The sequence below is a fragment of the Oncorhynchus tshawytscha genome, linkage group LG19, assembly GCF_018296145.1.
Source record: "Oncorhynchus tshawytscha isolate Ot180627B linkage group LG19, Otsh_v2.0, whole genome shotgun sequence".
Lineage (NCBI taxonomy): Eukaryota > Metazoa > Chordata > Actinopteri > Salmoniformes > Salmonidae > Oncorhynchus > Oncorhynchus tshawytscha.
The window spans coordinates 1,027,517-1,099,605 of NC_056447.1; the positions used below are offsets into that span (position 1 = coordinate 1,027,517).

The 72,089-nt window shown below is 41.9% G+C and overlaps 1 protein-coding gene across 1 annotated transcript; it reads left to right on the forward strand.

The window, feature by feature from the left end:
• Positions 1 to 28,791: 28,791 nt before the first annotated feature.
• LOC112219080 (D(4) dopamine receptor-like) lies at positions 28,792 to 52,274 on the forward strand. The gene is made up of 4 exons (XM_024380289.1): positions 28,792 to 29,264; positions 36,295 to 36,407; positions 38,685 to 39,370; positions 49,626 to 52,274. The coding sequence occupies exons 1-4, from the start codon at positions 28,992 to 28,994 to the stop codon at positions 49,835 to 49,837; spliced, it is 1,284 nt and encodes a 427-aa protein (XP_024236057.1). The 5' UTR covers positions 28,792 to 28,991; the 3' UTR covers positions 49,838 to 52,274.
• Positions 52,275 to 72,089: the final 19,815 nt, after the last annotated feature.

Below are 72,089 nucleotides of genomic sequence, written 5' to 3' on the forward strand. Positions count from 1 at the left end.
GTGTTCAGGAAGTATACACACCCCTTGACTTTTTCCACACTTTGTTCTGTTACAGCCTGGATTTAAATAGATTACATTGAGATGTTGTGTCACTGGCCTACACACATTACCCCATGATGTGGAATTATGTTTTTCGTCATGAAATGTCAAGTCAATAAGTATTCAACACCTTTGTTATGGCAAGCCTAAATATGTTCAGGAGTAAAAATGTGCCAAACAAGTCAGATACTGTAAGTTGCATGGACTCACTCTGTGTGCAATAATAGTGTTTAACATGATTTTTGAATGACATCCTCATCTTTGGACCCCACACATCTGTAAAGTCCCTTAGTCTAGCCGGTGAACTTTAAACTCAGATTCAACTACAAAGACCAGGGAGGTTTTCCAATGACTTGCAAAGAAGAGCACCTATTGGTAGATTGCTAATAAAAATGTTTAAAAAGCAGACATTGATTATCCCTTTGAGCGTGGTGAAGTTATTAATTACACATTGGATGGTGTATCAATACACCCAGTCACTACAAAGACACAGGCGTCCTTCCTAACTTAGTTGCCAGAAAGGAAGGAAACCACTCAGATTTCACCTTAAGGCCAATGGTAACTTGAACAGTTAAAGTTTAATGGCTGTGAAAGGAGAAAACTGAGGATGGATCAACAACATTGTAGTTAGTGCCTTTGTAAGAATTCGCTGACGAGTAGGTAAACCACAATTACACTTCATATAGTTGGCCAACGTGCAATCATTGGAAAACAAACTGGACGATATACAATTTAAGACTATCCTACCAAAGGGCCATTAAAAACTGTAATATCACATGTTTCACAGAGACTTGGCTGAATGACGACATGACGACATATAGAGCTGGCTGGCTTCTCCGTGCATCAGCAGGACAGAGCAGCTACGCCTGGTAAGACGAGGGGCTGGGGTGTGTGTCTATTTGTATCACGTTTGAAGGTAAGACCCAGGTGCAGACAATGTCGAAGTAACAAAAGTTTATTAATTCGAACAAAGGTACAGGACAACAGGCTCAGAGTCAGGTCAGGCAGAAGGGACAAAACCGGGAAAACAGGAAAATGACAAGGCAGGAGCAAGGGGAAAAAACGCTGGTAGGTTTGAGGAACAAACCGAACTGGCAACAGAAACAGAGAACACGGGTATAAATACATAGGTGACGTTGGGCGAAACCTGGAGAGGGGTGGAGACAAGCACAAAGACAGGTGAAACAGATCAGGGCGTGACAGGACCCCCACCCCTCTAGGGATGGCACCTGGTTGAGAGTGGTGTCGGCGCTGGAACTCAGAGATGAGGCCTGGGTCAAGGATGTCCCTAGGGGAGACCAAGTACCTCTCCTCCGGCCCATAACCCTCCCAGTCAACCAGGTACTGGAATCCCCTGCTCCGAGGTCGAACATTCAGGAGACGTCTCACCATGTATGCCGGTCGGCCTTCGATGAGACAGGGGATCGGTGTGGGCCTGGAAACAGGAGACAAGGGGCAGTCAGACATAGTTTTAACTCTAAACACAGAAAAGGAAAAATATAGAGGGTACGGGGCAACAGAGTACGGACAGCAGAGGGGCTAATGATTTTGGAGTGGGGGGAAAGGTCTCGACCTCCGGGGGTGTAGCAGCGGCACTATAACGGTGTGCCAGCGTCTCAGGCTTGACCTTCTTGGATACTGGTCGGTGCTTTAGAAACGAAGTGGCCCGGGCCTTACTGAACCCCCTCCCAGAAGCCCTGGTACTCTGCAGAGCTAGCGGAGAGGTCCGGGGCAATTTCCAAGCCCCCAGGAAGACATCCCGGGGCAGGCAGAGCTGACTTCAGAAAATGAGTGTGGCAGGACGGGCTCCAGCCCACGATGGCACCAGTAGCCCAGTCAATGGAGGGATTGTGTCACTGGAGCCAAGATAATCCCAATACCACAGGAACCTGCAGAGACTCAAACAGCAGGAATTGGATCGTCTCCCTGTGGTTCCCTGACACTCGTAGAGTGACGGGAGCCAACGTATGACGTAATACATGTTCTTATTTATTGGAAAATGTCAAACCAAATGTCTGATCTGTGAGGAAATATATTTTGTCCAGAATGTACATTGAATGTCCCTAGCACTGCAAATTTGCTCAATTGTATTGATGTTTTATCAGTATGTAAAGTTTCTCATATATTAGATTTAACACTTTAACACTAAAATAAAAAGCTAGACAAGGATATTCATATATATATGGGGTAAAAAAATAAAATAAATATATATATATATATATATATATATTTTTTTTACCCCGTTTTCTCTCCAATTTCGTGGTATCCAATTGTTTTTAGTAGCTACTAGCTTGTCTCATCGCTACAACTCCCGTACAGGCTCGGGAGAGACGAAGGTTGAAAGTCATGCGATACACAACCCAACCAAGCCGCACTGCTTCTTTAACACAGCGCGCATCAAACCCGGAAGCCAGCTGCACCAATGTGTCGGAGGAAACCCCGTGCACCTGGCAACCTTGGCTAGCGCGCACTGCGCCCGGCCCGTCACAGGAGTCGCTGGTGCGCGATGAGACAAGGACATCCCTACCGGTCAACCCCTCCCTAACCCGGGCGACGCTAGGCCAATTGTGCGTCGCCCCACGGACCTCCCGGTCGCGGCCGGTTACGACAGAGCCTGGGCGCAAACCCAGAGTCTCTGATGGCACAGCTGGCGCTGCAGTACAGCGCCCTTAAGCACTGCACCACCCGGGAGGCTGATATTCATATATTTAAGAAGAATAGCTTATTATTATATTATTTATGCTAAGCCTAGTCAGGGAGACCATATAAAAATATTGAATTATACAGGCTTCAGTTTATTTATGTAGCCGTTTTATCAGATATTAGTGCCTGACTAGGACATTAGATTTGATTAGGTCTAAGACGAGACAATCTGAATATTTTATGTCAGGACATGGCTTTTACAGATATGCCAGTGAAGAGAATGACTCAGATACAAGATTTGGGAGAGAGTGTGGTTAATCACCAGAACTGACAGGACAGAGAGTAAATGGGACAGGTGGTTAATCACCAGAACTGACAGGACAGAACAGTAAATGGGACAGGTGGTTAATCACCAGAACTGACAGGACAGAGAGTAAATGGGACAGGTGGTTAATCACCAGAACTGACAGGACAGAACAGTAAATGGGACAGGTGGTTAATCACCAGAACTGACAGGACAGAGAGTAAATGGGACAGGTAGTTAATCACCAGAACTGACAGGACAGAACAGTAAATGGGACAGGTAGTTAATCACCAGAACTGACAGGACAGTAAATGGGACAGGTAGTTAATCACCAGAACTGACAGGACAGTAAATGGGACAGGTAGTTAATAACCAGAACTGACAGGACAGTAAATGGGACAGGTAGTTAATCACCAGAACTGGCAGGACAGTAAATGGGACAGGTAGTTAATCACCAGAACTGACAGGACAGTAAATGGGACAGGTAGTTAATAACCAGAACTGACAGGACAGTAAATGGGACAGGTAGTTAATCACCAGAACTGGCAGGACAGTAAATGGGACAGGTAATTAATCACCAGAACTGACAGAACAGTAAATGGGACAGGTGGTTAATCACCAGAACTGACAGAACAGTAAATGGGACAGGTAGTTAATCACCAGAACTGACAGGACAGTAAATGGGACAGGTAGTTAATCACCAGAACTGACAGAACAGTAAATGGGACAGGTAGTTAATCACCAGAACTGACAGGACAGTAAATGGGACAGGTAGTTAATCACCAGAACTGGCAGGACAGTAAATGGGACAGGTGGTTAATCACCAGAACTGACAGGACAGTAAATGGGACAGGTGTTTTCAGAGTGTTTTTGAACAATGTTAACTTTCAAAGTTACTTGAGTGTTGAACTACTCTCCCTATCATGTACATACATCATACACTTGTATCTACATTCATCACCACATTCCTAAGTGAACAAAATTAGTCCGAGCATGCCTACCGGATCCAAGTTAGTACTAACACTTTCGACAGTGGGGGTGAAGTTTGAAAAAAAGACACCAAATTTTTTTGTACAGACCTGGGACAGGTAGACTAAAGTCAGCCCCGGTGAAAGTTCATCCAACTAACTAGAGACAAACTTCATAAGGGGAACTCACTGGTAAGTTTTTCAGTTAACTTTCCCAGTTTCTCCAACTCATACACTCAGCCACTCTCTGAGACTCCACCTCTCTATCTCTCTCCTTCTCACACATGACTTTTTCTTTTGGAAAGCTCTCCCCTCTCTCACACTATCACTATGTGCCTCTTTGGACACATAGGCCTGCTCCACTCTTAGGATCCTATAGGTTTTTTGGCGCAGTCTAGCCCATGGAGGACTGACTGGAGCCATGTAGGAAAATGGCCAGTCACACAGTTGGAGTCGTCAGCCCTCCCAGCTCTGAAAAAAAACCATCTCAACCTCTAAAAGCGTCTGGAACCCCCATTCCACCTCCCCAGTCCCCACTTCCCCTTGGTGACAACCTATTTTAATAACTATGCCAGATATGTGTCTGCAGTGAAGTGTGTGTCATGACCATATAAGGCAAACAGTACAGCTTACAGTACGGAGTATGGACACAACGGAGGCATCTTCTTAATGGCGCTGAACAGCTTGTGACGGATGTAGTTGGCCGGGTCAATTAAAGAGCTGTTTGTTCCACTGGGGCTGACCAAACTAATCAGATGGGATGCATCCCAAATGGCACCCTATTCCCTTTATGGTGCACTTCTTTTGACCAGAACACTATGGGATCAGTTGAGAATGAACCAGGGTTATTTTGTGCCACAGGAAGCTATGCAGGTGCTGGGTAATGACATGACACTCATTTGAAAAGTGGTTATTGGAACCCGAACAAAGGCTTTAGGACTGTCCACTGGTTAAATTTCATTTTTTAATTGTTCTTAGAAAAGTGGAAACCCTTTAAATAGATCACTACATCATTTGTCTTTGTTCTCCCTCTGTCTTATTTTAATAAATAGTTATTTATTTTTCCGCTAAGATGAAATAGCTCCCGCTAAGTAATTATACATCGACACCCTTTACCTTTGTGTTTTGCATAATGTGCTATCTATCTACAAACGTAATGTCCTGTTCAGTGAATTAATGCAAAATACTTATATCATTGCATTGCGCACATTGCTCCTTTTTGAGTGGGCAGGAAAATGATGTCTTTAATTTAAAAGACAAAAACAGAATTATGCTGTTAATAACATTGAGCAAGTTTTGTAATGGTTTCCAGGATGAGGTGGCTTGATGAGAGTAGCTACTATTATTACAGTAAACAAATGTACTTAAACAAGGGAGAAGATTGGATATGGTCTGGCCTCATTGTTGTCTACACAGCAATCCATCTATCTTTGACTTTGTCCTAATACATTTACCCAACAGATAAGAGGTTACATACAGTGCAATTAAACATTTACCAATGTCACCATTGAAAGATTGTAGTGAAGTAATATTTATCATATACTGTATGTATATTATATATACACACCTCACATCCAACCCACGATAAGAGTAAGCAATTAATATTAACAAAGTCTATTATTAAACCATGATATCTGACTCCATAAAGAGGATTTAGTAATGCGCAACCAGGACTGTTGATGAGTTACAAGAATTGGCTATCAAGAAAGGCCTGAGAAGTGTCTATTAAAGGCAAACAGATGTAGTTACAGTGTAAAGTGAATGATCCACATCCAAGGCATACCGCTTAAGATACAAGGTATTACTGACCTTTGCCTTTAATAATCTAGACATGATCAGAGAGGGAGAGAGAGAAGTAATTGCTTGTCCATGCAGAGGATAGGGAGAGAAAGAGAGTATATCACTAGAGCAGGACCTGAACAAAATAGACACTTTTATAAGCATTTGACCATCTTTAGATTGAAAATATGAGTAGTAACCAATAGCATTGCTGTTGAGTGAACTTCCAATCAGATATCAGACCTACAGGATATAAAGACAACAGCACCACAGAGATGTGCCTAGAGAGGGTTAGTGAGATAATGAGGCGTTGCTATGACAACACAAAGGAATCCTTGCATTCAGTGTTGATAAGAGAGTTAATCGGCCCACAACATAATGAAGTCATGTAACTTTTCCAAATGTTATTGTGTTTCAAATGGGGATTAACATTTATTTGTCATTTTTGTCAACAATCATCACAAAATACTCTAATGTCAAAGTGGAAGAAAAATTTGAACGAGTCGATTTAAGTCAAAACTGTAACTCAGGCCGCTTAAGAACATACAATGCTGTCTTGGTCAGCAACTCTAGTGTATATTTGGCCTTGTGTTTTAGGTTATTGTCCTGCTGAAAGATGAATTTGTCTCCCAGAATCTGTTGGAAAGCAGACTGGACCAGACTGGACTCCCTAGTCCTTATCGATGACAAGCTTGCCCATAATATGATACAGCCAGTACAATGCATGAAAATATGAAAAGTGGTACTCAGTGGCGTGTTGGATTTGCCCCAAACATTACACTTTGTATTCAGTACATCAAGTTAATTTCTTTGCCATATGTTTTGCCGTTTCACTTTAGTGCCTTATTGGAAAAAGGGTGCATGTTTTGGTATATTTTGTATTCTGTACAGACTTCCTTATTTTCACTCTGTCTTTTTGGCAGTGGTGGAAAAAGTACCAATTGTCATACTTGAGTAAAAGTAAAGATACTTTTTAATAGAATAGTAAAAAAGTAAAAGTGAAAGTCACCCAGTAAAATACTACTTGAGAAAAAGCCTAAAAGTATTTGGTTTTAAATATAGTTAAGTGTCACAAGTAAATGTCATTGCTAAAAACTTAAATATCAAAAGTAAAAGTATAAATATCAAATTCCTTGTATTAAGCAAACCAAACGGCATCATTTTCATGTTATTGTTTTTTCCATTTACGGATAGCCAGGGGCTCCAACACATCATTTACAAACGAAGCATGTGTTTAGTGAGTCCTCCATCAGAGGCTCAATTTTCATTTACGGATAGCCAGGGGCATGCTCCAACACATCATTTACAAACGAAGCATGTGTTTAGTGAGTCCTCCATCAGAGGCTCAATTTTCATTTACGGATAGCCAGGGGCATGCTCCAACACATCATTTACAAACGAAGCATGTGTTTAGTGAGTCCTCCACATCAGAGGCTCAATTTTCCTGTCCTGCTAAGCATTGAAAATGTAACAAGTACTTTTGGGTGTCAACGAAAACGTATGAGGTAAAAAGTACATAATTTTCATTAGGAATGTAGTCAAATTAAAAGTTAAAAATAGTTATAAATAGTAAAGTCAAGCACAGATGCCCCCAAAATACTTATTGACTCAAGACATTTCAGCTTTCCACTTTTAACTACTTTGTAAACATTTCTAAAAACATCCCCTTTGACATTATGGGGTATTGTGGGGCCAGTGACACAAAATCAAAATGTAATCAATTTTATATTCAGCCTGTAACACCAAAATCATTTTTTGGAAAACGTTAAGGGGTGTGACTACTTTCTGAAGGCATTGCATATACAACTACAGATCAATTCAGGGTGTAATGCCTCAGGCCATTCAACACACACCACTCTGACAATGCATAATATGTGCTCTAGGGTGGACTGAATTGAACTGATAACACCTTCACAATGCTGTGGCAGTGCTGTGCTGTACTCTGACCTGGCCTCACCTTCATGGACAGCGACCTGTAGACCTTCAGCACCTCAGCCAGTCAGCTTGCATCAAACGCCATAGCAAAGACAATCTGTTATAGACAGCATAACATCTTCTGCCAAATGAAGGCCAGACCAGGGTCAACAATTCCCGCAACCACTTGAAAACACACATGTAATACACCTGGGACAACACACATGACTGAGCTTCTTGTCAAGCAATCTAACATTAGACAATAATGTTGCTCCAGGTTTAAAAAAAAAGTTAACCCTAAGACACCCACACTGCATGCCAATATCAGGAGATACAGACATCATAGGGTCATCTCCAATAACAGTTTGACCAGGAGAACACAAATGCAGCCTCTCTGACATCCAGCACAGTCGGTGGACCATAAATAATCATCCAATCAAATGGATTTATATAGCCCTTCGTACATCAGCTGATATCTCAAAGTGCTGTACAGAAACCCAGCCTAAAACCCCAAACAGCAAGCAATGCAGGTGTATAAGCGCGGTGGCTAGGAAAAACTCCCTAGAAAGACCAAAACCTAGGAAGAAATCTAGAGAGGAACCAGGCTATGAGGGGTGGCCAGTCCTCTTCTGGCTGTGCCGGGTGGAGATTATAACAGAACATGGCCAAGATGTTCAAATGTACATAAATGACCAGCATGGTCAAATAATAATAATCACAGTAGTTGTCGAGGGTGCAGCAAGTCAGCACCTCAGGAGTAAATGTCAATTGGCTTTTCATAGTCGATCATTAAGAGTATCTCTAGCACTCCTGCTGTCTCTAGAGAGTTGAAAACAGCAGGTCTGGGACAGGTAGCACGTCCGGTGAACAGGTCAGGGTTCCATAGCCGCAGGCAGAACAGTTGAAACTGGAGCAGCAGCACGGCCAGGTGGACTGGAGACAGCAAGGAGTCATCATGCCAGGTAGTCCTGAGGCATGGTCATAGGGCTCAGGTCCTCCGAGAGAGAGAAAGAAAGAGAGAAAGAGAGAATTAGAGAGAGCATACTTAAATTCATACAGGACACCGGATAAGACAGGAGAAGTACTCCAGATATAACAAACTGACCCTAGCCCCCCGACACAAACTACTGCAGCATAAATACTGGAGACTGAGACAGGAGGAGTCAGGAGACACTGTGGCCCCATCCGATGGTACCCCCGGACAGGGCAAAACAGGAAGGATATAACCCCACCCACTTTGCCAAAGCACAGCCCCCACACCACTAGAGGGATATCTTCAACCACCAACTTACCATCCTGAGACAAGGCCGAGTATAGCCCACAAAGATCTCCGCCACGGCACAACCCAAGGTGGGGTGCCAACCCACACCACTCAAGTGATGCACCCCTCCCAGGGACGGCATGGAAGAGCACCAGTAAGGTGTCAACAGTCTTCAGACATAGTTTCAGGCTTTTATTTTGAAAAATGAGCCAGAACGATAACATCGCATCAAGTGGTCACATGAGTTTTGCTCACGCAACAAAGTTTGGATAGGTATTGCTTTTCCCTCTCCTACTGTGAAAGACATTTGCGGGTGATTATATTATCGATTATATATTTTAAAAACAACCTGAGGATTGATTATAAAAAACGTTTGACATGTTTCTGTGGACATTATGGAAACTATTTGGAATTTGTCTGCTTTGTCGTGACCGCTCTTTCCTGTGGATTTCTGAACATAACGCGACAAACAAACGGAGGTATTTTGGATCTAAAACTAATCTTTATGGAACAAAAGGAACATTTGTTGTGTAACTGGGAGTCTCGTGAGTGAAAACATCCGAAGATCATCAAAGGTAAACGATTAATTTGATTGCTTTTCTGATTTTCGTGACCTGATGCTAAGTGTACTTAATGTTTATCGTGAGATCGATAAATTTACACAAACGCTTGGATTGCTTTCGCTGTAAAGCATAATTTCAAAATCTGACACGACAGGTGGATTAACAAAAGGGTAAACTGTGTTTTCCTATATTCCATTTGTGATTTCATGAAAGAAATATTTATAGTAATATTTATTGTATGTAGTGCTATGCTATTCAGCGGTTGTTGATTACACTTATCCTGATATCGGGATTGCAGCCATAACAAGTTAAGCCATTTTGCCACAACTTTGGAAGTATGCTTGGGGTCATTGTTAATTTGGAAGACCCATTTGCAACCAAGCTTTAACTTCCTGACTGATGTCTTGAGATATTGCTTCAATATATACACATACTTTTCCTCCTTATGATCATCTATTTTGTGAAGTGCACCAGTCCCTCCTGCAGCAAAGCACCCCCACAACATGATGCTGCCACCCCCTTGCTTCACGATTGGGCTGGTGCTCTTCGGCTTGCAAGCCTCCCTCCCCCTTTTTCCTCCAAACATAACGATGGTCATTATGGCCAAACAGTTCTATTTTTGTTTCATCAGACCAGAGGACATTTCTCCAAAAAGCACGATCTTTATCCCAATGTGCAGTTGCAAACCATAGTCTGGCTTTTTTATGGAGGTTTTGGAGCAGTGGCTTCTTCCTTGCTGAGTGGCCTTTCAGGTTATGTCGATATAGGACTTGTTTTACTGTGGATATATATATACTTTTGTACCCGTTTCCTCCAACATCTTCACAAGGTCACATCTGTCTAGTTGTTCCTGAGGGTCGCTAACAATACAAGATCACATTAGGCTAACGTTGTGCAATTATTTGGGACTTGTAGCCTGTTTGAATCATTATGGAACTCAGACCACACAGTTTAAACCTGAAGACTGGGGCACTGGGGCATGACGAATGGACCGTTGTTTTACAGTTCCATCAGGATTAGGGTAGATTTATATGACTATTATTCAACCCCTATTGTAAACTTTTTTTCCATTGATCCCTACATCCTGAACCCCTTCTCTCTATTTATTCTAATGAGTCTGTCAACAAAATATTAATTGATGGTACACTGTATTTAAAGGGTTGGCTTAAGATAAATGTCATGAAAACCCTACTGAATGCAAACTCCATAAGAAAATATTTGAGCCAGGAAATGGGAGCGTTGAATTACATTTATTCAGCGGCCAAGGGAACCATGCCTGCAAAGCCTGTTATGCACCTCCATAAGGTAAGTCTGAATACCAACTACTAAGAAGTGTGTAGGAAAGCTTGCATAGAAAAACATTTCTTAAGTCTGAATCGGGCCCTAAGAACCACCAATAGAATCAGTGAAATAATAGTCTCTCAGCTCATATTAAATTATTACAACTTAAACTAGATGTGATTTTATGGAGACTTACTGTTTTGATTATGTTCATCCTTTTGAGGGTCGCCTTCTGTTTAAGATTTAGATACAACCAGACAAAGTTATGATGTTGGAGTAATGGCCAAAGCTATAGAGACAGCACATAATAGGCCTATTGAGTTTTAGAGCTCTCACCCCCAAGGTATTGATTTGATTAAAACAAGGAAGTGGCAACATCATACTGTATTTCCCTTTGGTCTCGCTCGATCAATACCAAATTGCAGGAATAGAGAAATCAATGGGTTTGTTTACTGACTCGTCTCATATCACACAACCCAGCGGCTTCCATCCAAAAAACAAGCTGAACCTGGATGCTTTCCAGAAGCTTCCTGCTTATTAAAAAACATGTCCTGAAAGTTTTGATGAGTACCCTCCACCTCATCCTCCTCAAAAAGTAACACTTAAAGGAATGTAATTACCTGTGAATGATGTCAACCACTTTTATTGAAATTAGATTCAAATATCATTTAAGTAAAATATTTCTAATCAGTGAATTTCCTATCTGAAATGCCTGAGCCAGATGTCCTTTTGTTCTTTCCCCTAAAATAATTTTATTCAAGCACTAATAAATAAACAGTCACACTACTGTAATACTTAACTCTGTTGAAGAACACAGACAGAGCCTCATTGCTTATCTGCTACAGTCAGAGACACCGAACGAACTGAGACAGATTGATATGGTACATTATTAGTACAACAGTCTTCAAGGGCATCTGTAGAGCAACAGAGGTGGCCTAGATGAAATGACTACTATGTGTAACTCTTCATGAGAAAGTGGTGGAACTAATGCACCTTCTTCGGGATTGGTGTACCTTCCACGGGATGGTTGAGCTAACGTAGGCTAATGTGATTAGCATGAGGTTGTAAATAACAGGAACATTTTCCAGGACATAGACAAATCTGATATTGGCAGAAAGCTTAAATTCGTGTTAATCTAACTGCATTGTCCAATTTACAGTAGCTATTGCAGTGAAAGAATACCATGCTATTGTTTGCGGAGAGTACATAATTTTGATCATAAAGTTATTAATAAACAAATTAGGCACATTTGGTCAGACTTGATAAAACATTTTGAACAGAATTACAATGTTTCAATGGGTCAGTCTAAAACTTTGCACATACACTGATGCCATCTAGTGGCCAAAATCTAAATTACACCTGGGCTGGAATAATACATTATGGCCGTTCTCTTGCATTTCAAAGATGATGGTACAAAATAAATACAAAATAACATTTGATTTTTTATCTTTATATTATCTTTTACCAGATCTATTGTGTTATATTCTACTACTTTCCTTTCACATTTCCATAAACTTAAAAATGGTTTCCTTTCAAATGGTACCAATAATATGCATATCCTTGTTTCAGGGCTGGGGCTACATGCAGTTAGATTTGGGAATGTAATTTTAGGCAAAAATTTTAAAAAAGGGTCTAATCCTTAAGAGTTTTTAAATCAAACCGTAGAGAATGATAAAGGCCTCTAGTGGGCAAAAGGCTGTATTAGCATAGGCACCATCATTTAGGGCTTCCACCATTTTAATGTAGTCAACTGGGGGAGACTTCCAACTTCATTGGATGATCCTTCCTGGTGACCCTGTTGGAGTCATGTCCAACCGGGTCATCAGGGGGATCAGCCAATCGTGAAGAAGAAAGTTGACTACTTCAAAATGGAGATTGCCTCAATGGCGCTGCCGTGCGCTTACAAACACCATAGGGATGCTTTCTCTATCATTCTCTATGAGTCCAACCAATGTGCCTGTAAATTATTGTGGGAGTTAAGGCTGCATTTACACAGGCAGCCCAATTCTGATCTTTTCCTACTAATTTGTCTTTTGGATGCCTTTCAGAATGCATTTTAAAACCCCACTGTTTCATTTTGGTTGTCAGTGGTTAATTCGTAAGTTATTTTTTTCTGTTGAGCTTCTTGTTGGCTTCTTATTGAGGAAAATAACATTTCTGTTCCAAGCCACAGGCAAAGGGTGCTGGGGGTTGGGGATGATTTAGGGTTGCAATCTGCCAGATCTTGAAGTCAACTTCAAAAGCCTTCAAAGTCAGAGTCAGTGCAGATGTTCAGGCAATTAGATTTCTCAAGAAAATAGTTCCAACCGACAAAATGACATAACAACCGCAGTAGAATAAATGTGCCAGCTACACTGTATGACAGATATTCAATCTGACCTCGCCCCAAAAATAGTCCTTCTAAAGCAAATGACAATCAGTCAGAGAGATGAGTGTGCTTATGCTGTAGTGGAAATTGGCTAGGCAGATTGAGATTCTCCTAATTGAATGTGCAGCAGTGCCAGGCCACATGATGAAGAGGCAACTAGAATCGTTGAAAACGTTTGTCAACGGGACCATCTCTGCGTTCCAAATTGCACTAGTCCCTATATAGTATAGCACTACTTTTGACTACTTAGGGCTCTGTTCATAGGGCTCTGGTCAAAAGTAGTGCACTACTGCATTTAGGGAATAGTGTGCCATTTAACCTTTCTCTAATGACCCTCCACTGATGGAATGCTTGTGTCTGGCTCGGAAGGAGCTGTGGAGTGAGTGGAGCCGTGATCTGTTTTGACTGAATGTTTAACTGCCCACTCTAATGCTGCCAGAACACCAGTACACTCCATTGTTGTCATTCTGAACCTGGGCTGTGGAGCGGTCACATATTGTCTGCTTCTGAAGTAGTGCACTATTCCATATGTAGTGCACGACTTTTGACCAGAGGGTTGTTCCACCTCCCAAAAAGAACAAGAAGGAGGATTTCCACACCACCCATATAGGATTGTTCCGAAGTTGTTTCTGTACTTAGGAACAGATCAATTTAGCATTCCTGCATTATTTTGTTGAAATATAGTTGTGGTCCTTTTGTTGCTCAGTTGGTACAGTATGGCACGTGTAACTCCAGGGTTTGGGTTTGAATTACAATTATGTCAACAATTCATGCCCCCTTTTGCCTATTATCATGAGCTGACAACGTGTTTTCTGAGAAAAGACTGGGCGAGTTCGCTTTGCATGGCCCAGTGCCCCAAGCGGCCAGAGACCTCTCCTTAGGAGGACTAATGTAATGATAAAAAATGAGCAAGCGAAAAACGTCACTCAAAACGAACTCAACCACTGGAACGTCTTCCCCAGACAGTGGTGAGTACTTGTCCTTGCTCCGGAAATTGCTACTATTGTGTAAATGGGCTTCCATAAAGTTGTTAAACAATCTTAGGCAGATGGCCAGGATATGAATTACATCTGACTAGCTTCTAATGTGGTGTGTTGGTAAGTAGCTACATTTTTAAAAAAGTCCTTATTTGATAGGCTATGCCATGATACTAGACTATGATGCTGTGATGCAACTAGCTAAACGCATAGCCTCTCTCTGTGTAATGTGAGAGGAATATTTGCATAGCTAACATTGCACCTGAAGACATGTTTGGTCCATAGACATTAAAACCAGTAGATAGTGATAGTGCCGATGTCATCCACATATTCTTATGGAAAACTCCTGATGGCATATGACGCATTTTAATTTGAAGCGAGCCATACAGTATTTCTGAATGTGGCTGAATGGCACCAAAAAACCAGTGGCAGTGACTAGCGAAGAATCATGGTTGATGTAGTCGTTATCATCCTGCCTGAGAAAGTCAATCCAACGCTGCTGGGTGCATGTGCAAAGAGTGTGCGGGCCTCCTCGTAGCCTGCCGGCCAGTGTTTGGTCTGTGTCAGAACGTGGTCCTGTGTGACGGCAAATGTAGTAGTCAGAATGGATCACTATTTAATTAAATCTCGATTTGTAGCTTTAAAATAATTAACAGTGGGGATCGAAATTCATCATAAAAACACATTTTAGAGGCCAAAATGTTTGTCTAAAAAAAAATTGTTTGGCCATTCTGGCCATCGTAATTTACATAGGCTTTCTAGGGCCGACCAGGGCTTTTGGCACCACTAGGTTGCTACGCAGTAGCTAACCAGCAGAGCTTGTGACTTACGCTCCAGACCGGACACTAGGGGTCTGGTTTGATCCCTGATAGCTGACGTTAGTTAACCCGACGACATGTTTGATGCATGTTGCCAGCTTTCTTTCAATAATGTGTTTTTTTAACGTGAACTGGCTAGCTACTGTCCTTGTTTGTTGTGATTGAATGGCAAAGTCACACCCACATCAAGCCACACCCCCAAGACAACTCTCATTTGCCGTCTGTCATGGCCACTAACATTTCCTAATGAGCATTAATATTATGTTTCAGGGAAGACCCAGATGCAGACATGGAGACAAAGGGCTGTGAGACATGGGTTTGATCCTAAACACATGAAAAGTGAGATGTATACGGAGGGTACAAGGCAACAGAAGATGAACAGCAGAGGGGCTAAGTATCCTGGAGATGGGTAAAGGGCCGATAAACCGGGGGGAAAGTGTGCAGGACTCCACCCAGAGGGGTAGATCTTGGGTGGACAGCCCAGGAATTTGCGAGACAATACCTCGGGGGGTGGGGTCTGGGGGTGGTCCGCTTGTTGTTGATACCTAGAGGTGGTCTTGAGAAGAGCCAACTGGGCTCTCTTCCAGGTCCGGCAGAGGACAAACATCTGGGCCGAGGGTACGCTGACCTCTTGCTCCGGGAAGAGCGGGGACTGATATCCCAGGGAACAGTCAAAGGGCGAGTGTCACACCCTGGTCTTAGTATTTTGTGTTTTCTTTATTATTTCGGTCAGGCCAGGGTGTGACATGGGTTTATTATGTGGTGTGTTTTGTCTTGGGGTTTTAGTAGGTATTGGGATTGTGGCTTAGTAGGGTTATCTAGAAAAGTCTATGGTTGCCTGAAGTGGTTCTCAATCAGAGGCAGGTGTTTATCGTTGTCTCTGATTGGGAACCATATTTAGGCAGCCATATTCTTTGAGTGTTTCGGGGGTGATTGTTCATGTCTCTGTGTTTGTTTGCACCAGATAGGCTGTTTAGGTTTTCACGTTTCGTTTGTTGTTTTTGTATTGTTCGTTTTTTCATCATCATTAAATATGTATCAAGAATGCCACGCTGCATTTTGGTCCGACTCTCCTTCAACGGAAGAAAACCGTAACAGCGAGAGACCCATGGCAGAGCAAGGAAGGGTGTTGCGGGAATATTTGACCCAGACTAGTTGCTGGCTCCAGGTGGTGGGGTTTGTGGAAACCAGGCAGCAAAGAGTCGTCTCCAGGTCTTGGTTGGCTCGCTCCGACTGGCTGTTGGACTGGGGGGGTATTGTGGGTGACCCAGCCTATAGAGTGCCCGTCAAGAGTTCTAACATCCATGGGAATGGAGAGGGGCTGAGTTGGGATGCCCAGCTCAGACGCCAGGGCAGCATCCATAAAGCAGTCAGCCCCAGAGTCGATGAGTACCCGGAGACTTCGACTGACCCCACAGCAAGATGGCATGAAAAGGGGTGCGAGTAAAGGGAGAGGAAAAGTTTTCTGTATGGCCCACCAGAGTACTCGCTCCTACCGGTGAGCCTGGTCTTTTAGTGGACAGGTGGCCACGAAATGACCAGCAGTCTCGCAATTCAGACAACTCTTCGTGTGAAGCATGTATAGCCATTCGGCTGGGGACAGCCTAGCTCAGCCTAGTTGCATGTATAGCCATTCGGCTGGGGACAGCCTAGCTCAGCCTAGTTGCATGTATAGCCATTCGGCTGGGGACAGCCTAGCTCAGCCTAGTTGCATGTATAGCCATTCGGCTGGGGACAGCCTAGCTCAGCCTAGTTGCATGTATAGCCATTCGGCTGGGGACAGCCTAGCTCAGCCTAGTTGCATGTATAGCCATTCGGCTGGGGACAGCCTAGCTCAGCCTAGTTGCATGTATAGCCATTCGGCTGGGGACAGCCTAGCTCAGCCTAGTTGCATGTATAGCCATTCGGCTGGGGACAGCCTAGCTCAGCCTAGTTGCATGTATAGCCATTCGGCTGGGGACAGCCTAGCTCGGCCTAGTTGCATGTATAGCCATTCGGCTGGGGACAGCCTAGCTCGGCCTAGTTGCATGTATAGCCATTCGGCTGGGGACAGCCTAGCTCAGCCTAGTTGCATGTATAGCCATTCGGCTGGGGACAGCCTAGCTCAGCCTAGTTGCATCGGCTCGGGAAGAGATTAATTGGCATACTTTGGAGACACTCTGGGGAACTAGGGTAACCTCGGGTTCTCTGCAACGGAGCCAACAGGGACTTCTGGGATGTCTCGAATGGTCAAGGCGATGAGCGAGTCCAAATCCATTCGTAGTTCCCGGGCTACAAGCTCGTCCTTTACTTCCTCCGATACTCCGTGCAGGAACATGTCAAACAATACTTCCGGGTTCCAGGCACTCTCTGGCGAAAACGTGCAAAAATCCACTGCGTAGTCTGCCACACTATGGGAGTTTTGACATAGCTGTAACAGCTCATGAGCAGCCTCTCTCCCGGACAAAGGAGACTCAAACACCTTCCGAGCTTCCTCCACAAACTCCTCCAGACTGAGGCAGACTATTGCTCCCACACCGCTGTGGCCCAGGCGAGTGCCCTCTTAGACATCAGCGTTATGATGAATGCTATCCTTGAGCGGCCCGAAGGGAACGAAGAAGGCTGCATAAATGAGAGGGCACTGAGAGAGAAATTCCCGTCAGGTTCCGGAATCAGCGTAGCGCTCCAGAGGTTGTAAGCGGGGTTCTTGGAACACTGGGGTAGGCTGGGAGATTATAGGTGTGACCCGCTGCCCAGTGGGGAATCTGCTGAATTGCTCTAGCAATGTATCGAACTCCTGGTCATGGCGTTCTGCCAGGGTATGGAGTCCCTCCATAAGACATTGAAGTAATGTCTTATGGAGGGACTTCATACCCTGTCACGCCTGGTAAACAAGTACACCGCTAGGCTACAGCAGTTCTAATGGTTTCAATGTTATGGTCTACAATGGTAAAAGTTACAAGTTACAACACTTACAAGTCTCCATGGGCTAAAACGGCAGAGGGTAGAACTCCTGATTATGTTGATAGACTCATCAAATTCTCAAGTCTCAAATGTAAATGAGCATGGGGTGCATTCGAAATGCAACCCTATTCCCTATACAGTGCTCTTCTTATGACCAGGGATAGGGCTCTGGTCTAATGTAGTGCACTATATAGGGAATAGGGAGCCGTTTCAGACAGAACCATTTCTATTATAAATGACACACGCCCATCTAGATGCTTGAAACTGAGGATGTAATTGGATGACAGCAAAGTGAAAATAGTGAAAGAAGGCGCTTGACTGAGCACTAAGAGTCAGTGTGAAACCGAGGAGGAAACGACTTTAATAGCACTTACACCATTTATGGAAGATATCATAATGATATTTTCACACCATTTCCAAGCAAGGGTGGAATAAGTTGACATAAAATAGCAACACAATGCCAAATATTTCCTCTTGGTAAAGGATAATGAAATTGATTAAATTGAAAATGAAATTTAATTAGATTGAAAGTAGAATTGATGTCATTGCTGACGTCAAAACAACTCTCTTGTGGATATTGAAATTGAAACCAATTTGATCAGTAGGCTTAGGCTATAGATCATGAATGTCATACTGCACTTGCTATTGATCTTAATCAATTTAGTCAATCAAGGTTCTTGAAAAAGGTCATAAGGTATTCAGTCACATTATTATGATGGTTACATGACCACTTTTAAGATCTATGTTTTAGGGTCAGTTAAACTTTGAATTCCTTGACTATTCTGTTAATGCTAATTCCCCAGATTGGGCGACATTGAATGGTTGCTGGGCGACCTGAAAGGTTGCTGGATTGAATCCCTGAGCTGTCTTTCTGCCCCTGAGCAAAGGCAGTTCCCTGGTAGGCAGACATTGTAAATAAGAATTTGTTCTTAACTGACTTTCATAGTTAGGTAAAAAAAGATGGAGAGCAGGATAAGAATAGGGTATTGTACTGAATCACAGATATCATGTCAGCAACAACTCAGTCAGTTGCTATAATAAATCCAAACACATTTTTGTAACTTCATGCCCTCCTCCAGGAGCTTGGCAGCTAAATAGTAATAGGTAGGTGGTACCCTACTGAAATGTCAGACGCCATGGTCGATATGACTGCTTGCATGAGCTCATGGACCAGATAGACTCTGCGATTATACTAACTAACCAAGTGAAAACGTGCAGCTTGGACTGGGTCTTGCACGTTGACATGCAGCTAATAAAGGCTTTATAAGCTGCATTAAGTTCTGCTTTTCTGATGTATCTAATACTTATGTCATGCAATAAAATGCAAAATAATTACTTAAAAATCATACAATGTGATTTTCTGGATTTTTGTTTTAGATTCCGTCTCTCATTGTTGAAGTGTACCCATGATAAAAGTTACAGACCTCTACATGCTTTGCAAGTAGGAAAACCTGCAAAATCGGCAGTGTATCAAATACTTGTTCTCCACTGTAAAAGCCTGGGATATCAACCATTCAAAATTGGACTAAGTGGGAGTGACTATAGAATTCTATGGGAGTGACCTTACTGAGTAAAGTATTTGTCATCAGGCTTTGTCCGTTGCTAGTAATACGTTTTTTCTTTCTCCCTGGTTGTCACTAGTTAACACAGCCACAAAGTCATAATTATGGCTAAACCTGCCCATTTACACAATTTATCTTCTTAAAATTTGACCTAACTAATGAAGGCCAATTTTTATGTGTTGGTCCACCAGACCTTCTGTGCATTTGGACGGAAGTTTCAGGGAAACTTCTTAACTTCTTCAAGGTAGGGGGCAGTATTCGGATGTTTGGATGACTGAGGTGCCCAAAGTAAACTGCCTGTTAGTCAGGCCCAGAAGCTAGGATGTGCATATAATTGAACACAGTATATTCTGTATTGAATTTGATTGATTATTTACATATTAGGGTACCTGATATTGGATTAGAAATGTTGTTTGAATTGTTTGGTCAAAGTTTACAGGTAACTTTTTAGATTCTTTCTTATGACTGTTGGGCGAGTTGGAACAGGTGGATTTCTGAATCAAACGCGCCAAATAAACGGACATTTTTGGAATATAAAGAAGGACTTTATTGAACAAAACGACCATTGATTGTGAAACTGGGACCCTTTGGATTGCAAAAAGATGAAGATCTTTAAAGGTAAGTGATATATTTTATTGCTATTTTTGAGTTTTGTGACACCTGTGCAGGTTATGAATTTATGTTAATGCGGGAGGTGGGCCCACCTGTCCTCAGACAATCAAATGCTTTCACCGTAAAGCCTTTTGTAAATCAGACAAAGCGGTTCGATTACCAAGATTCTAAGCTACAGAATGGTGGAAACACTTGTATTTTCATGAATGAATACTACTTTTGTATTTTGAATTTCGCGCATTGCATCTTCACCGGATGTTGGCCAGGTGGGACGCTACCGTCCCACCTAGCGGCCCACCTTGACAACATCTGGTGAAATTCCAGAGCGTGAAATTCAAAATACAAAAATCATAATATTAAACATTCAAATACAAGTGTCTTACATCATTTAAAAAGCTTAACTTCTTGTTAATCCAGCCGCTTTGTCAGATTTCAAAAAGGCTTTACGGCAAAAGCATACCATGCGATTATCTGAGGACAGCGTCCCGCATACACCAGCATTAAAAACCTTTTCCAAACCAGCGGAGGCGTCACAAAAATCTAACATAGCGATAAAATAAATAATATAACTTTGAAGATCTTCCTCTGTTTGCAATCCCAAGGGTCCCAGCTAAACAACAAATGGTTGTTTTGTTCGATAAAGTCCTTCTTTATATCCCAAAAAAGTATGTTTAGTTTGCCTGTTTGATTCAGTAATCCACCCGTTCCACTTGTTCAACATGCAGACAAAGGAATCCCAAAAGATACCAATAAACTTCATCCAAACAAGTCAAACAACGTTTCTAATCAATCCTCAGGTACAACATCTTAAGGCTAGGGGGCACTATTTTCATGTCCGGATAAAAAGTGTGCCCAAAGTAAACTGCCTGCTACTCAGGCCCAGAAGCTAGGATATGCATATAATAGGTAGACTTGGATAGAGACCACTCTAACGTTTCTAAAATTGTTAAAATTATGTCTGTGAGTATAACAAAACTTATTTGGCAGGCAAAACCTCGAGGACAATCCATCCAGAATATATTTCTTTGAGGTCACTCTCTTTTCAATGGGTTTCTATGTGGATCTAGATTTCTAAGGCACTTGCTTGCAGTTCCTATCACTTCCACTAGATGTCAGCAGTCTTTAGAAATTGGTTGATATTTTTCCTTTGAGAAATTAAGAAGTTGCCATTTCCTATCTGGGTGGATAGCCAAGTGTACTGTTGTGGTTGGGGCGCGCGACCTGAAAGCTCGCTCCACATTGTTTTCGTCCGGTATTGAACACAGTTTATTCCGTCTTAAATTTGATCGATTATTTACGTTTAAAAATACCTAGAGTTGGATTAGGAAAAATATTCGAAATGTTTGGATCAAGTTTACAGGTAATTTATTAGATACTTTGACATGTATTTTCTGAATCAAACGCGCCAAATAAATGGACAATTTGGAGATATAACGACGGAATTAACTTCTCTAGGGTAGGGGGCAGCATTCGGAATTTTGGATGAAAAGCATGCCCAAATTAAACGGCCTGCTACTCGGGCCCAGAAGATATGATATGCATATATGGCAGGCGAAAACCTGAGAAAAATCCATTCAGGAAGTAGTTTTCTTTTTGGTTTTGTAGTTTTCTATTCAATGCCATGAAAGTATCCATTGACTTAGGACTCAAATTGCAGTTCCTATGCCTTCCACTAGATTAGAAATTGTTAGAAATTGTTAGAAATTGTTTCAGGCTTGTATTCTGATAAATGAAGGAGTAAGACCAGTCTGAACGAGTGGACCCTACCGTGTCAGAGCTTTTTCATGCGCAATCCCGAGAGAGTGCCTTTCTTGTTTACCTTTTATATCGACAACATTATTGTCCGGTTTAAATATTATAGATCATTTAGGCTAAAAACAACCTGAGGATTGAATATAAACATTGTTTGACATGTTTCTATGAACTTTACGGATACAATTTGGATTTTTTTGACTACCTGTTTTGACTGTGATTGAGCCTGTGGATTACTGAAGAAAACATGCGAACAAAACTGAGGTTTTTGGATATAAAGAGACTTTATCGAACAAAAGGAACATTTCTTGAGTAAATTAATGTCTTCTGAGTGCCACCATATGAAGATCATCAAAGGTAAGGGTTTCATTTTATCTCTATTTCTGACTTGTGTAACTCTTCTACATGGCTGGTTACTGATGATTTGTCTGAGCTAAGGTATGCTTTCGCCGTAAAGCATTTTTAAAATCTGACACCGTGGTTGGATTCACAAGAAGTTCATCTTTAAACCTATGTAAAATATGTTTTGTTTTCTGAATTTTTATCATGAGTATTTCTGTATTTGAATTGGGCGCTCTGCAATCTCACTGGATGTTGGCCAGGTGGGATGCTAGCATCCCACATACCCTAGAGAGGTTAATCGAACAAAAGGACTATTTGTGATGTTTAATGGACATATTGGAGTGGCAACAGAAGAAGATCTTCAAAGGTAAGGCATGAATTATATCATTATTTCTGACTTGTGTGTCGTGCCTGGCGGGTTGAAATATGAAATATGATTTTCATGTGTTTGTTTGATGGGGTGCTGTCCTCAGATAATAGCATGGTTTGCTTCAAATCAAATCAAATCAAATTGTATTTCTCACATACACATGGTTAGCAGATGTTAATGCGAGTGTCGCGAAATGCTTGTGCTTCTAGTTCCGACAATGCAGTAATAACCAACAAGTAATCTAGCTAACAATTCCAAAACTACTACCTTATAGACACAAGTGTGAGGGGATAAAGATGATAAAGATATGTACATAGAGATATATCAATGAGTGATGGTACAGAGTGGCATAGGCAAGATACAGTAGATGGTATTGAGTGCAGTATATACATATGAGATGAGTATGTAAACAAAGTGGCATAGTTAAAGTGGCTAGTGATACATGTATTACATAAAGATGCAGTAGATGATATAGAGTACAGTATATACATATGAGATTAATAATGTAGGGTATGTAAACATATTAGGTAGCATTGTTTAAAGTGGCTAGTGATATATTTTACATCATTTCCCATCAATTCCCATTATTAAAGTGGCTGGAGTTGAGTCAGTGTGTTGGCAGCAGCCACTCAATGTTAGTGGTGGCTGTGTCTGATGGCCTTGAGATAGAAGCTGTTTTTCAGTCTCTCGGTCCCAGCTTTGATGCACCTGTACTGACCTCGCCTTCTGGATGATAGCGGGGTGAACAGGCAGTGGCTCTGGTGGTTGTTGTCCTTGATGATCTTTATGGCCTTCCTGTGACATCGGGTGGTGTAGGTGTCCTGGAGGGCAGGTAGTTTGCCCCCGGTGATGCTTTGTGCAGACCTCACTACCCTCTGGAGAGCCTTACGGTTGTGATACAGCCCGACAGGATGCTCTCGATTGTGCATCTGTAGAAGTTTGTGAGTGCTTTTGGTGACAAGCCGAATTTCTTCAGCCTCCTGAGATTGAAGAGGCGCTGCTGCGCCTTCTTCACGATGCTGTCTGTGTGGGTGGACCAATTCAGTTTGTCTGTGATGTGTACGCCGAGGAACTTAAAACTTACTACCCTCTCCACTACTGTTCCATCGATGTGGATAGGGGGGGGGGTGTTCCCTCTGCTGTTTCTTGAAGTCCACAATCATCTCCTGAGTTTTGTTGACGTTGAGTGTGAGGTTATTTTCCTGACACCACACTCCGAGGGCCCTCACCTCCTCCCTGTAGGCCGTCTCGTCGTTGTTCGTAATCAAGCCTACCACTGTTGTGTCGTCCGCAAACTTGATGATTGAGTTGGAGGCGTGCGTGGCCACGCAGTCGTGGGTGAACAGGGAGAACAGGAGAGGGCTCAGAACGCACCCTTGTGGGGCCCCAGTGTTGAGGATCAGCGGGGTGGAAATGTTCTTGCCTACCCTCACCACCTGGGGGCGGCCCGTCAGGAAGTCCAGTACCCAGTTGCACAGGGCGGGGTCGAGACCCAGGGTCTCGAGCTTGATGATGAGCTTGGAGGGCACTATGGTATTAAATGCCGAGCTGTAGTCGATGAACAGCATTCTCACATAGGTATTCCTCTTGTCCAGATGGGTTAGGGCAGTGTGCAGTGTGGTTGAGATTGCATCGTCTGTGGACCTATTTGGGCGGTAAGCAAATTGGAGTGGGTCTAGGGTGTCAGGTAGGGTGGAGGTGATATGGTCCTTGACTAGTCTCTCAAAGCATTTCATGATGACGGAAGTGAGTGCTACGGGCGGTAGTCGTTTAGCTCAGTTACCTTAGCTTTCTTGGGAACAGGAACAATGGTGGCCCTCTTGAAGCATGTGGGAACAACAGACTGGGATAGGGATTGATTGAATATGTCCGTAAACACACCAGCCAGCTGGTCTGCGCATGCTCTGAGGGCGCGGCTGGGGATGCCGTCTGGGCCTGCAGCCTTGCGAGGGTTGACACGTTTAAATGTTTTCCTCACGTCGGCTGCAGTGAAGGAGAGTCCGCATGTTTTAGTTGCGGGCGTGTCAGTGGCACTGTATTGTCCTCAAAGCGGGCAAAAAAGTTATTTAGTCCGAAGATACGGACAATATAGATCTAGCAGGATTTTCCATGCACCGGCAGAACAGAGACGCTACCTCTGGTAAGACGAGGGGTGGGAGGTGTGTATTTTTGTCAATAACAGCTGCTGCGCGATGTCTAATATTAAATAACTCTCAAGGTATTGCTCGCCTGAGGTAGAGTACCATATAATAAGCTGTAGACCACACTATCTACCAAGAGTTCTCATCTGTATTATTCATAGCCGTCTATTTACCACCACAAAATGAAGCTGGCACTAAGACTGCTCTCATCCAACTCTATAAGGCCATAAGCAAATAAGAAAATGCTCACCCAGAAGCGGCACTCCTAGTAGCCGGGGACTTTAATGCAGGCAAACTTAAAATCCGTTTTACCACATTTTTAACACCATGTCACATGTGCAACCAGGGGGGAAAACAACCTGGACCACCTTTACTCCACAAACAGAGATGCATACAAAGCTCTCCCCCACTCTCCATTTGGCAAATCTGACAATAATTGTATTCCTGCATACAAGCAAAAACTAAGCAGGAAGTACCAGTGACTCGCTCAATACGGAGGTGGTCAGATGACGCGGATGTTACACTACAGGACTGTTTTGCTAGCACAGACTGGAATGTTCCGTGCTTCTACACCTCCATTGCTTGCTGTTTGGAGTTTTAGGCTGGGTTTCTGTACAGCACTTTGAGATATCAGCTGATGTACGAAGGGCTATATAAATAAATTTGATTTGATTCTAGGATTCATCCAATGGCAATGAGGAATACACCACCTCAGTCATCGGCTTCATCAATAAGCGCATCGTTGACGTCATCCCTACAGTGACTGTACATACATATTTCAACCAGAAGCCATGGATTACATGCAACATCAGCATAGAGCTAAAGGCTAGAGCTGCCGCTTTCAAGGAGCGGAACACTAATCCGGACGCTTATAAGAAATCCTGCCAAGACCTCAGACGAACCATCAAACAAGCAAAGTGTGAATACAGGATTAAGATTGAATCCTACTACACTGGCTCTAACGCCCGCCGGATGTGGCAGGGCTTGAAAACTATTACAAACTACAAAGGGAAACCCAGACGCGAGCTGCCCAGTGACGCAAGCCTACCAGACGAGCTAAATGCCTTTTAAGCTCACTACGAGGCAAGCAACACTGAAGCATGCATGAGAGCACCAGCTGTTCTAGATGACAGTAGCCGATGTGAACAAAACCTTTATTAAACAGGTCAACATTCACAAAGCCTCAGGGCCAGACAGATTACCAGGATGTGTACTCAAGGTATGTGATGAACAAACTGTCAAGAGTTTTCACTGGCATTTTCAACCTCTACCAGGCCATGTCTATAATACCTACATGTTTCAAGCAGACCACCATAGTCCCTGTGCCCAAGGAAGCAAAGGTAACCTGCCCAAATTATTACCGCCCCGTGGCACTCACGTCACTAGCCATGAAGTGCTTTGAAATGCTGGTCATGGCTCACATCAACAGCATCCTCCCGGACACCCTAGACCCACTCCAATTCGCATATCGCCCCAACAGATCCACAGATGACGGAATCTCAATCGCACTCCACAGCTGCACCATCGAAACATCCTGACCGGCTGCATCACCGCCTAGCATGGCAACTGCTCGGCATCTGACCATAAGGCGCTACAGAGGGTAGCGCAAATGGCCTAGTACATCACTGGGGCCGAGCTTTCTGCCATCCAGGACCTATATAATAGGCGGTGTCAATGGAAAACGCATAAAATTGTCAGTGGCTCCAGTCACCCAAGTCATAGACTGTTTTCTCTGCTACCGCACGGCAAGCTGTATGGAGCACCAAGTGTAGGACCAAAAAGCTCCTCAACAGCTTCTACCCCCAAGCCATAAGACTGCTGAACAATTCTTAAAATCGCCACCGGACAATTTACATTGACCCCCCCCTCCCTTTTGTACACTCACTGTTTGTTACCTATGCACAGTCACTTCGCCCCCACCTACATGTACAGATTGCCTCAACTACCTGTACCCCGGCACACTGACTTGGTACCCCTGTATATAGCCTCATTATTGTTATTCTTATTGTGTTACTTTTAGTATTACTTTTTATTTTAGTCTACTTGGTAAACATTTTCTCTTTCTTGAACTGCAGTTGGTTAAGGGTAAGTAAGCATTTCATGGTAAAGTCTACACTTGTTGTATTCGGTGCATGAGAAAAATAAAGTTTGATTTGATTTAGATGTTGTGTAATGTGACTAACATGACTTCAATTTAGAGCGTGTGCCATCCTTCAGCACAAAATGTCATCCTTGTCACGTTCGTTATAAAGATGAGACCAAGGCGCAGCGTGAGTAGAGTTCCAAATGTTTTTTAATAAAACCGAAACTCAGCAAAACAAAACGTGAAGCTATAGGAATAGTCAGAAAGGCAACTAAACATAGAACAAGATCCCACAAACACCAAAGGGAAATGGCTACCTAAATATGATCCTCAAAAACAACGATAAACAGCTACCTCTGATTGGGAACCATATCAGGCCACTATAGACATACAAATCACCTAGACCTACAAAAACCCCAGACATACAAAAAACCCTAGACAGTACAAAAACTAGCGTACTCACCCTAGTCACACCATGACCTAACCAAAATATAAAGAAAACAGAGATATCTCAGGTCAGGGCGTGACAATCCTTTATAAAACATTTATATAATATTCGACATGTTGAGTTGTGTGACATTTGACATTGGTGATTGTCACAGCTGTGCCACTTATGAATAAAGCATATAAACCTTTATAAAATATAAATATATAAATTTATAAAATATTTATATATTTTATAAAATAAACCTTTATAAAGCATGACGTACGGTGATATATGCTTTGTAACACATTTGTAACACATTTGTAACACATTTGTAACACATTTGTGGTGCTTCTGAAGGCATTTAGAAGGCTTTATGAAGCCTTTATTACCTGAACGTCTTTTAAAGTGGGACCGTGTAGTATAGGTTGTGCTTTAATAAGCAATTTTGTGATCATAGTGTATTAAGGGACAAAACGTGGTGTAGATATTGAGAGGGCTGGACAGTAGACGAGGCTCCGGTGGGGTCCCCCGGAAATTCTTCTGACATTTTAAAATGCAATTTCCTACAATTCTACACAGTTTTACATGACTTATTGTGCCTCTCTTGAGGGTTATATGGATTACTTTTTCTGAAAACAGTATAAGTGGAAGGATAAGTGGAAAAATGTGTAGTTTTATAATGCAATTCTACACGTCATCATGAGTCTGAGAGAATATTTTAGCTAAATTCCTGCTACACATTTTGACATTGTAATTCATTCTAGGTCATATTTCATAGAAATCTAGAAACACTGGACAGTTACTTTAAAGGTTGACTCAGTTATAGGGCTTTAAAACTTCTTCAGGATCAGTGTCCCTTCCATGGGACGGTTGAGCTAACATAGGCTAATGCGATTAGCATGAGGTTGTGAGTAACAAGAATATTTCCCAGGAATAAACATATCTGATATTGGCAGAAAGCTTAAATTCTTGTTAAACCTTATAAGTGATCACTGCATCATTATACAATGCACCATCATGCCAGGTCATTTAACACTTAAAACAATGGACAAATAAGATATTTGGCTACAGAAGTGCTTTATGCATTCTGTATAATCTCATTGAAGTGTGTCAGAGAGAGTTTTAATTGCGCAATTGCATGACATTTCACACTCAGAATGTCTACTGAAATGAGCTTTCCATGGTGCCATCGGTCACACAAAAACTCCCATTCCAATAGTCACTTTCCCTGTGACTGATAGGAAACAAATGCATGCTCAGAAATATTAAAATTGCTTCTTGGACTAGGAGTCAAGGGCAGACCATGAAAACAACCAGTACAGGTAATCGGTTTTAAGCCCCTGGATTCGGAACGGCACACTTGATAAACTTGATAAATCAGTTCAACTGGAAATAACTGGGCTTGGGGAGAAACACACTAGTGTTGTGCCAAAGTGACTGGATTTTAAATAGATACATTAAAGGGAATGAATCCAATGGGTCAGGGTCGACTGGCAGTAATTTTGCTGCCTGTTATTGTCAGCAGGAACCCCGCGTAGAGAGCGCGCCTGAAGAGCAAGCTTGTTGCTGGAAAGCATGACGCTCTGTGGCTCTGTCCAGCGTGCACAGTGCTGAAAATATAATAAAGGACAACAACAAGGCGTCTCAACAGAGTTTTCAGTGATGAAGACTTCGAGATGGCAAAAGAAACCCATCCTGTATACCTGTTTGAAGAGATGCCTACATGAAAATCCCTTTCAAGACTGCTGCTTTCTCTCGGACCTGCCGTGATTGAACTTCATCTTCTTCTATTAGGAGAAAGGGAGAGTGGATCTTTTTAGGTGCAAGAGCGGCTGTCTGCAGAAATGCCAGCCAACCTCACCGTCTCAAACAACACCGTGCTAGTTCTGGGTGCCGAAATTAACACCGCACAAACCCGGGACACCGACTATAACTTCCCTGCTCTGATATTCGGAATATTGCTAATTGTGGTCATCATTTGTGGAAATTTGCTTGTGTGCCTTAGCGTGTACAGGGAAAAAGCTTTGAAAACTACAACCAACTACTTCATAGTCAGTCTGGCTGTGGCTGATTTGATGTTGGCAGTTTTGGTTTTGCCACTGTTTATATATGTTGAGGTGAGTAATATGTCTCAAAATGGTATGGTGCCTCAGTCAAAGCCATGCATTTTATTAAGATTAAAACAATGTGACTTTATGATGATGATTCATATTAATAATATTAGTAGTAGTGATAGTATTAATCATTATAATAATTTATGATATTCATTCGAAATGGCCAATTAATTGTGATTGGAAGCTATTTCAAATTAGAGCACATAATGTAACATTGTTTATAATGTAATATAACATCTATCAATCCAAATCACAGATTATGACAGACAAGACCACATGTTATTAACCAATAATATCAATTGTCATTGATATTTTGCATATATAATAGTATGCCATATTTGCACAATTGGTTATTGTCTAACAACCTATCATCTATTGGGGCCAGGTTCATTTACATGTGTTGCAGCTGATGCAAGGGTGAACACTGCACAGAATGGATGATGTGAATGCTGGATAAACACAGTTAGCTCATTAATCCAACGGTTTGCTAAGGCATGTGTGCCTAGATTGCTGCTGTTGTCAAAGCTATTCTGTCAAAACTTCTCATTTGGCTTGCAAACACCACTGAGTATTTGAGACATGACTTCACCAGATCATACTGAATTTTCAACTTCACAAATATGTATACTATTTCTAAGTATTTCAGAAATAATCAGATACGCTTAGATCTACTGTCTATAAGTCATTACTTATAGGGGCAGCAGGGTAGCCTAGTGGTTAGAGCGTTGAACTAGTTATCGGGAAGGTTGCAAGTTCAAAAACCCCGAGCTGACAAGGTAGAAATCTGTCGTTCTGCCCCTGAACAAGGCAGTTAACCCACTGTTCCTAGGCTTCATTGAAAATGAGAATTTGTTCTTAACTGACTTGCCTAGTTAAATAAAGGTAAAATTTAAAAATTTAAAAATTACTGTGGATTAGCAGAATTTCCCAAACCTGTAACTCAATCTAACGCCAACAACCACACAGCTGTAACTACACTGTAGGCATGAACTGTATTTGACCCCTCGGGGGATGCGTGGGTTGCCTCTCCACTGATGGGACCAAAACCCCCTGCAGCGAGTCATTGCACGGCTGCATCCCCATCCGTTCTGCCACAGCACATGCCTCAACAATCGCAGCACAATACACACATTTGTCCCAGCAGGCAGTCAACACTGGGCCGGGGAAATGAGGCTGACTAGCGCCTCCTCTCAGCCCCCCCCCTCCCTCAGCCAGACAGCCACTAGTAGCCAAGAGACCCAGCATAGGAACAATGGTTTTTCACTGACAGAACATTCCATTCCCAGGGTCACTGTCCCAAGCATCACACTGGACACCACTATGGCCCCTTCAAGAGTGCTTGATATAGCAACCAACTGGCCAGTCGGAAAGAGACCATGGATGAATCGATGGATGAAATTGGGGGGTCCTGTTCTAATTCTTTGAGAATGCATCCATCATGCCTCGCATCCCTCCTTATCTCCTTTCCTTGGGGGGAATGCTGATTTAACATGGCTGGTGTAAAATACGATTTATGCTTGATCCGGAAATGTGGTCCGGAGACTCCGTACGTTGGGTGTGAAGCAATTGCGGAGCCTCCGAAGTCCAAGTCAAGCTCCATACCGCATCGCAGTGCACGACCCAAATTTTGTAACAATGTGGAGGGCTCCATATAACTCCGCATTGACATGATTGGTTGACGGTAGGTGGGGGTGGTACGTCCTGTATAAACACAAACTCACTTCCTTGACAACTTCCTTCACAACAGCTCTGCTCTGCTCAATGATGAGCAAGACTTTGAATGCCCTGATTTCTGCAGAGGCCACATCGCAGTAAATGCTGTTTGACTAATACAGAAACCAGATTGACCATAAATCGGCTTTATGATGGAATCTTTGCTTTCAGTGATTCAAGGACTTAAAGAAGGAAACTTACAGAAAAAAAACACATTTTGTGATCACATGTGAAAACATGTTAAAAGCAACATGCAATAACATAAAACTACACATGTGAAAACATGATCTTGTGAAATAAGTGTGACAACATGGGAACATGTGATATCATGAAACTTCACATGTGCTCAAATGTCGCGTGTAAAGATCTGATAACATGGGGATGCAAAATTATAACATGATAAAGTTAAACTACACATGACAACATTTGAACATGTGAAAGCCCAGTTATCAAATTCAATTTAGAATGTTTTATTTTAAAAAGCATAATTGACATTAATTCAATTTAAACAGTCATGGTCCCCTGGAGGTTTTGCCTAGTTCCCGGTTTGTTCCAGGGCCGTCCCCAAGGATGTTTTTAGGACTTCTCTGAACGTTGTGTCATGGTCCCCTGGAGGAGGGGAGGAGACCATGACACAACATCCCAAGAATGTCCTAAAAACATCCCTGGGTGTTGTTTTTGTTTAGTTCCCGAACTAAACAAAAACCTCCAGGGGACCATGACACAAGATCCCAATAACGTCCTTGGGGACACCCCTGGAACTACACAAAATCTCCAGGGAACCATGACACAACGTTTCGAGAAGGTAGTAGAAACGTCTTTGGGAATGTTACTGGAACAAAACGGAAACTTGACAAAAAAGCTCCAGGGGACCATGACACATCAACCCAAGAACATAACTGGATGAGCATGTTAGGACATTTGTAAGATGTTTTCAAGACATTTGTTTTACCAGTCGTCAGGACATCGTGTGATCATGAACTTACTTTAAACCTCCCCAGACCATTACTTATCATGGTTTAGGACCATCTGGGACTGTTCAGCAGAAATAATGTAAAAATCTTTAATCAATGACAATATGATTACATTTGACATGATCACTTAGTACTGACTTGTCAATATGACCCCACCTGGGATTTTAACTTACAGCCTCTGATTTTCCTGCTTCCCCACAAAGTCCCTTACACATTCATTAACAACAGTGCCTTCAGAAAGTACAAGTATTCACACCCCTGAGTCAATACATGTTACAATCACTATGGCAGCGAATACAGATTTGAATCTTTCTGGGTAAGTCTCAAAGAGCTTTGCATAACTGCATTGTACAATATTTGCACATTATTCTTCAAACAATTATTTAAGCTCTGTCAAGTTGGTTGTTGGTCATTGCGAGAAAGTCATTTTCAACTCTTAACATAGATTTTTACGACATTTTAAGTCAAAACTGTAACTAGGCCACTCAGAAACATTCAATGTGGTCTTGGTAAGCAACACCAGTGTATATTTGGCCTTGTGTTTTAGGTTGTTGCCCTGCTGAAAACTGAATTTTGTGTCTCCCAGTGTCTGTTGAAAAGCAGACAACCAGGTTTTCCTCTAGGATTTTGCCTGTGCATAGCTCTATTCTGTTTTCTTTTTATCCTACAGAAATCCATAGTCCTTGCCAATGACAAGCATACACATAACATGATGCAGACACTACCATGCTTGAAAATATGAAGAGTGTCACTCAGTGATTTATTTTGTTGGATTTGGCCAAAACATAACGCTTTGTATTCAGGACATAAAGTACATTTCTTTTCCACATTTATTGCAGTTTTACTTTAGTGCCTATTTGTGACGTAACTACAATGTTGTTGATCCATCCTGTTTTCTCTTATTACAGCCATTAAACTGTGTAACTTTTTTAAAGTCACCATTGGCCTCATGGTGAAATCCCTGAGTGGTTTCCTTCCTCTCCGGAAACCGAGTTAGGAAGGACACCTTTGTCTTTGTAGTAACTGGGTGTATTGATACACCATCCAAAATGGAATTAAAAGCTTCAGCATGCTCAAAGGAATATTCAATGTCTACTTCTTGTATTTTTACCCATCTACCAATAGGTACCCTTCTTTGTGAGGCACTGAAAAACCTCCCTGGTCTTTGTGGTTGAATCTGTGTTTGAAATTCACTGCTCAACTGACCTTACGTATAATTGTATGTGTGGGAGATGAGGTAGTCATTCAAAAATCATGTTAAATACTATTATTGCACAGAGTGTGTCTATGCAACTTATTACTTGTTAAGAAAAGTTTTACTCCTGGATTTACAGTATTTATTCACTTGTCACATCAGAGGGGTTGAACACTTAATGACTCAAGACCTTTCAGCATTTCCTTTTTAATTCATTCGTAGAAAATTTGAAAAACATAATTCCACCTGGACATTAATGGGGTATTGTGTTCATGCCAGTGGGAAAAATCTCAATTCAGTATAGTTTTAATCCAGACTGTAACACAACAAAATGTGGAAAAAGTCAAGGGATGTGAATACTTTCTGAAGGCACTGTATAATACATCTCTGCACTTAGCAAAAGAGTTCCATCTGCATTGCTATTTTAGTTAATCAGTTAATAGTCAGTTAATCTGACTATTCTTTCTCATCATTGATATAATTTGAGGGTTTTATGTATTTTTAACAAAGCTAAGATTTAGTTTTAAGTCCAAAGTCCAAAGGAAGATCGGAATGCCGTAAACCAAGAGATTCAAATCCCAGGTGAGGACATGTTCAATAATAATTGCTGTATAAATTATGGCTGGGCAGTAAACTGTATTTTACTACATAGCAGTAGGCCTGTTGATGCAGATAGGACTGTACTGCGCAGCAGGGCACGAGCAAAGAGCTCAGCTTCAAAATGTTAGTGATCCAATTAGAGAGAGGCTACCTGAGCCCTACCCATACCCTAGTTATTGATGAAAAAAGGTAATCTACCTAGAAATCGGCACAATGCCCAGTGTGGCGAAACTAAAGACTGCCATTGAATCTATTGAAAATAAACTGAACAAAAATATAAACTCAAAATGCAATCATTTCAAATATTTTACTGAGTTGAAGTTCATATAGGGGTACACACTGTCGTACATGTTGATACAGAGCATCCCAAACATGCTCAATGGGTGACATGTCTGGTGAGTATGCAGGCCATGGAAGAACTGGAAAACGTTCAGCTTCCAGGAATTGTGTACAGATCCTTGCAACATGGGGTTGTGCATTATGTTGAAACCTGAGGTGATGTCAGCGGATGAATGGCACAACAACGGGCCTCATGACTTGGTCATGCTATCTCTGTGCATTCAAATTGCCATTGATAAAATGCAATTGTGTTCATTGTCCGTAGCATATGCCTGCACATACCATAACCCCACCGCCACCATGGGGCACTCTGTTCACAATGTTGCCATCAGCAAACTGCCCGCCCACAAGACGCTTTGCACGCTGTCTGCCATTTGCCCGGTACAGTTGAAACCAGGATTCATCCTTGAAGAGCACATTTCTCCAACATACCAGTGGCCATTGAAGGTGAGCATTTGCCCACTAAAGTCGATTATGACGTTGACGAGCACGCAGATGAGCTTCTATGAGACTGTATCTGACAGTTTGTGCAGAAATTCTTCTATTGTGCCAATCCAGTTTCATCAGCTGTCCAGGTGGCTGGTCTCAGACGATTCCGCTGGTGAAGAAACTTGAGACATCTGTGGCATTGTGTTGTGTGACAAAACTGAAAATTTTTACAGTAGCCTTTTATTTTCCCCGGTACAGGGTGTACCCTTGTAATAGTCATGCTGTTTAATCAGCTTTTTGATATGCCAACCCTGTTAGGTGGATGGATTATCTTGATAAAGGAGAAATGCTCACTAACAGGGACGTTAACACATTTTTGCACAATGTTTTAGAGAAATAAGCTTTTTGTGCATATGGAAGATTTCTGGGATCTTTTCTTTCAGCTCATGAAACATGTGACCAACACTTTCCGTGTTGCGTTTATATTTTTGGTAAGTATACGTCATGGTCATAAAATATAATCATTTTTCTAATAAAGGAAAATGTACTTTTTCACAAAATGGCGGCATTCATAGACAAAAACGTGTGGAACAGTGTGGAAATGATAATGAGTGAAGAAAATACAGAAATAGATGAAAATGCAGAGAGATTTTTGATTTTTGGTTGAAGTTTGATTGATAAAACAATCCGAAGAGAGAAAGACCCATTAAAACAACTTAGAATGTATTTGTTGCCACCCTATGGTCATGTACTACTCATATAAATAGCTCTTATTATTCAAAAACATAAAATAACATCATACTGTCAAAAATTAGAACAATATTGTGATGTATTTTGGCCATATCGTCCAGCCCTAGTATAAATAACAATACACAATGTAATCATGTATGTCAAAGTGAGCCAAATATGCAATTCGAAAACCACTCTAAATTAAACACTGTTTGTGTGTTTTCCAACGACTCATTGCAGGGCATCACAAAAATGTGCACGTGAACATTTGAATCCACATGTGAAAGGTTAGGTTCATAAACATGTGAAAATCCATGTGAAGTTTCATGTGAATTATCATCACCTGAGAAATATTCAAAAAACGCATGCCTTTAAATGATATGACATGAGAATTCATGTAATTTTTCACGTGACATTCATGTGGTTTTTCCGTAATGGGAATGATGGAAGGAGAAATGTGTTTTTACATGTTATTGGAACAGAGCCACATGTTACACGTTACATGACAGGGAACACATGTCCCCAACCTGGCAGCCAAATCAGAGAGAAAGACGTTATTAATAACAAGCCAATTAAAATATGTGATTAGAATACCATTAAATCATCTAAATTGTGTCAAGGCCAAAACTTGTCATAACTGACATGTGCTCCACGCCTGCAATTTCCAATCAGCCAGAGGGCCTTCACTCTGCTCAGCTCTATGATAGAGCTGCAGCAGCTCTAATGAGGAAATTGATTTCACACACAGCCAATCTGGTGGGTGCAGAACGCTAGCCAAGGGCGAGACCTTGTGGAAGTCATCAGAGGGCAGGGAGGGGCAAAGGGTAGTCAGCAGACCTTGGCTTTATCTCAATTCATCTTTCCGCGATTCCTTGCATCCTATGTCCTTGCCTCCTTCTCAACCATACCGAAGGAGCATATCGAAGGTCATCACCCTATAGAGACGAGGAGAAAGGCAGCTTGGAATCAAGGAAAGATTGAGAAAGAGACAAAGTTATTTTTAACTTCAGTGATGTTGCCTGTCTGACCGTGTGTGTTTGCTGCTCTGTTTCAGTTCCAGGGTGGTCTGTGGTCACTGAACATGCATGTCTGCGACGGCCTGATGACCATGGACGTGATGCTGTGTACGGCCTCCATATTCAACCTCTGCGCCATCAGCATCGACAGGTTATCGACCTTTAACTCTCTGTTAAGATTCGGTCCGACCTCTCAGGTGGTGGTAAAAGCGCTGACATCAAGTGTGACTTATAACAGAAACAGCCCTGCAATACAAGCATGAGTCGATTCATTGATATCCCCCCCATGATGTTTGAGCTAGGTCAAGTTCACTAAAATAATCTATGGATTCCAATTAACTTTCCTACCCTGTGTCCGAATGTTTGAGCCATTGAATACCAATACTAACATGTTCTCTCCCAAAGCACTTTGCTGGGAGTTGTGCTGGCAGCGTTAGCAGCACAAGGGAGGAGACCCCTGCTGCTTTCGCTATCAGCCCAAGTCATAGGTCATAGTGTCTCCTCCACTAGATCGGATTAGGAAAATAACCATATCTCCAGCAATGACCTGTCATCTCTCTCTTCCCCCTTTCTTCCTGAAACCAATCAGTGTTAACGGAAAGCACAAATGAAGCAGAGAGAGAGAAACTTACAAGACGTAAAACCTCAGGATAAAATATGTTTCCATTTGATAAACTGGTAGCATTTGCATGGGAACATTAGCTGATATGATTATCCTTTTCATTGCTCACTGTTACAACGCCTATCATTGACATTAAGATATATAGGGCCTGTTGAGGTATTTGTTACCTCTGTGTTGCCTGTAGCCAAGAAAACCTCATTAGCATTCACACAAATGGGGATAATATAATTGTTTTAATAAATTAAAGCCTACCAAAGGATCCAAACACATGCCCCTTTCCATAAAAGACTGACCAGGTGAATTCAGGTGAAGGCTATGATCCCTTATTGATGTCCTCTTCAATCAGTGTAGATGAAGAGGAGGAGACAGGCTAAAGAAGGATTTTTAAGCCTTGAGACCAATGACACATTGGTTTTGTATGTGTGCTATTAGGAGGGTGAATGGGCAAGACAAGTGATTTAAGTGCCTTTGAACGGGGAATGGTAGTAGGTGCCAGGCGCACCAGTTTGAGTGTGTCAAGAACTGCAACGCTGCTGGGTTTTTCACGCTCAACAGTGTCCCGTGTGCATCAAGAATGGTCCACCACCCAAAGGACATCCAGCCAACTTGACACAAATGTGGGAAGCATTGGAGTCAACATGGGCCAGCATCCCTGTGGAACACTTTTGACACCTTGTAGGGTCCATGTCCCGAAGAATTGAGGCTGTTCTGAAGGTGTTCCTAATGTTTTTGCACTCAGTGTACACAATATATTTGTGTCAAAGTTAATGTACTAGAACACATGTATCAAATTCATTCCACAGAAGGCCGAGTGTCTGTTTTCGGTCCTCCCTTGTACTTAATTGATGAGTTAAGGTTGCTGATTAGTTAAAAACTCCCCTCACCTGGTTGTACAGGTCTTAATTGGACACACATTGAAAGGGAAAAACAGCAGCCCTCAATGGAATGAGTTTGACACCCCTGTACTATAATAAACAAAAATATAAACGCACCATGGAAAGTGTTGGTCCCATGTTTCATGAACTGAAATAAAAGATTCCAGAAATGTTCCATACGCACCAAAAATATTATTTATCTCAAATTGTGTGCACACATTAGTTTTCATCCCTGTTAGTGGGCATTTCTCCTTTGCCAAACAGCATGATCATTACACAGGTACACCTTGTGCTGGGGACAATAAAAGGCCACTCTAAAATGTGCAGTTTTGTCACACAACACAGTGCCACAGATGTTCCGAGGGAGCGTGTCATTGACATGCTGACTGTAGGAATGTCCACCAAAGCTGTTGCCAGAGAATGTCATGTTCATTTATCTATCCGTAAGCCATCTCCGTCGTTTTCGAGAATTTAGCAGTAGCTCCAACCGGCCTCACAACCGCAGACCATGTGTAACCACGCCAGCCCAGGCCCTACACATCCTGCTTCTTCAGCTGCGGGATCGTCTGAGACCAGCCAACCAGACAGCTCATGAAACTGAGGAGTACTTCTGTCTGTAATAGAGACCAGCCCTAAAAACTAATTCTGATTGGCTGGTCCTCCCAGGCCTCCCCATGACTGTGCCCCTGCTCAGTTATGTCAAATCCATAAATTAGGGCATAATGAATTCATTTTAGTTGACTGATTTCCTTCTATGAAATGAAACTCAGTAAAATCTTTGAAATTGTTGCTTGGTGCGTTTTATATTTTTTGTTTAGTATATAATGATAGATCAAAGGAAATCATTAATGAATGTCTCTCTTCTACAAAGTGAAAACATAGTGAATACAGCTCCTCTCAATCTTTTCTCTGGTTGATATGATTAATTCAGGTTCATCGCTGTCTCCATTCCACTCAACTACAACCTTAAGCATGTTGATCAGAGACAGATCTTCCTGCTCTCCGGCACGTGGATCCTGGCCTTGGCAGTGGCCTCACCCGTCATGTTTGGCATCCAAAACGTCCCGCAGCGGGACTCTACAGAGTGTAAACTGGAGGACGACAACTTCGTGGTCTACTCCTCTGTCTGCTCCTTCTTCATTCCCTGTCCCATCATGCTCCTCCTCTACTGCGGCATGTTCCGGGGATTGAGGAGGTGGGAGGAGGCACGCAAGGCCAAGCTGAGGAGCAGCATCCTGGTCTGTAGGAAGTTCCAGGACGCAACTGCCTCCGTGCCCCCGCTGGACTCCCTGCCTCCTCCTCTACCCCCCATTATCAAGAGGAAGGAGCTCACAGACATGAAGCCAGAGCTAAAGGATATTAATCTGGAAGAGCTGGACCCTTACCCCCTAGAGTCTCCAGACGGCCCCTATAATAACTCCTCACCAGACACACCAGACCGCCCCTATAACAACTCGTTAACAACTACAGAGTACAAGGACGGCCCTGTGCCCACCGTGGTGGCCTACTCTAACATTAGGTACAACCTCCACCCCCAAACCGACCCTCACCAGAAGAAGAGGGCCAAGATTAATTGCCGAGAGAGGAAGGCCATGAAGGTGCTTCCTGTCGTTGTGGGTGAGTTGGATCATTTTTGTTCTCTTATCTGTTTGGTTGGCACTTTGCACTTTTTCTATTATGGTAACACTGTTGGTTGGGCACAGATGCAACTGTTAATGTAACTGTTGTAATAACTAAATGTAATCTGAACAAACCAAGCCACACAACAACCGCAAAATATGAATTGTAAATATGTTCATGGTCAATCTTCTGTGCATTGTGCGGTCTGAGTCATCACCAAGAGAACTAGCCAGATGATTCCCACCCTACTGTTACGCTTTTTTACACCTGAGCTGCACTGGGTCGGAACGCCATTATGGTTATATTATGATACCACAAAGCAGGCGCGAGATATGTGTCAGGAGAAGTACACTACATGACCAAAAGTATGTGGACACCTTCTTGTCGAACACCAAAATCATGGTCATTAATATGGAGTTGGTCCGCCTTTGCTGCTATAACAGCCTCCACTCTTCTGGGTAGGCTTTCCACTAGATGTTTGAACATTGCTGCAGTGACTTGCTTCCATTCAGCCACGAGTATTAGTGAAGTCGGGCACTGATGTTGGACGATTATGTCTGTCTCACAGACAGTATTCCAATTAATCCCAAAGGTGTATGATGGAGTTAAGGTCAGGGCTCTGTGCAGGCCAGTCAAGTTCTTTCACACTGATCTCGACAAACCATTTCTGTATGGACCTCGCTTTGTGCATTGTCATACTGAAACAGGAAAGGGCCTTCCCCAAACTGGTGCCACAAAGTTGGAAGCACAGAATTGTCTAGAATGTCATTTCCCTTCATTGGAACTAAGGGGCCTAGCCCAAACCATAAACAACAGTCCCAGACCATTATACCTCCTCCACCAAACTTTACAGTCGGCACTATGCATTTGGGCAGGTAGCGTTCTCCTGGCATCCTCCAAACCCAGATTAATCCGTTGGACTGCCAGATGGTGAAGCGTGATTCATCACTCCAGAGAACGCGTTCCACTGAAAGTCCAATGGCTGTGAGCTTTACGACACTCCAGCCGATGCTTGGCATTGTGTATGGTGATCTTAGGCTTCTGTGTGGCTGTTCGGCCATGGAAACCCATTTCATGAAGATAACGGCGAACAGTTATTGTGCTGACGTTGCTTCCACAGGCAGTTTGGAACTCCGTAGTGAGTGTTGCAACGAAGGACTGATGATTTTTATGCGCTACAATCTTCAGCACTCAATGGTCCCAGTGAAAAGGGAATATTTCCAGAATTTTGTTTTGTATTTCTGCTTTCTTCATGTAAGTTTAGAAAAGTTCAAATGTGGGGTAGAGTGGCATATCCCATCCCGGCATTGAGGTACAGTTGAAATCGGAAGTTTACATACACCTTAGCCAAATACATTTAAACTCAGTTTTTCACAATTCCTGACATATAATCCTAGTAAAAATTCCCTGTCTTAGGTCTGTTAGGATCACCACTTTATTTTAAGAATGTGAAATGTCAGAATAATTCCACAAGCTTCTCACAATAAGTTGTGTGAATTTTGGCCAATTCCTCCTGACAGAGCTGGTGTAACTGAGTCAGGTTTGTAGGCCTCCTTGCTCGCACACACTTTCTCAGTTCTGCCCACACATTTTCTATGGGATTGAGGTCAGGGCTTTGTGATGGCCACTCCAATACCTTGACTTTGTTGTCCTTAAGCCATTTCGCCACAACTTTGGAAGTATGCTTGGGGTCATTGTCCATTTGGAAGACCCATTTGCGACCAAGCTTTAACTTCATTTGACCCATTTCCACATAATTTTCCACATAATTTTCCTGACACATGATGCCATCTATTTTGTGAAGTGCACCAGTCCCTCCTGCAGCAAAGCCCCCCCACAACATGATGCTGCCACCCTCGTGCTTCACGGTTGGGATGGTGTTCTTTGGCTTGCAAGCCTCCCCCTTTTTTCCTCCAAACATAACAATGGTCAATATGGCCAAACGGTTCTATTTTTGCTTCATCAGACCAGAGGATATTTCTCCAAAAAGTACGATCTTTGTCCCATGTATATTTGCAAACCATAGTCTGGCTTTTTTATGGTGGTTTTGGAGCAGTGGCTTCTTCCTTGCTGAGCGGCCTTTCAGGTTATGTTGATATAGGACTCGTTTTACTGTGAATACAGATAATTTTTTACCTGTTTCCTCCAGCATCTTCACAGGGTCCTTTGCTGTTGTTCTGGGATTGATATGCACTTTTTGCACCAAAGTATGTTCATCTGTAGGAGCCAGAATGCATCTCTTCCTGAGCGGATCCTGAGCGGTATGACAGCTGCATGGTCCCATGGTGTTCATACTTGTGTACTATTGTTTGGACAGATGAACGTGGTACCTTCAGGCGGTTGGAAATTTCCCCCAAGGATGAACCAGACATGTGGAGGTCTTACATTTTTTTTTCTGTCTTGGCTGATTTCTTTTGATTTTCCCATGATGTCAAGCAAAGAGGCACTGAGTTTGAAGGTAGGCCTTGGAAAACATCCACAGGTACACCTCCAATTGACTAAAATGCTGTCAATTAGCCTATCAGAAGCTTCGAAAGCCAAGACAGTTACATCTTTCTTAAATAAACAGGGTCATTATTGGGCCTAACAAGTCATTATAATACCATTTAGCGAATACTGGCTAATTAACTTAAACATAATCCTTTATCCAATCATCATGTAAGGTTTACCTGTGCCCTTAAGACCTAGAAATGATGTTATCCCTACAGCATCACCATTTTGTTGGTGTTCAGCCTTCTGACTGGAAGTATGGAACCATAAATACACCTGAGCAAAGATACTTGTACAGGATAATGTATTATCAAAATTGAATGACAATTATCCGGGGCATGGACATTTCTAGCATTTCACATATTATTCATGCAGTTTCCTTGCCTGTGAGAACTTGTGCAACTGCTTTAAGCCAGATAGCCAATCCTGTAGTCTGTTCCAGTAGACAAACCCACACACACACACACAACCCCACAGGGTACAGGCAGAGGGCATGACAGGAAATCATTCTGGATGATTCTTCCCTTCTCCATGCCAAAATCATACATACTGCAAAGTCGTACACTAAAGGAACAGCACACACACACACAAATGAATACTGAGCAAAATGTCTACTAGGGCAGATGGAGAACAAGGAAAAAGGGGGAGAAAGATAAGGGGGGAGGAGAGGGGAGAAAGAGAGAGAAACACTCAAAGTGACCTTGTCACGCCCTGGTCTTAGTATTTTGTGTTTATATAATTATTTGGTCAGGCCAGGGCGTGACATAGGGTTATTTTGTGTTGTGTTGTGGTATTGGGGGTTTTAGTAGGTATTGGGATTGTGGCTGAGTAGGGGTGTCTAGCATAGTCTATGGCTGCCTGAGGTTCTCAATCAGAGTCAGGTGATTCTCGTTGTCTCTGATTGGGAACCATATTTAGGTAGCCTGGGTTTCACTGTGTGTTTGTGGGTGATTGTGGGTGTTTGTGGGTGTTTGTGGGTGATTGTGGGTGATTGTTTCTGTGTTAGTTGTCACCAGACAGGCTGTATTAGGTTTTCACGTTCCGTTTCTTGTTTTTTATGTTTCGTATTTATCATCATTAAAGATGTCTCGATTTAACCACGCTGTATTTTGGTCCGAACCTTGTTCTACCTCTTCGTCAGAGGAGGAGATAGAAGAGAGCCGTTACAGACCTCGATCAGCCTTGTTTCCTTGTGCCATCTTTGAGTCCATCTGTCCAGGGATGGTGTGGATTAATGGAGTTGGTGTATTTATTGAAAAGGCAGAACTGAAGCATGGCCTATATACAATGGCATTTGAGGATAAAACCCGGTGTTCAAGAAAGTTAATGAAATAGATTTGACATACAGGTTGATCATATCAAAATCCTGCGACAAACAGAAGAAGTCGTCGAGACCAAGGTTTTCTCAAAGTGGGATCAGTGATGGTACTGCATTTCATTTCATATTTTTTATGAATATTACTAACAGATGAAATTACTTTCAACCAAGGAATCCAGGAAATACGTTTCAAGTGTGTCATACAATACAGTGTAACATTATTCATCTACAATTTTGATGGGAGACTGTTACAGAGGAGCGTAAATGTTTTTTTTAGGCAGAATCATGTTGTTGAATTGTATTTAATTGTTGTACGTTTTAATTCTGTAAGGTATTGATTGTTGCTGCCTTCTTGAAAAATAGATTCTGGATCTCAATGGGCTTTTCCTGGTTAAAATGTTCTAAATTATGTTCTTTACCCTGGGCCTGGTTGGCTCACAGGGATATTGGTATCCACACTACTCAATTATCAGTTTTTCAACTCAAAACTAATACCCCAAAATGATATATATATATATATATATATACAGTACCAGTCAATAGTTTGGACACACCTGCTCATTCATGTTTTTTCTTTATTTTGACTATTTTCTACTTTGAAGAATATTAGTGAAGACATCAAAACTATGAAATAACACACATGGAATCATGTAGTACCAAAACTATGAAATAATGCATATGGAATCATGTAGTACCAAAACTATGAAATAATGCATATGGAATCATGTAGTACCAAAACTATGAAATAATGCATATGGAATCATGTAGTATTCAAACAAAAAAGTGTTACAAAATATATTTTGGATTTGTTTTTATTTGAGTTTCTTCAAAGTACCCACCCTTTGCCTTGATGACAGCTTTGCACACTTTTGGCATTCTCTCAACCAGCTAAACTACTCACCTGGAATGCATTTCAATTAACAGATGTGCCTTGTTAAAAGTTCATTTGTGACAAGGTAGAGGTGGTATACAGAAGATTGTCCTATTTGGTAAAAGACCAAGTCCATGTTATATGAAACTGTCTCTCATGAGGACCGCCACAGGAAAGGAAAACCCAGAGTTACCTCTGCTGTAGAGGATTAGTTCCTTGGAGTTAACTGCACCTCAGATTGCAGCCCAAATAAATGCTTCGCAGAGTTCAAGTAGCAGACACATCTCAACATCAACTGTTCAGAGGAGACTGTGTGAATCAGGATTTCATGGTCGATTTGCTACAAAGAAACCACTACGAAAGGACACCAATAAGAAGAGACTTGCTTGAGCCAAGACACACGAGCAATAGACATTAGATGGGTGGAAATCTGTCCTTTGGTCTGATGAGTCCAAATTTGAGATTTTTGGTTCCAACTGCCATGTCTTTGTGAGATGCAGAGTATGTGAACGGATGATCTCCACATGTGTGGTTCCCACCGTGAAGCATGGAGGAGGAGGTGTGATGATGTGGAGGTGCTTTGCCTGTGACACTGTCAGTGATTTATTTAGAATTCAAGGCACAATAACCAGCATGGCTACCACAGAATTCTGCAGCGATACGCAATCCCATCTGGTTTGCGCTTAGGGGACTATCATTCGTTTTTTTAAAAGGACAATTATACAAAACACACCTCTAGGCTGTGTAAGGGCTCTTTGACCAATAAGGAGAGTGATGGAGTTCTGCATCAGATGACCCAACCTTCGCAATCACTTGACCTCAACCCAATTGAGATGGTTTTGGATGCGTGTGACCGCAGAGTGAAGTTAAAGCAGCCAAGACGTGCCCCACGCATATGTGGGAACTCCTTCAAGACTGTTGGAAAAGCATTCCAGGTTTTTTATTTCATTTATTTAACTAGGCAAGTCAGTTAAGAACAAATTCTTACTTACCCGGACAATTATTTCCAATAACCCGGACGACGCTGGGCCAATTGTGCGCCGCCCTATGGCACTCCCAATCACGGCCGGTTGTGATACAGCCTGGATTCAAACCTATCTCAGTGCCTCCAGCACTGAGATAGAGTGCCATTTACCGCTGCGCCACAGGTGAAGCTGGTTGAGAGAATGCCAAGAGTGTGAAAAACTGTCAACAAGGCAAAGGGTGGCTACTTTCAAGAATCTCAAATTTAAAATATATTTTGAATTGTGTGTGTAGCACTTTTTTGGTTACTACATGATTCCATATGTGTTATTTCATAGTTTTGATGTCTTTACTACCATTCTACAATGTAGAAAATATTAAAAGAAAGAAAGATCAAGTAGGTGTGTCCAAACTTTGGACTTCTACTGTATATATACATAAACGCACTGTAATTTAAGCTTTAAAACTGCAAAGTTTTCTCTCTGCCTCACAGCAAAATGTGTATAATTGCAGGATATTAGCTTTAAACCTGCAACAACAAAACATCTCTTTGCCCAGTGACAAAATGTGTAGAATTGCAGGATATTAGCTTTAAACCTGCAACAACAAAACATTTCTTTGCCCAGTGACAAAATGTGTAGAATTGCAGGATATTAGCTTGAAAATGGCAACATTTTCTCTCCAATGCCAAGAGGCCTTTTACATGTTCTCTCCCAGGGCCTGAGATTTGGTTTGTCCAGTCTTGCACTGTAGACGTCATAGTAAAACTCCCTGTAGACTATTTGTATTACACTCAAGTTGTTTTCTGACTATGAGGGGGTCCCTGATGAATTTGCAATCACAAAAGGGGTCCCCAGACCCGAAAAGTTTGAGAACCCCTGATGTAGACTGCAAAGAGTTATGTGGGTAAAATACTTATACATGCCTCAAAGTCAGGGGGTGTCTGACAATAAGGGACTCTCCTTTGAGAGACGACACCATTCCAACCAGCCTCACTCAATCCTCATATCCCTCCCTTTATTTAATAGTCAAATCAAATTGTATGCCACATGCGCCGAATACAACAGATGTAGATCTTACAGTGAAATGCTTACTTACAAGCCCTTAATTAACCAACAATGCTGTTTTAAGAAAAATAAGTGTTGATAATTGATAAGTACATTTTTTATTTATTTTTATAATTAAAGAGCAGCAGTAAGATTACAGTAGCCTCACTACTGTATATACAAGGGGTACGGGCACAGAGTCAATGTGCTGGGGCACAGGTTAGTCGAGGTAATTGTATATGTAGGTATATGTAGGTAGAGTGACTATGCATAGATAATGAATAGAGAATATCAGCTGTGTAAAAGAGGGTTGGGCAATGCAAATAGTCTGGGTAGCCATTTGATTAGCTGTTCAAGAGTCTTATGGCTTGGGGGTAGAAGCTGTTAAGAAGCCTTTTAGACCTAGACTAGGTGCCCCGGTACCCTTTGACGTGCGGTATTAGAGAGAACAGTCTATGACTAGGGTGGCTGGAGCCTTTGGCATTTTGTAGGGCCTTCCTCTGACAGCGCCTGGTATAGAGGTCCTGGATGGCAGGAAACTTGGCCCCAATGATGTACTGGACCATACGCACTACCCTCTGTAGTGCCTTGCGGTCAGAGGCTGAACAGTTGCCATACCAGGCAGTGATGCAACCAGTCAGGATGCTCTCGATGGTGCAGTAGGAGGTGATGATGGCAGGATTGGCAGGAGTGATGGCAGGAGTGATGGAGCTGTCTGGTAGGAAGGAACTCAGAAACACATTATTACATTAGATAAGGCGTTCTTAATACTGGTCCTGGGGGACCCACAAGGGGACCAGGTTTTAATGAGACACCCTACATTAGATGACTTGGACACTTTATCCATAGCTTGAGTTCCTTTTGAGATGGCTGAATTCTTGGGAGGATAAAATCTAATCTGATTTCTGCCTCACATTATGTTGTTCAGCCAAAGGCCTCCCTCCACAGTAAGTGAGTTGGAGAAAGGAAAGCCCAGCTTCCAAAGGGAGTTGATGCTCAGAGCAGGGATGTGTCAAAAATGGCACCTTTATTCCCTATGTAGTGCCATACTTTTGACCGGACCTCTATGGGCCATGGTCAAAAGTAGTGCACTATAAGGAATAGGGTGACATCTGGGACCCAACGCAGACCTACCCAGCATGCAACAGTTAGTGTCTATCTATCTATCTATCACTCATCCTAATGTTCATTCTAGATATTAATAGAAATCCCATCAGCATTTCTGAATTATTCAGCCAAGCAGGGGGCTAGGCAGGGTAGCTTTACACACAAACATAATTCGATCTGGCGCAGTTCTATCAAGGGGCTGACTTCCCCCTACTGTATATCCACCATTAGCATCGTTCTAACAACCCTTTACAATACAGAATGGGGCTGACTTCCCCCTACTGTATATCCACCATTAGCATCGTTCTAACAACCCTTTACAATACAGAATGGGGCTGACTTCCCCTACTGTATATCCACCATTAGCATCGTTCTAACAACCCTTTACAATACAGAATGGGGCTGACTTCCCCCTACTGTATATCCACCATTAGCATCGTTCTAACAACCCTTTACAATACAGAATGGGGCTGACTTCCCCTACTGTATATCCACCATTAGCATCGTTCTAACAACCCTTTACAATACAGAATGGGGCTGACTTCCCCTACTGTATATCCACCATTAGCATCGTTCTAACAACCCTTTACAATACAGAATGGGGCTGACTTCCCCCTACTGTATATCCACCATTAGCATCGTTCTAACAACCCTTTACAATACAGAATGGGGCTGACTTCCCCCTACTGTATATCCACCATTAGCATCGTTCTAACAACCCTTTACAATACAGAATGGGGCTGACTTCCCCCTACTGTATATCCACCATTAGCATCGTTCTAACAACCCTTTACAATACAGAATGGGGCTGACTTCCCCCTACTGTATATCCACCATTAGCATCGTTCTAACAACCCTTTACAATACAGAATGGGGCTGACTTCCCCTACTGTATATCCACCATTAGCATCGTTCTAACAACCCTTTACAATACAGAATGGGGCTGACTTCCCCTACTGTATATCCACCATTAGCATCGTTCTAACAACCCTTTACAATACAGAATGGGGCTGACTTCCCCTACTGTATATCCACCATTAGCATCGTTCTAACAACCCTTTACAATACAGAATGGGGCTGACTTCCCCCTACTGTATATCCACCATTAGCATCGTTCTAACAACCCTTTACAATACAGAATGGGGCTGACTTCCCCCTACTGTATATCCACCATTAGCATCGTTCTAACAACCCTTTACAATACAGAATGGGGCTGACTTCCCCCTACTGTATATCCACCATTTTAGCATCGTTCTAACAACCCTTTACAATACAGAATGGGGCTGACTTCCCCCTACTGTATATCCACCATTAGCATCGTTCTAACAACCCTTTACAATACAGAATGGGGCTGACTTCCCCCTACTGTATATCCACCATTAGCATCGTTCTAACAACCCTTTACAATACAGAATGGGGCTGACTTCCCCCTAATGTATATCCACCATTAGCATCGTTCTAACAACCCTATCCCTCTGATATGGACATGATCTGTTGTAAGTATTTCTGTAAATAGCACTGTTTTACCTACAGTATATCATTAGGATATGATCACACTTCATGATGCAGATGTAATTTAGGCTCAGTGGAAGAAAAAAAAAAACGTAATCCTATCAGCAGGGTCTCTTCAGACTACTTCAATCTGAAATACAGCCATCTGAATGGAGCCCTAAGAGGGTAAACTGTATTTATAGGGACCAATCTTTGATTTTGATTGCGTTTGACTTATTGCTAGCTAGATCTATTCCCACTCGCCACTCAATGATGTCCTCAAAGTAAGACTCATGATATATTTAGCAATTCCTGTGTTATTAAATTGGTTTTGAGTCCCAAATGGCACCCCATTTCCTATAAATTGCACTACTTTTTACCATGGGCCCTGGTCAAAAGTGGTGCACTGTAAAGGGAATAGGGTGCCATTTGAGACCGAGTGTGATCTTATTTTGAGCCAATTTGCTACAGCAGGAGAATAATCTGGCAGCAACAGGAAATGTTAATTGTTATGTGGATTATAATATTACTGGACATTTTTGTAGGGGAAAATCAAGTTTGAAATTTCTAAGTGGAAATGACACATTTCAGAAGCATTGTTAAACCTCAAATGTTCTGCATTGCAGGAAAGTTAAGATCCTACATATGTAGTAATAAAGAGTTTCAAGCATGTGTCAGCCTGACATATAATCGTTTCATAAATGAGAGAAGTCTCAGAGGTATCATTTTACTGCTATCCCTGTGGTTTACGATTTCTTAAGCAGAAATCTAAAGAGCCTCAGTATAAACCTCCCACTTTGTTGTGTGTGTGTGTGTGTGTGTGTGTGTGTGTGCCTGCCTGTGTGTGCGTACCGTGTACCTATGTTCCTACGTTTGTGAGTACCGCGTACCTGTTTTCCTACGTGTGTGTGTACCTGCTTGTGTATGTGCCTGACTGCCTGTATGTGTGTGTCTATTCCATCCCAGGTGCCTTCCTGTTCTGCTGGACCCCGTTCTTCGTGGTCCACACCATGCGGGCCCTGTGTGCCACCTGTTACATCCCCCCATGGCTGATGAGCATCGTCACCTGGCTGGGCTACGTCAACAGCGCCCTCAACCCCATCATCTACACAGTTTTCAACACAGAGTTCAGGAACTACTTCAATAAATTCCTCCACAGCTGCTGTATATACCGATAGACAAGATGAGCACAACTAGCCTGGTCCCAGATTTGTCATCATGACAAGGAACTCCTATGGTCATTGTCATTTCTATTGTCGTTGTAACTCCTATGGTCATTGACAACACAGCAAAAACAGATCTGGTACCACCGCTGATGAATGGACAAAAAAGCACAATGAACAATACCATTGTAAGATGTTACGATATCAAATTTGTGCTTTGCTGTACAGAAAATCTTGCGATTGCATATTTTTCTCCCACTTGGGATTTTATTTTTTTCTGTTGATAAATGCTTGTGATTTATCCTATTGTGACAGCAATGTTGTTTGTCAGCTTGCCATATGTTGTTTCCATGTTTTATGTGGAAAGCTTTGTGGTAAGGAATTGCATTGAATCCCTCCAACTAAAAAAGGTGCTAAGAAATACCAGCAAGGGATCAATTTCTTAGATTATTAGTGGTAATTAAATTGTATCTTTAAGATTACTTATTTTTCTCACTTAAATTAGGACTTCTGTCCCTAAACTGTGTGGACATTAAGGACCGGGGTTAGAACACTGCGTCATTGACAAAAATTAAAATAAAACACTTCTCCACACAACCATGATTATACTGCAAATCCTAATCCAACTCCTGACTGAGTCTGATAAAGATCCCCACAACAAAATTAAACCTCATTCAAAAATATCCTTCTCGCCCATACGGAAATTGAGGCTTTTGACAAACGGACAAAGTCATTTTAAAAAAAGGGCTAAATAACAAATACAGTTTCCTCTCTGTTGCCTAGCAGCGCAAATCATGTATCCAATACAAGAAAAGAAACAACACGAGTTTCATGGTTCAAATCCAAGGAGAAAGCTTTAAGAGGGAGGATGAAATATGATGGAGCAATTTCAGACACCGTCTGCTTGCAATGTGACAAGTATTGACAGAGTAATGTACATTCGCAAGCTTCTCCCCCAGGATGATTGGTCCATCAGCCACAGGTGGGGGACAGAGGTTAGCCTAGCAACAACAACAGGTGGAGAAAGAATTAAAAACATTAGACCTATTTCAAATCAGGGCAGGGGAAACTAGCTCTGCAGCATTTATGAGCTAACATAAATGTCAAATGCAATTCAGGGCATTTAGAGGAGTGACTGGAAATGGTAATCACCCTGTGTATCTATGACTCAGATTACATAATGGGTGTGTGAGTTGGAAGATTTAATGTCAGTCCTTCCATAAACGTTGTTTTTCCACAAACCCCCTTATGACAAGTCTCCCTTACACTATGACCCAAATGAGTTAAGATATTCTCTTTCAGTCTCCTCCAAGACATCAGAAGCAAATTATATTCAAAGATATTCACGTCTATCTCAACTAGGAGAATGGAGATGGCCGTTCTAGAGTTGTTTGAAGGACGGGAGAGACAGCCGAGTGGAAACGTACTTTGGGTCCACTTTGAAATTGTGAAGGTGGATGGACAGACAAGAAAGAGGGATGCATGTCTCTCCCAAGCCAATGCCTTTATGTAGATCTGAGTGTGTCATCTCTCATTACAGTCAGAAACCCACAAAGTATTGGACTGTCTGTCAATAGATGGCCCTTGACAACTCCTCTAACTCCCTCCCCGTGATCCAAAGTAACTACTGGAGTGGGGTTGATTGTTTATGTCAGCAATGTAGAGGGTAGCTTCTCTCAAAATAAACAAGGCAATAGTAAACATGTAGTCCCCCATGAATGATGCAGCGCAAGGGCTTGACATTAAGGTAAATTTGCCAGTGGCACACTTAGCCAGTAACAAGTGAAAATTACTGGCCCGAATGAGACATTTCTGTCCCAGGCCAAGATCACAGGAAAGCAAGTTATGCTAGCAGAGTTTCAATTGTAGGTGATTTCATGTTTCATTTGCAGTCTGGGCAAGTACCTTATAGCCAACCATAAAATCTGACATTTACACTGATTGTTTGGAAAACAAATATAAAACCATCCCCCTTTCAATGATGACATATAGCCTATATTAAATCTTTAAAATGAAATATTCCCCTTCAGAAATTTGTCCAATAACATATTGATGAAAAGCAATATTATCAGACAAGTGTTTTATTTGAGCAAAAAGCATTATCACCTGTCTGATGCAGCATCTTGACTACATGGCTGAAGCATGGGGTTGCTTCTCTGTATTGTCTACCACAATGGGTTAATCATTAGCTAGATCACAGGCTCTAAATATGATCTTGTCGCTTGTTAAATGTCCTAAAAAAAAACTTGCGCAGGCACTAATAAAATCATGTGATTTTTACAGTGTTTATAACTACAGTGTAATTGTGTGAATTTTACAGTGAATATAGGCCTACCGTTTATGCATTCAAATGACTGGTGCGCTTCCTGCGGTTACTTTTATGTTGTCATGCCAGACGATCAAGATTGTAAAACGCTGCCAATTGCTCAAAAAATGTAAGTTGAGAAATAAATAATTCAGCACATAAAAACTGGGGTTCCGCCATTGTATTTTCCCGAGATTGCATTTGGGAATATTGCGCAGTGACTGGGTTTATTAGAACACATTTCTTTCTGCAATCAGCTGTGTGAGAAGTTGTGTGCTCTTGGCACCCTACAGTTGATATTCAGATGATAGTGTAAATAAACATCATAGTGTTAAGAGTCAATGTGCAGCAGGTGGGACGGAGTCAGGTGCAGGACACAGAGAATGAGTAATAACGGACTTTACTCAGCAAAACAACAAAATATTATATAATATATATATAAATATAAGCGACCGCTTAACACAGAACAAACACGCACAAACCCATGGGGGAACCAGAGGGTAAAATAAGGAATTTATGGGAATGGAAACCAGGTGTGTACAATGAAGACAAAACAAATGGAAAATGAAAAGTAGATCGTGGCGGATAGAAAACCGGTGACGTCGACCACCGAACGCCGCCCGAACAAGGAGAGGGACCAACTTCGTGACACAAAGTCGTGACACATAGCTTCGGGAAATATGTTTTCTAAACAATTATATAGGTCTAGACTACTGAATAGCATTACTAAAATATTCATTTTGTATTTAACCAATAAGTGATTTGTGTAAATAATGTTAATGTCTTGACAAGCAAGCAGCACCATAGTGTAGGCCTCTATAAAACCTTATTTTCTAGTAATGACATCGCTGTGTCTGATATGAAAAAAGACTGGAAAGCAGGACTTTTGAATGCGCATGCCGATGTTCAGTTCTGAGACGGGTCTGGGGCAAGTAGACCTATCCAGGACTTAGCCAACTGAGGCTGTGCTATATCGAGATGGAGAGGGAAGGGTTTGATATGCTTGCCTCTGCTTGGTACCCGAATGCTGGTTGATAACAGGTGTGAAGCGTCAGACGTTGGGAAGAATGTGAAGGATTAAATACACTCACACACATACTGTTTTTACAATGCATTCGGAAAGTATTCAGACTCCATCCCTTTTTCCACATTTTGTTATGTTACAGCCTTATTCTAAAATTGATTAAATAAATAAAAATAATCATCAATCAAATACCCCATAATGATGAACCAAAAATGGGTTTTTAGAATATGTTTGCAAATGTATTAAAAATAAAAAACAGAAATACCTTATTTACATCAGTATTCAGACCCTTTGCTATGAGACTCGAAATTGAGCTCAGGTGCATCCTGTTTTCATTGATCATCCTTGAGATGTTTCTACAACTTGATTGGAGTCTACCTGTGGTAAATTCAATTGATTGGACATGACTTGGAAAGGCACACACCTGTCTATATATGGTGTCGTGTCTGGACAATCATTAAATATGAAGACTGTTATTTTATCAAATCAACATGTAGCACCAGCTCCATATTTTCTGGTCTAATGGTCTATGGAATTGTAGCCATTCCAACATGGGGACTCCATCCTGGCGCTCTATGACTTCATGTAAACGTTGTAGGAAGTGAAAAAGGGGCGATTCCATGACGCCTGATGTAATGTCTGGCCTCACTGGGGCGTGGCCACTGACTAGTTAAAACTTTACATCTTAACAATTATCTTGTTTAGAAGGTCAACATCACATTACATCTTCTCACAAATAGTTTCATATTTACTCATTCATTTTATCCAACATCTAAATGTAAATATGATCATTGAAAAGTGTACACAAACAAAGACACAGTAATGAGTGTTTCCTGTCCTTCATGAGATCACCAAATTAACCACACTTGTCATGATTGTTCTTTAAATACCCACAGACCATTCTCAAAAATAGAAATATTGTTTAATTATTCAAACTTTTGATTGCTCAGGGGTCACTCTGTGTTCCACAGTTTACATTCCAATCTCGATTAAACTTGGAAGGACTCTTCAATTTGCAAACCAACAATAACTACCACGTGATGTCCTGGTTGTGGATCATCATTGCTGTCCCCCCTCTGGTGGTGGACCTTGGTAGGATTTCTGAAAGCGGAGCAATCCATCACAAGAATGGGCAGTGGATGTCCGGTTAGTGATCGCCAGTCATGCGTGTGACCGTTATGGAATTCCACCAGATTGTGCCTAAGGGTGGTATTCTGATGCATTGCCGAGTTCACTTGAGCGCTTAGAGTACTGATTTTGGACACGTGAGTGTCGCACTTGCTCCTTTCGGTCGCATACTTATCTGCCATGGTTTGCAGATAGAGGTCTTGTGTACAGAGCAAGAGATTCAGTGATGAGATTTTCTGCACTTGCTGAGGCATCAATATTTCCATCTTCATCACCTGAGTCCTCTCATCATTCATTAGGTTAGTGACTTCAATGAGTTCTGCTGATTTGTCATTCAAATTAGTCATTGTGTTCATTAATTGATCGTCTTTGGTCTGCAGCATTTGGAGAAGAACATTGTTACTTTGAGTGACGTTCAACCAAACTGAGGTCGGAGATCAATCCTTTCATGGGTGAGGGTTCACTAATTAGCGGGGGAGTGGGGACCACTCCCTTGGACAGCTTGCACATTATTAGAACATTTGAGAGGATTTGTTTTTTAAGTTTGGGTTTGGATTCGTTGGAAGCTGCAAAAACTATTTTAATATATTTATAGACGTTAATGAACCATCAATACTGTATCAGCAATGTGGGAGTTGGACATGAATGAATTTGTAAAAGCAAATTTACTTGATTACTCAATGAAAATGATTAATCATACCTGTATAGGCTATTTGGGAATTAAACTTGAATTAACCAGAGAGTGTTTCTTCATCTAGGTTAATATGGAAAAGTTGAATAATGTCTCATTTAATTGGAAGAACCTGAAAAGGTATGTTCGGCAATTTAACTTATTCTATTGAATGAATTACCATAAGTGTAACTAGTAGTTCAAATGTAAGGGTACATTCACCACCAGGGTCACTTATCCCTAAGGCCGTAGCCAAATGGGATTTCCACAAAGGCGGGACTTCCGTCAGTACTGGGGGTTTCTACGGAATGAGCTTTGCAAAAGCTAATTTTACTGATAAATCAATGTCAATGATAAATCAACCCTGTATAGGCTATTTGGGAATTAAACTTGAATTAACCTGACAGCCTTGTTGATCTTGGTTAATGTGGGAAATTGTCTCATTAGTAGAAAACCAATCAATTTGGATATTATTTAAAAGATCCACCTGAAAAGGTAAGTCTGGCAAGTTTAACTTTAGTTAAAATTGAATGAGACTGATATCCAGTCAGTTTAAATTGGTCGATGTCACAGAACAAATATACACTTCTGTTCAAAAGTTTGGGGTCACTTTTTTTGTCCATTAAAATCACATTTTTTGTCCATTAAAATAACATCAAATTGATCAGAAATACAGTGTAGACATTGTTAATGTTGTAAATGACTATTTTAGCTGGAAACGGCAGATTTTTTAAATGGAATATATACATAGGCCTACAGAGGCCCATTGTCAGAAACCATCACTCCTGTGTTCCAATGGCACGTTGTGTTAGCTAATCCAAGTTTATCATTTTAAAAGGCTAATTTATCATTAGAATACCCTTTTGCAATTATGTTAGCACAGCTGAAAACTGTTGTTCTGATTAAAGAAGCAATAAAACTAGACTTCATTAGACTAGTTGAGTATCTGGAGCATCAGAATTTGTGGGTTCGATTACAGGCTCAAAATGGCCCAAAAACGAAGGACTTTCTTCTGAAACTCGTCAGTCTATTCTTGTTCTGAGAAATTAAGGCTATTCCATGTGAGAAATTACCAAGAAACTGAAGATCTCGTACAACGCTGTGTATTACTCCCTTCAAAGACTAGTGCAAACTGGCCCTAACCAGAACAGTAAGAGGAGTGGGAGGCCCTGGTGCCCAACTGAGCAAGAGGACAAGTACATTAGAGTGTCTAGTTTGAGAAACAGACGCCTCACAAGTGCTCAACTGGCAGCTTCATTAAATAGTACATGCAAAACACCAGTCTCAACGTCAACAGCGAAGAGGCAACTCCGTGATGCTGGCCTTCTAGGCAGAGTTGCAAAGAAAAAGCCATATCTCAGACTGACCAATAAAAATAAAAGATTAAGATGGGCAAAAGAACACAGACACTGGACAGAGGAACTCTGCCTAGAATGCCAGCATCCCGGAGTCGCCTCTTCACTGTTTACACTTTTTTGCTACATGATACCATATGATGTGTGTTATTTCATAATTTTGATGTCTTCACTATTATTCTAAAATCTGGTACTGTATGTATATGTATGTTTTCTGTTTTGGAGATACCGGCCATGTGATTAACTGGCCCGGTGAGCCCGGCAGATGTTGGCAGGCCAATGGGCAAGCCCTGAATTTCAAGCTCTGCAGTCTCTTTAGCTAATCCAGTCCCAGTACTCCATATCATGTGTCAAAGAAAAAACACCACCTGCTGAGGAAGACAGATTTTGGGCCCAGTTATCCCTCTCGCTTTGCCTCTCCTCTGGTGTGACTCAAATTTCACTTAATTAATAGCTCTCGCCTTGGGCACATCAGTGTAATTTTTTTAATGCTCTATGGCAAGACACATCATTCATCGAAGTTTCTTCAAAATTGGGCTTGTGCTGTTTGAGATATCATGTGTGACTAATGGACAGACTGACGGAGAACCTCAGTCTCCTCCTGGATTTCATTGTGGGGGACAATGATGAACATCAAATGACAGCTGGGATACTCCACACTGCATAGCCAACACAGACAAGGTGAGGTCCAAGTCCAAAACTCTCCTTCAAAACCCTGGCTCCCGAAGACCAACGTTTAGAGGAAAGTTCCTGTCTCTATTTTAAAAATGAACAGTGTCACTCATTTTGTAAACCAGATAGGTTTTCAGCTGGGTTTATCCAGACTACAGTCACTGAGAACTGGGATAAATGCTCAGACACATTCTGGAAAAAAAAGCCTAAGGCACTTTTCCTGAGTAGCAAATTCACACAGTGTCCAAACCCATAAAAACATGCCTAGTCTCAGAAGAGTTAGAAGTGAGGCATCAAACTTTAATGAGAGCAATGAAGGGTGCATCCTCCTACACACAGGGCTCTCTCCACTAAAAACAATTTTCATGAAACTCTGTCACTGAACGAGCAAAGAAACTGTAGCGTCAGCAGCAGCACAGTTTGGGCTGCCTCACACTGGTAGAAGTGACCTTCTCCTGGGATCAAATCTTGCCCGCGGCCTGGACCACTAATAGACCACAAATCTTGCCACAGGTGCCCCTGGCCGGGACCACAAATAGACCACAAATCTTACCACAGGTGCCAGCCCAAAATATAAATCTCAAATTGCAGCTGTAAAGATAGTGTGATTGACTCACTGCAATGTTGTTGTTTTTAACCTGGTGTTCATCATCAGAGGCAGAGGTGGAAAAAGTACCCACTTGTCATACTTGAGTGAAAGTCGTCTAGTAAAATACTACTTGAGTGAAAGTCTAAAAGTATTTATTTTTAAATATACTTGAGTATCAAAATTAAATGTAATAGCTCAAATATATTTAAGTATGAAAAGTAAAAGTATAAATAATTTCAAATTCATTATATTAAACAAAACAGATGGCACCATTTCCTTTTTTTTTCTGGATAGCCCGGGGCACACTCCAACACTCAGACCACATTTACAAACGAAGCATGTGTTTAGTGAGTCCGCCAGATCAGAGGCAGTAGGGATACCCAGGGTTGTTCTGATAAGTGTGTGAATTAGAAAATGTCCTGTCCTACTAAGCATTCAAAATGTAACAAGTACTTTTTGGTGTCATTGGATGTGTATGGAGTAAAAAGTATATTATTTTCTTTAGAAATATAGTGAAGTAAAAGTAAAAGTTGTCAAAAATATAAATATTAGAGTAAGGTACAGATACCCCAAAAAATACTTTCAAAGTACTTTCAAGTATTTTTTACTTAATCTTAATCTGATCAGAGGCATACAAAGAGCATCATGACATGACAACGGGAATTCATAGGCGCTCCCAGAGCCAGACAATGGGCAGATAACCCCAACCAGAGCCTTATATTGAAAGACTGACACAAGGCTCTGATCCTAACCATTATATTTGGAATGGCTGCCCAATCTCACATCCATCTATTGAAGGAGCAAAATGGCCAAACAACCCTGTAATAGTGGTTTGTATTTCAGGGCAATTTTCTATGGTCAGGTTTCTTATTAGCCATTTCGATTTATACTCCTGGCTTGGACCTTTTTTTGAGATGTGCAACATTCCACAGACAGAAAATCAACCTTGAGAAAAGGATTAGAGGGTTAGAGGGGAAGGACAGCAGAAAACATTACAGAGGGCTTACACATCATCCAGAGGTGAGACTGACTAGACAGACTAGGAGAGCTCTGGAGACACAAGGACGGATGGACGGACAGACCGAGCCTTTGGGTGTAGATCTTCGATAGGAAACGCATGCAAATATAAGGGGATTGCTTAGTTCATCTTTCCCCATTTCTATTTTGTTAACAATTAAATGATGGTAAACCCTCAATAACAGTTTCATCCATTCTGAGCTTAGACCAGGTATTTTTTACTTTTAATTTAACTAGATAGATCAGAGATGAACTAGGGGATCTATTCAATCAGGTCCGCTTTAGCTGACATCCACATAGCGTCTGTTTTGGCGGTGTCAGAGGTGGAACTGAGCTGTCAAATCCACAAGTGGCATCTGGCATTATACCTAAAGCGGACATTGCCATTGGCTGCACAAAGTTGCATTAAGAGAAATCTCAAGCAGCCTTGTTTACAAGTTCGAACACTGGAATGTGAGATGCAATCTACACCTCGATTAGGCTGATAGAAATCCTCATTATTTTGTTGAATGATTTTCAATTTGAGCGTCATTATTTCTACATAGCCTACCCTTTGTCTTTCTGAACTTCTAACTCAGGTAGAAGGGGTGGGGCTTCGTGACAATGATCAAGAGCAGCTGCTGGCCGATTTGACAGCTCCAACACAGTTACTCCTCTGACTGTCACACCTTGATCTGTTTCACCTGTCTTTGTGCTTGTCTCCACCCCTCCAGGTGTTGCCCATCTTCCCCATTATCCCCAGTGCATTTATACCTGTGTTCTCTGTTTGTCTGTTGGCAGTTTTTTTTGTGAACGTGAAGCCTACCAGCGATTTTCCCATATGCCTATATTTTTTTTCTTTCTTTCTTCGCTAGTTTTCCTGGTTTTGACCATTCTGCCTGCCCTGAGCCTGCCTGCCTGCCCAGAGCCTGCCTGCCTGCTGACGTTCTATACCTTGTGACACCGGCCTGAATTACTGACCTCTGCCTTCCCTGATCCTGAGCCTGCCTACTGTTCTGTACCTTTTGGACTCTGCTCTGGATTACTGACCTCTGCCTGCCCTTGATCTGTCGTTTGCCTGCCACCTGTTTTTCTCAAAGTTTTGTTTCTTCGAAATGCCTGCACCTGGGTCTTCTTCTGAGCCGTGATACTGACACCAGCAAAACGTCAGCTATGCAAGTGTCGGCTATCACCCATTAATGCTTGATCTGAATCGCATTAAGTAGCAGGGATTGAGCATGCTCCTCTGATAGACCTACACCTGCATTTCTGAGAGAAGTGCCAATCAGCCAGCCACCTCTCTAGGACTCGACAGTCTACACTAAAGAATCAATTAGAATGAAATGATGTTCAGGAAGAGAGAGGGCTCAAAGACAGAGCAGAAAATTAGTAGTGGTTGGTGTAGAGAGTGGCACGGAATTGTAGTGGCAGATGGGAAACTCTTCATCTGCTAAATGGGCTCTGAGAGTTCTCACAGCTAGAAGGGTAGAGGGGGTTGAAAGGCTGGCGGGGTGGAATTTTCTCGCCACATGGACACCTGCAATTTCCTCCGAATTTCTCCTCCTCGTGCACTTTTGCCTTCACCCTCTACTCATCTTATCTGCAGCTGAAGCCCTTGTCAAATATGTAAAATGGGACACATGCAATGGAGGGGTTCTCCACTCCAGGGCATCAGATAAGAGCCACTGTTCATTTCCTCCCTCTCTTCATTCCTGAGCCCTCGATTCAGGCTCAGCCCAGAATTGGTGGTGGTAGCATTGTGCGCTACGGCAGCGACATTACATGCTTGACACAGAGAGTGACGCATGAGGTTTGACAGATGCAGGGGATTATGACGCTTGAGAGGACAAGGCTGTCTGCTCAGTGTTGGAAAGCTGAGGTCATCGTGCAGTGCTCTCTTATATACAGAACGATGTCATTATATTGAGTACCACAGAATTAGTCATAAAGCCCATTAAACCAAGCTGTAAAAAACAGAAATGGTTCTAATAATTTTTTCACCATAACATTTTTCGTAGGGGATTTTAGAACTACTTCATATAAGGTCTGTGTTTTGTGTAGGCTTACCCTGGCGTGATGTTTTGATAACTGTGCAAATCTCTCTCAGACAGGATACATTTTATCAATATATTTGCCCGTAATTACTCCCCAAAACTGTGCTAATTAGCAGAATTACACATCCTGTCGCAAGCTTTGACGTCATCCCTCAAGTCACATTTCTCATCAACAAGTAGCAAGTAACATAGCAAGTAAATATTATAGCCTCTTTAGTTTCTCATGTAAATGATTTATATTGTGTTTTTCTCGTGTGTATTCTTGTTTAGCATTTTTCAAATTACCTAGCTAGCTACCTTAGTATTTGGAAATTACTATAATTTTCTGAATTACCCTCTGGCCTTCGTCGCGAACTTGATAAGCTTAGGGCTCTCTGTCGATCAGAAGCAAGGACAGTTATGTGCTATAATTGTAACCACTACTCCAATAAGCATTTTGTTGTTTTCCGACCTCTGTAATTTAAGAGGCATAGCTGGAGCCATGTGATAAGGTATGCCCTGTTTGCTAGCTACTAACATCTATTTTGGTTAGGTCAAAGATCTGTGGTTAGCCAGGTGCTTATGAAAATGAGCTAGATAACAACCGACTAGTTAGTTGTACAACGCATGTTACCTTCTTTACAAGTAAAATGAAAACCAGCATAGGCTAGCATGACTATTGTGACATTTGTATTGGTAAGTCTTTAGTGATTTAGCCAGCTAGTTAACATTAGCTCACGGTTTGTGTAGTCATACTTTTTCACGTGGTGACATGCTAGCTAATGTTAGTCCACCAGGGATATTTAGCTAGCTAGTTAATGATAACTCACAGTTCATGTATTGTAGGCAGACTTGCTAGCTAACGCTAGGCTGGTACCATGGCAAGGTTAGTTGGTTAGCTAGCATGTCACCACTTAGAAAAGTCTGACTAAACAAACGGTGAGTTAATGTTAACTAGATAGCTAGCTAAATATTGCCTGTGAGCTAGGTAGTTAGGCACCTTGGTTGGCTAGTTAGCTACATTAGCTAAAGTTGGCTAGCTAGCTCACAAAGGACTTTTGGGCTCAATGTTTTCCCCATACAAAAACACAGAAACAATTGTGTTCCACAAGTCCATCTGTTGTACATGACTAATCAAATGACCTGTGAAATCAGCCCGGTTGGCGCAGCGGTCTAAGGCACTGCATCTCAGTGCAAGAGGCATCACTACAGTCCTTGGTTCGATTCCAGGTTGTATCACATCCAGTCATGTTTGGGAGTCCCCTAGGGTGGTGCACAATTGGCCCAGCGTCGCCGGGGTAGGCCATCATTGTAAATAAGAATTTGTTCTTAACTGACTTTCCTAGTTAAATAAAGGTTACATTTTTTAAAAATTAAGCTATCCCCGAGGCTAGTACTTTTCACACTGGGCTAGTAGACTTGACACAGCAGTGAAATGGTTAGTAGAAAATGTGCCAAACTAGCCTGACACAGCAGTGAAATTTTGCCTTTACAAACATCGCATGCCACAGATTTAGGACCTGAATGTTACCTGGGCGAGTAGAAATTGTGGTCTGCTGGCCAGTGCCCAGAATCCTTATGTTCCATCCCTGCATGTCAGTCTTTTTCAGACAGCCTCCTACCGCTGTTGGTCCTCCTCAGTGACCTCACGGCTGGTTTTAACTTTTCACTTGAGAGTTAAAATCACAAGCACAGTCTTATAGGTAATCGCAATACTTCCCTCTTCGGGCAAATAGTACCCTAGACTGTCCTGATCATCTAGTTGAGCATTCCAGATAATTCCTCCATCCCAGCAGAGATCTCCCATCCACATAGAAGGATTTTAGATGTGCAGATAGACCAAAGCAGTCTATTTTACCGTTACTATAGTCAAGTCTGTGGGTTATGGTATTGAAATATAGATGTAGATTTTAGTAATCTAGCTAGCTAGTAAGTTACTTTTTTGTCTTTCAGATGGGCAGAACGGAAACCCAGGGACAACAGTCGGGTCTGTAGCTGCCGTTTTCAGTTGGGAAAGAGAAATGGCCCTGTATTTACCAGAAAATGTAGCTCATCCAACATGGCGGAAGAGGAAGATTCAGACTGTTTTTATGGCGAAACAAGAACAAACAATGAGGCATGAGGATTGGGTGTTGAGGGACCACTTTGTCCAAGGTGGGTTTGTGTTATGATAAACAATACATTTTCTGTCCAGATAAAGATGTTGATACAGCATTAAAAATGACCTAAGACTGACCAAATGTCTGTTTTCCAGTCCAACAGCAGTGCATCCCTCAGACCATCCTGTGCATGGACATCCTGTGCCAGTGTAATCCAAGTGCAAGCGTCCAGTTGTAGAGACTACAGCAGATCGAGCCTGTGGATGGACAGGTCAGTAACTCACCAAATGGTATAAAACAATTCATTTGTAGATACTGTGTATCTGCACAGTATGTTAGTGTATGTTTCTCATGACTTAAGATTGGGTGTTGAGGGACCACCTGTCACAATGTCCATGGTGGGTTTGTGTTACGATAAACAATGTGTTTTCTGTCCAGATAAAATTGGTGATACAGCATTGAAAATGACCTGAGCAAATGTCTCTTTGTTTTCCAGTCCAACAGGACTACATCCTTCAGAACATCTGTTGGAAGTTATGTACTCTCTCACTCTCTCATTCTGGGGGTAAGACATCATTTAAACACCACAGATATAAATTCCCACTGTGCCCATGGTAAAATGCAATGTGAATTGTGTAGTATTACTGAATGAAAATGAAGAGATTAACTACATGACTTTAGTTGGCTGCTTTGAGCAAAACGTGTAATAGGTACAGGCAGGGATGACTGGGTCCTTCAGCAAGTAAGACACGGGGTAAGAAATAATTTGAACATCACAGATATACATTCCCACTCTGCCCATGATAAAGTTAGTGTGTGTACAAACTATGTGGAATATTTTTGGACCATTGGCTTCCCTGAAAACATGTAATGATAGGAGGAGCAATATGAGTCTGTCAGAGGTCGTCAAGCTGAATGGGGATGCTGATGGAGGCTTTGGTGGTCCACACAACAAAGAAGCAGGTGCCCCTTCCAGTGATACTGGCTACTTCCGGTGCCGACAGAGATGGCCGCCTCGCTTTGCGTTCCTAGGACACTATGCAGTATTTTTTTTAATGTGTTATTTCTTACATTGTTACCCTAGGAAATCTTAGGTTTTATTACATACAGTCGGGAGGAACTATTGGATATAAGAGCAACGTCAACTCACCAACATTACGACCAGGAATACGACTTTCCCGAAGCGGATCCTCTGTTTGGCCCACCACCCAGGACAATGGATCGGATCCTAGCCGGCAACCCAAAACAACGACGCCGTAGAAGGGGCAGACAGAGCGGTCTTCTGGTCAGGCTCCGTAGACGGGCACTTCGCACACCGCTCCTGAGCATATTACTCTCCAATGTCCAGTCTCTTGACAACAAGATAGACGAAATCCGTGCAAGGGTATCCTTCCAGAGAGACATCAGAGACTGTAACATTCTTTGTTTCACGGAAACATGGCTCACTCCAGACACACTATCGGAAACAGTACAGCCAGCTGATTTCATCACGCATCACGCCGACAGAAACCAGCATCTTTCTGGTAAGAAGAAGTGCGTGGGTGTATGTCTTATGATTAACGAGACGTGGTGTGATCATAACAACATACAGGAACTCAAGTCCTTCTGTTCACCTGACTTAGAATTCCTCACAATCAAATGCCGACTGCATAATCTACCTAGAGAATTCTCTGTGATTATAATCACAGCAGCATATATCCCCCCCAAGCAGACACATCGATGGCCCTGAACGAACTTCATTTGACTCTATGTAAACTGGAAACCACATATCCTGAGGCTACATTTATTGTAGCTGGGGATTTTAACAAGGCTAATCTGAAAACAAGGCCCCCTAAATATCAGCATATCGATTGTGCAACCAGGGCTGGCAAAACCCTAGATTACGACGCATATAAGGGCCTCCCCGCGACGCATATAAGGCCCTCCCCCGCCCTCCTTTCGGAAAAGCTGACCACGACTCCATTTTGTTGCTTCCAGTCTATAGACAGAAACTAAAACAGGAAGCTCCCGCACTCAGGTCTGTTCAACGCTGGTCTGACCAATCGGATTACACGCTTCAAGATTGCTTCGATCACGTGGACTGGGATATGTTACGCATTGAGGCGAACAACAACATTGATGTATACGCTGATTCGGTGAGCGGGTTTATTAGCAAGTGCATTGATAGGCTACCCTGGGGCGGCAGGGTAGCCTAGTGATTAGAGCGTTGGACTAGTAACCGGAAGGTTGCAAGTTCAAATCCCTGAGCTGACAAGGTACAAATCTGTCGTTCTGCCCCTGAACAGGCAGTTAACCCACTGTTCCTAGGCTGTCATTGAAAATAAGAATTTGTTCTTAACTGACTTGCCTAGTTAAATAAAGGTCAAATAAAAAAATAAAAATTACCAACAACGACGAGATGGCCTACAGGGAGGTGAGGGTCCTCGGAGTGTGGTGTCAGGAAAATAACTTCACACTCAACGTCAACAAAACAAAGGAGATGATCGTGGACTTCAGAAAACAGCAGAGGGAGCACCCCCCTATCCACATCGACTGGCCAGTAGTGGGGAGGGTAGAAAGATTTAAATTCCTCGGTGTACACATCACAGACAAACTGAAATGGTCCACCCACACAGACAGCGTGGTGAAGAAGGCGCAGCAGCGCCTCACCCCGCTATCATCCAGAAGGCAAGGTTAGTACAGGTGCATCAAAGCAGGGACCGAGAGACTGAAAAACAGCTTCTATCTCAAGGCCATCAGACTGTTATTAAACAGCCATCACTAACATTGAGTGGCTGCTGCCAACACACTGACTCAACTCCAGCCACTTTAATAATGGAAAAATTGATGTCATAAATATATCACTAGCCACTTTAAACAATGCCACTTCATATAATGTATACATACCCTACATTACTCATCGCATATGTATATACTGTACTCTATACCATCTACTGCATCTTGCCGTCTTGATGTATCACTAGCCACTTTTAATAATGGAAAAAGTGATGTCATAAATATATCACTAGCCACTTTAAACAATGCCACTTCATATAATGTTTACATACCCTACATTACTCATCGCATATGTATATACTGTACTCTATACCATCTACTGCATCTTGCCTATGCCGTTCTGTACCATCACTCATCCATATATTTTTATGTACATATTCTTATTCATTCCTTTACACTTGTGTGTATAAGGTAGTTGTTGTGAAATTGTTAGATTACTTGTTGGATTTTACTGCATTGTTGGAACTAGAAGCACAAGCATTTCGCTACACTCACTTTAGCATCTGCTAACCATGTGTATGTGACAAATAAAATTGGATTTGATATGGAGCTCACCTTGGACTTGGTGCCAGTAAGGATGGTCTTCACGGAAGCTGTAAGACCCTCCCTCATTGACATAGAAATCCTTCGACTTTACTGCCTCGATGTCCTCCTATTCGTCGTCTGTGCCCCACTTTACATACAACACACCATCCAATGACTGTGATCTGAGGACCCTTTTTAGCAGTGATAGAGTAATGCACTTGGCCCTAACCACTGCTACATAATTGCTGGCCGTCAACTTCCCTCTCCTCATGGTTTGCCAGTTGCGGTTGGTGCGCTGCCCAACTGTTGTCTGGCGTATAGCCTCCTGCTGCTCCACCGACAGCGCCATGCCAGCCATGAGGCCTGCATGCCCCAGGTGCCCTTGTTTTTTAACATTGTCCGGTATAGACGGGGATGATATTGAGGGTAGCGGTTGTTCTGGCTAAGGTTCTAGGAGACATGTCATGTTGGTTCCTTAACCACTGAAGAGCCTCCTATGTGAGCTCCCGGGACAGAAGGTTGTAGTCTTTGGCCAGGTACAGGTCCTGCACTGACTGCACCTGGTTGGGCACAGCTGACTTCCTCCACTCGCATTCCACATCCCACACCACAATAGCAACCAAAGCCCATATAAACTGATTTACAACAGCATTTTTTACTCTGAGAGTTCTGCGTATTGACATTAGCTATGGTGCTAACCTTGGAAAAGTAATTCCGATTTCTCCTTCCTCTATTACTAATAGGGATAGACCAAATGGTGCAGTTCTATTCAATATTATAGCCATACCAAATATATCAATATCAACTTTCAGACAGGGCCTGCAACTGCCTATTGAACATAGCTTGTTGGAGACTCCATGTGAAATCGTAAAGATTACATCTTCAACTGGATTACATCAAGATCTGGGCTATGGAGAAGAATCTGGACATTGTGGTATTGACTGAAACTTGGATCTCTGGGGACATTCTAGACACTGATATTAATATTGAGAGTAGATGTGGCCATTCTTATAAAAACATTTTTATCTTTGCTGAAATCCATTTCACTTGCGCAAAAATGTTAGCTAAAAAATGGAAGCCTTTGTCTGGGGAGAAATGTATCCATAACTCTTATAGGTGTCTACCGTCCTCCCTTGGCTATCTTTTGTGTACTCAAGGAATTCACCTGTTTGTTGTCTTCTTTTACTAAATCAGAAGTTAATATCCTGGGTGACCTAAATTATGATTGGGAAATACAGGCTTCAGACAATCTAAAAGACGTGTAATGATCTAAACCTAACCCAGCTGGTGCCTAAGCCTACACATCCCAACCCTAAAGATCTTTCAAAGTCAGCTCTTATTGATGTTATTTTAATGAATACAGCAGAGAAATATGTGACCCATTTCAAGAAACTAGGCGTACATCACACATCACTACTTCACAGATGAGGCATTTTAATTCCTTTTTATTTCAATTATTTTGGGGCAGAAATGTCTTCTGGCACATGTGAACTTTCCTGTGCCTTAATAACAAACTTGTATTCCATTTGTAAATACAAATAAAATGGTTAAATTACGAGCCCAGTTAGTTTAGCCACGAACAAAGGCAGGAAACTTGCCCCTAGCCATGATGGGTTAAGATAATTGGATGGTTGGACATGCCTGGAGATGGGTTTGGATTGGTCTGCCATGTAGCATGCTTTGGTCTATAACATGAGCTTGCTCAGTGGGTGTTGATATTCCTTTCTACGGCAGCATTTTTGAAAGATATAACATTAGTCATTGAGAACTACAAAAGTTTTGCAGGTGCTATCGACAGATCAGTTGGAAAAAGCTGTGATGGGCTACTTTCTGCACACGCCATGGTCAGTGTGAACCGGAGTGACTTGACACAACGCTGGCCGAACAAGATGTAGCTACAAACAGATGGTTCCAGTCAGTGTGAACCGGAGTGACTTGACACAACGCTGGCCGAACAAGATGTAGCTACAAACAGATGGTTCCAGTCAGTGTGAACCGGAGTGACTTGACACAATGCTGGCCGAACAAGATGTAGCTACAAACAGATGGTTCCAGTCAGTGTGAACCGGAGTGACTTGACACAATTCTGGCCAAACAAGATGTAGCTACAAACAGATGGTTCCAGTCAGTGTGAACCGGAGTGACTTGACACAACGCTGGCCAAACAAGATGTAGCTACAAACAGATGGTTCCAGTCAGTGTGAACCGGATTGACTTGACACAACGCTGGCCAAACAAGATGTAGCTACAAACAGATGGTTCCAGTCAGTGTGAACCGGAGTGACTTGACACAACGCTGGCCAAACAAGATGTAGCTACAAACAGATGGTTCCAGTCAGTGTGAACCGGAGTGACTTGACACAACGCTGGCCAAACAAGATGTAGCTACAAACAGATGGTTCCAGTCAGTGTGAACCGGAGTGACTTGACACAACGCTGGCCAAACAAGATGTAGCTACAAACAGATGGTTCCAGTCAGTGTGAACCGGAGTGACTTGACACAACGCTGGCCAAACAAGATGTAGCTACAAACAAAGTGAAATGGTTCCCGTCCGCCATGAAGCGTTCATCCGTGTACATGGGTAAGAGTCTTGCTGCATTTTCACATATTTTAAGTCTCTAATTTTGTCAAAGTATTTTTAATTGCAAGTTTAAGCGTTTTGTTAGGTAGCTAGTGAACATTAGCTTCCTGGCTTGCTAGCTAACATTACATGTAGGATCTGTATAGTAATATTATCAAAAACCATTTGCATCGCTAGTTATAGCATAATGTTAGCTAGCTAACATTGGACATAGTTGGTTATCTTTAGCTACCTGCAGATTCATACTACAGCTATGACAATGCTTGTATTGGTAGAAGTATGAGTTGGGATTATGCCGATTCATTGTTTAGCTAACTAACTAGCTACAGTAGCTACATGTCTAAACAAAAGACTCCACTTTTCCAGATTACATGACCCATCAAGTTAGCCAGGTGTGTCGACGGCCATCTATTGTATTTCATGAACATGTGCACGTCTAGAGAATAGTGACCCATCCACTTAGCTATATGTGGCTGGGGGGTCCAACACTAACCACGAGGCTACCTGGCGCCCCATTTAGCTATATGTGGCTGGGGGGTCCAACACTAACCACGAGGCTACCTGGCGCCCCATTTAGCTATATGTGGCTGGGGGGCCAACACTAACCACGAGGCTACCTGGCGTCCCATTTAGCTATATGTGGCTGGGGGGTCCAACACTAACCACGAGGCTACCTGGCGCCCCATTTAGCTATATGTGGCTGGGGGTCCAACACTAACCACGAGGCTACCTGGCGCCCCATTTAGCTTTATGTGGCTGGGGGGTGGTTACAGCATTTCTTTCACATGACCCATCAATTTAGACAAGTGTGTCTGGTAAGCGTCATCTAATAATTAAATAATATTTATAAAACATTTTTATCTGGACACTTTCTGTTTTTGATATTGCTACTATACAAGTAAACATTTCACTGTACTGTTCACACCTTCTGTATCCTGTGCATGTGACAAATACACTTTTATTTGATATAGTGTGCGTCTACCAGAGATGGTAATGTAAAGAACATGACCTGCACCAAAGTCAGATTAGGATATAGGCCAAGGACTAGATAAAGGGTATTTTTACCTGTAGTTTTTCCCTATTGTAGGCTACTACTTTTAGCACTTTCAGTCTTGAAATCTTAGGTTGTTTACTACACTATTCTCTCCATTTAGCAAATGGCCTCACATGTGAATCCTTAAAGAGATTGGTGGGGCTAAGGCTTAAGTGTGTGAACAATGCTGAAATGGTGTAGACAAAGAGAGCTCTCCAGTAGGTGTACCAAAGTATTCAATGGTAATTTACAAGTTTATCAACTTTCAAAGCAGAATTACTTTCCCATTGTTCCTCAACTGCAGTGTATGCTATATAATTTCTATAGTATACAGTCTACTTTTATTCAATGTGAACATCACCATTTCAAATGTTGCTACATAAGACCGAATCCAGATGGTGGATAACATACAGAAGCATTTGGAAGTATTCATATCCCTTCACTTTTTTCAAATTTTGTTACATAACAACCTTACTCTAAAATGTATTAAATAGTTTTTGTGTGTAGATTGATTTAAAAAATATATATATTTTCTATTTTAGAATAAGGCTTTCCTGAATGCACTGTGTGTTTCTACTGGTGTCTTTGCCCAAGACATTAGTGACCATTGCCCAAATATCTCAGCCTTGTATCATCACAAAGAGGAACTTTAACTTCAGTGAACCGGCTTTTGACACTATCTTTGATTTAGTAACCTTGACAGTATTTCAGCTATCCCTGAGCGTGATTTAGCTTCGAGCCTATTTGATTTTGACACAATACTATTGTGGATAATCATGCTCCATTAAAAGCATTAAGGGTTAAAGGGAGATCGAATGCCTTGTACACTCCAGAATTATCCGCAGTTATTTCATAAAAGAAACAACGCTTGGGTCAAGGCCAGGATCACATGTTTAAGCCCAGACTAGCAAGCTTTTAAGCAACTGAGGAATCATTGTTTAAGACAAATCATATTGGCTAAATCTGATTTATTATCTAACCGCTCTTTCAGATTGTAATGGGAACCCGGATAAATTCTAGCTACAGTAGCTACATGTCAAATCCCTGAAGGGAAATCAAAACTGTCAAATCCCTGAAGGGTTCTATTTCCTCCTGTCCGCCATAACACATTCATTCAGACACTGGACTCATTACAGAAAAAAATGTTCCATCATTGATGCATTTAATGCATTTATTTCAGCTGCCTATCTCTTCGAAAGAACTTCTCAGCCTATTCACAATGATATTGGGCTGGATGCTGATAGGGAAAACTTGCTGAGGGATGATAGTCAAAGCTTTTCTTGGAGGTTATTTACAGAAAAATAAGTCCTTGATGCTTTCCTAGCAATAGACAATAAGAAATCCACAGGATCTGACCAATTGGATCCTGGTCTGCTTAAGTGTGCCGTGCCCATCAATGTTGGCTCAATAACCCACATTTTTTATTAAACATTGTTATGGGGAAATATTCCAAAAGTATGGAAATCAACTCTTGCCGCGGGTGGGGATGGTAGTGATCTTCATCATTATCACCCCATTTCAAGGCTTCCTTGTCTAGCTAAGATTATTGAATCCTTGGTAAATGTACAACTTTGCATTTTTTTAGCGGAGAAATTGACTTAGAATGTAAACCAATCAGGTGTTAGGCGTGGGCATAGTACTATTACAGCAACCACTTTAGTTGTTAATGATCTTCTCATGGCGTTAGACACTACAATGAAATGTGCTGCTTTGTTTGTGGACCTGCAAAAAGCTTTTGATGCTTTTGATCATGCTATTTTACTGAATATCCTCGATAGGCCGGAGCTCTGACACCTGTTCATGGTTTCCTGATCTTCTTAGTGACAGAACTCAGCCCATCGTGATTGATCAGGTTAAGTCTGGATTTCTTGAAGTACATAGAAGTGCACCACGGGTCGATTTTTGAATTTTAAACTTACAGTACCAGTTGTAAGAATATTTTAAGATAATACACAACGCGGAGGACTAGAGGTCAATAGGGAATTAACGATCAATGGAAATAGTTGTTTTTATGTTCAACGTCTGGTTTGAATCTGTGTAGGGATTTCAGTCCTGGACTCATAGCTACAGGTGGCAAAATCTCATTGGACTGAATCGTCTATACGTTGAGCCTGAAACAGGATGCTTGCTATTTGGCCATTGGCCCAATTTTACTGCAAGGAATGCTAATTGGTCAACCACAGGCTAGAGTTGGGGGTTATAAATTACATCCTGTCATTTTGTTCCATGGAGAAAACTGAGGACAGGGAATATCTACTTCTCAGCATAACATCTATGATTTGTTATTTTAGAATAAACCTATTTTTCTCCCCCTGATTTGCTTTGGGATCTGTGTTATTGAAGAATAACATCAACTGCTAACACAGTCAAACGTTTGGACACACCTACTCATTCAAGGGTTTTCTTTATTTGGGATCTGTGTTATTGAAGAATAACATCAACTGCTAACACAGTCAAACGTTTGGACACACCTACTCATTC

Excerpts from the sequence above, each read along its gene's own strand:
- LOC112219080 (XM_024380289.1), top strand. The coding sequence starts at position 28,992 with ATGCCAGCCAACCTCACCGTCTCAAACAACACCGTGCTAGTTCTGGGT. Across the intron at positions 36,408-38,684 it reads TGCGCCATCAGCATCGACAG|GTTCATCGCTGTCTCCATTC; the intron begins GTTATCGACCTT and ends TGATTAATTCAG. Across the intron at positions 39,371-49,625 it reads GGTGCTTCCTGTCGTTGTGG|GTGCCTTCCTGTTCTGCTGG; the intron begins GTGAGTTGGATC and ends ATTCCATCCCAG.